The following is a 72089-nucleotide window of genomic DNA, read 5'->3' on the forward strand; positions in this document are numbered from 1 at the left end:
TTTGATGAATCTATGAGTAGTATCGGAGGGTATGAACCATAGAGAAGTTGGAATACAGTATATATTACACTAATATAAATAAAAAATTAGTTCATTACAGAACCTAAGTGGTGATTTATTTTCTTATACTAATGGAGCTTACGAGTTTTCTGTTAAGTTTTGTGTTGTGAAGTTTTCAAGTTTTGGGTAAAGATTCGATGGACTATGGAACAAGGAGTGGAAAGAGCCTAAGCTTGGGGATGCCCATGGAACCCCCAAGATAATCAAGGACAACCAAAATCCTAAGCTTGGGGATGCCCCGGAAGGCATCCCCTCTTTCATCTCCGTTCATCGGTAACTTTACTTGGAGCTATATTTTTATTCGCCACATGATATGTGTTTTGCTTGGAGCGTCATTTTATTTTATTTAGTTTTGCTTGATGTTTGAATAAAATACCAAGATCTGAAATTATTAAATGTTAGAGAGTCTTCACATAGTTGCATAATTATTCGACTACTCATTGATCTTCACTTATATCTTTCGGAGTAGTTTGTTGTTGCTCTAGTGCTTCACTTATATCTTCTTAGAGCACGGTGGTGGTTTTATTTTATAGAAATAGATGAACTCTCATGCTTCACTTATATTATTTTGAGAGCCTTAAATAGCATGGTAATTTGCTTAAATAATCATAATATTCTAGGCATCCAAGAATAGTAAAACTTTCTTATAAGTGCATTGAATACTAAGAGAGGTTTGATACTTGATGATTGTTTTGAGATATGGAGGTAATAATATCAAAGTCGTGCTAATTGGGTAGTTGTGAATTTGAGAAATGCTTGTGTTGAAGTTTGCAAGTCCAGTAGCATGCACGTATGGTAAACGTTGTGTAACAAATTTGAAACATGAGGTGTTATTTGATTGCCTTCCTTATGAGTGGCGGTCGGGGACGAGCGATGGTCTTTTCCTACAAATCTATCCCCCTAGGAGCATGTGCGTAATTCTTGGGTTTTGATGACTTGTAGATTTTTGCAATAAGTATGTGAGTTCTTTATGACTAATGTTGAGTCCATGGATTATACGCACTCTTACCCTTCCATCTTTGCTAGCATCTTCGGTACCGTGCATTGCCCTTACTCACATTGAGAGTTGGTGCAAACTTCGCTGGTGCATCCAAACCCCGTGATATGATATGCTCTTTCACACATAAACCTCCTTATATATTCCTCACAACAGCCACCATACCTACCTATTATGGCATTTCCATAGCCATTCCGAGATATATTGCCATGCAACTATCCACCATTCCGTTTATCATGACACATTCATCATTGTCATATTGCTTAGCATGATCATGTAGTTGACATAGTATTTGTGGCAAAGCCACCATTCATAATCCTTTGATACATGTCACTCTTGGTTCATTGCATATCCCGGTACACCGCTGGAGGCATTCATATAGAGTCATCTTTTGTTCTAGTATCGAGTTGTAATCATTGAGTTGTAAATAAATAGAAGTGTGATGATCATCATTTTCTAGAGCATTGTCCCAAGTGAGGAATAAAAAAGAAAAGACAAAGACAAAGGCCATAAAAAAGGGAAGGCCCAAAAAAAGAGAAAGGCCATAAAAAGAGAAGGCCCAAAAAAATGAGAGAAAAAGAGAGAAGGGACAATGCTACTATCCTTTGCCACATTTGTGGTTCAAAGTAGCACCATAATCCTCATGATAGAGAGTCTCTTATTTAGTCACTTTCATATACTAGTGGGAATTTTTCATTATAGAACTTGGCTTGTATATTCCAACAATGGGCCTCCTCAAGTGCCCTAGGTCTTCGTGAGCAAGCAAGTTGGATGCACACCCACTTAGTTTCTTTTGTTGAGCTTTCATACATTTATAGCTCTAGTGCATCCGTTGCATGGCAATCCCTACTCCTTGCATTGACATCAATTGATGGGCATCTCCCTAGCCCATTGATTAGCCGCGTCGATGTGAGACTTTCTCCTTTTTGTCTTCTCTGCATAACCCCCTCATTATATTCTATTCCACCCATAGTGCTATATCCATGGTTCGCACTCATGTATTGCGTGAAAGTTTATAGGTTTGAGATTACTAAAGTATGAAACAATTGCTTCGCTTGTCACCGGGGTTGTGCATGATGAGAGCATTCTTGTGTGACTAAAATAGAGCATGACTAAACTATATGATTTTGTAGGGATGAACTTTCATTGGCCATGTTGTTTTGAGAAGACATAATTGCTTAGTTAGTATGCTTGAAGTATTATTATTTTTATTTTTATGTCAATATGAACTTTTATCTTGAATCTTTCGGATCTGAATATTCATGCCACAATTAAGAAGAATTACATTGAAATTATGCCAAGTAGCACTCCGCATCAAAAATTCTGTTTTTATCATTTACCTACTCGAGGATGAGCAGGAATTAAGCTTGGGGATGCTGATACGTCTCCAATGTATCTATAATTTTTTATTGCTCCATGCTATATTATCTTCTGTTTTGGATGTTTATGGGCTTTATTATACACTTTTATATGATTTTTGGGACTAACCTATTAACCCAGAGCCTAGTGCCAGTTTCTTTTTTTCCTTGTTTTAGAGTATCGCAGAAAAGGAAAATCAAACGGAGTCCAATTGACCTGAAACTTCAAGGAACTTATTTTTGGACCAGAACAAACCCAGAAGACTTGGAGTGCACGTCTGGGGATCAACGAGGAAGCCACGAGGTCGGGGGCGCGCCCACCCCCTGGGCGCGCCCTCCACCCTCGTGGGCCCCTCGTGGCTCCCCTGACGTACTTCTTCCGCCTATATATATCCATATACCTAAAACGATCGGGGAGCACAATAGATCGGGAGTTCCGCCGCCAGAAGCCTCCGTAGGCATTGAAAACCAATCTAGACCCATTCCGGCATCCTGCCGGAGGGGGAATCCCTCTCTGGTGGCTATCTTCATCATCCCGGTGCTCTCCATGACGAGGAGGGAGTAGTTCTCCCTCGGGGCTGAGGGTATGTGTCGTGGAATTGTCACGGCAGATGCCCTTAGTGTCAGGACTTAGTCGCGAGGCCAACGCATCTATGTGGTAGCTTGAGAGGGGTTGAGCAGGACGAGAGACACGATGTTTTTACCCAGGTTCGGCCCCTCACGGTGGAGGTAAAAGCCTACATCCTGCTTCATTGATATTGATGATGATGACCATGGTTACAAGATTGCTCTATCTCGAGAGCTGTTGTCTAAACCTAACTTGTCCAACTTGTGGAACTTGTGAATGTTTTTCCCTTTTGGGGAGCCCTGCCCCTCCTTATATATGTTGGAGGGGCGGGTTACATGTAGAGTCCTATTAGGATTAGGACTAGTCTATCTCTAATACAAACCGGATACAAGTCCAGGTCTTAGCTCCTTGTAAGATAATGTTCCTCACGCCTTTCCTCTTAAACCGGTCCACCATTAACATCCCAGTGCTCTCCATGACGAGGAGGGAGTAGTTCTCCCTCGGGGCTGAGGGTATGTACCAGTAGCTATGTGTTTGATCTCTGTCTCTCGTGTTCTTGAGGTGATACGGTCTTGATGTATCGCGAGCTTTGCTATTATAGTTGGATCTTATGATGTTTTCTCGCCCTCTACTCTCTTGTAATGGATTGAGTTTTCCCTTTGAAGTTATCTTATCGGATTGAGACTTTAAAGATTTGAGAACACTTGATGTATGTCTTGCCGTGCGTATCTGTGGTGACAATGGGATACCACGTGATTCACTCGTTGTATGTTTTGGTGATCAACTTGCGGGTTTTGCCCGTGAACCTATGCATAGGGGTTGGCACACGTTTTCGTCATGATTCTCTGGTAGAAACTTTGGGGCACTCTTTGAGGTTCTATGTGTTGGTTGAATAGATGAATCTGAGATTGTGTGATGCATATCGTATAATCATACCCACGGATACTTGAGGTGACATTGGAGTATATAGGTGACATTAGGGTTTTGGTTGATTTGTGTCTTAAGGTGTTATTCTAGTACGAACTCTAGGGCTGTTTGTGACACTTATAGGAATAGCCCAATGGATTGATTGGAAAGAATAACTTTGAGGTGGTTTCGTACCCTACCATAATCTCTTCATTTGTTCTCCGCTATTAGTGACTTTGGAGTGACTCTTTGTTGCAGTATGAGGGATAGTTATATGATCCAATTATATTATTATTGTTGAGAGGACTTGCACTAGTGAAAGTATGAACCCTAGGCCTTGTTTCAACGCATTGCAATACCATTTACGCTCACTTTTATCATTAGTTACCTTGCTGTTTTTATATTTTCAGATTACAAAAACCTTTATCTACCATCCATATACCACTTGTATCACCATCTCTTCGCCGAACTAGTGCACCTATACAATTTACCATTGTATTGGGTGTGTTGGGGACACAAGAGACTCTTTGTTATTTGGTTGCAGGGTTGCTTGAGAGAGAACATCTTCATCCTATGCCTCCTACGGATTGATAAACCTTAGGTCATCCACTTGAGGGAAATTTGCTACCGTCCTACAAACCTCTGCACTTGGAGGCCCAACAACATCTACAAGAAGAAGGTTGTGTAGTAGACATATGTTTCCGGGGCGTAGTGATTCTGTTCCTTAATCCCACCGATCCTGTCGCCCTTACTTGGACGTGATCCCCCTCGATCATGAGGCGGATCAGCTAATTGGGCCCCGATGGCCCCTCTTTCCTTGCCCAAGCGATATCTTTCCTTTGAGCAGTTGATCAGATCCTCTCTCATCTCTCTCATCTTGTCCCGAATCTTTGTCATGCTTCGATTTGCCCCCAATTCTTGTGATTTTGCCCGATCAGCCATGCTCTCCTTCCGCTTCATTGCGTATTTTTGTATCGCTTTCCTTGTTTTGTTCCATGAATCCTTCGGTCCCAGGGAAATATGCCCTAGAGGCAGTAATAAAGTTATTATTTATTTCCTTATATCATGATAAATGTTTATTATTCATGCTAGAATTGTATTAACCGGAAACATAATACATGTGTGAATGCATAGACAAACAGTATGTCATTAGTATGCCTCTACTTGACTAGCTCGTTGATCAGAGATGGTTAAGTTTCCTAACCATAGACAAAGAGTTGTCATTTGATTAATGAGATCACATCATTAGGAGAATGATGTGATTGACTTGACCCATTCCGTTAGCTTTGCACACGATCGTTTAGTATGTTGCTATTGCTTTCTTCATGACTTATACATGTTCCTATGACTATGAGATTATGCAACTCCCGTTTATCGGAGGAACACTTTGTGTGCCACCAAACGTCACAACGTAACTGGGTGATTATAAAGTTGCTCTACAGGTGTCTCCGAAGGTACTTGTTGGGTTGGCGTATTTCGAGATTAGGATTTGTCACTCTGATTGTCGGAGAGGTATCTCTGGGCCCTCTCGGTAATGCACATCACTTAAGCCTTGCAAGCATTGCAACTAATGAGTTAGTTGCGGGATGATGTATTACGAAACGAGTAAAGAGACTTGCCGGTAACGAGATTGAAACTAGGTATTGAGATACGGACGATCGAATCTCGGGCAAGTAACATACCGATGACAAAGGGAACAACGTATGTTGTTATGCGGTCTGACCGATAAAGATCTTCATAGAATATGTGGGAACCAATATGAGCATCCAGGTTCCGCTATTGGTTATTGACCGGAGAGGTGTCTCAGTCATGTCTACATAGTTCTCGAACCCGTAGGGTCCGCACGCTTAACGTTTCGATGACAGTTATATTATGAGTTTATATGTTTTGATGTACCGAAGGTTGTTCGATTACAAATATATTATGTTTCTGGTTAATACAATTCTAGCATGAATAATAAACATTTATCATGATATAAGGAAATAAATAATAACTTTATTATTGCCTCTGGGGCATATTTCCTTCAGTCTCCCACTTGCACTAGAGTCAATAATCTAGTTCACATCGTCATGTGATTTAACATCAATAGTTCACATCACCATGTGATTAACACCCATAGTTCACATCGACATGTGACCAACACCCAAAGGGTTTACTAGAGTCAATAATCTAGTTCGCATCGCTATGTGATTAACACCCAAAGAGTACTAAGGTGTGATCATGTTTTGCTTGTGAAAGAAGTTTAGTCAATGGGTCTGACACATTCAGATCCATAAGTATTTCGCAAATTTCTATGTCAACAATGCTCTGCATGGAGCTGCTCTAGCTAATTGCTCCCACTTTCAATATGTATCCAGATTGAGACTTTGAGTCATCTGGATCAGTGTCAAAACTTGCATCGACATAACCCTTTACGACGAACCTTTTGTCACCTCCATAACCGAGAAACATATCCTTATTCCACTAAGGATAATTTTGACCAATGTCCAGTGATCTACTCCTAGATCACTATTGTACTCCCTTGCCAAAATCAGGGCAGGGTATACAATAGTTCTGGTACACAACATGTCATACTTTATAGAACCTATGGCTGAGGCATAGGGAATGACTTTCATTCTCTCTCTATCTTCTGCCGTGGTCGGGTTTTGAGTCTTACTCAACTTCACACCTTGTAACATAGGCAAGAACTCCTTCTTTGACTGTTCCATTTTTGAACTACTTCAAAATCTTGTGAAGGTATGTACTCATTGAGAAACTTATCAAGCGTCTTGATCTATCTCTATAGATCTTAATGCTCAATATGTAAGCAGCTTCACCGAGGTCTTTCTTTGAAAAACTCCTTTCAAACATTCCTTTATGCTTTGCAGAATAATTCTACATTATCTCCGATCAACAATATGTCATTCACATATACTTATCAGAAATGCTGTAGTGCTCCCACTCACTTTCTTGTAAATACAGGCTTCACCACAAGTCTGTATAAAACTATATGCTTTGATCAACTTATCAAAGCATATATTCCAACTCCGAGATGCTTGCACCAGTCCATATATGGATCGGTGGAGCTTGCATATTTTGTTAGTACCTTTAGGATTGACAAAACCTTCTGCTTGCATCATATACAACTCTTCTTTAATAAATTCATTAAGGAATGCCGTTTTGTTTATCCATTTGCCAGATTTCATAAAATGCGGCAAGTGCTAACATGATTCGGACAGACTTAAGCATAGATATGAGTGAGAAACTCTCATCATAGTCAACACCTTGAACTTGTCGAAAACCTTTTTGCGACAATTCTAGCTTTGTAGATAGTAACACTACTATCAGCGTCCGTCTTCCTCTTGAAGGTCCATTTAATCTCAATGGCTTGCCGATCAATGGGCAAGTCAATCAAAGTCCATACTTTGTTTTCATACATGGATCTCATCTCAGATTTCATGGCCTCAAGCCATTTCGCGGAATCTGGGCTCATCATCACTTCCTCATAGTTCGTAGGATCGTCATGGTCAAGTAACATGACCTCCAGAACAGGATTACCGTACCACTCTGGTGCGTATCTCAATCTGGTTTACCTACGAGGTTCGGTAGTAACTTGATTTGAAGTTACATGATCATCATCATTAGCTTCCTCACTAATTGGTGTAGTAGTCACAGGAATAGATTTCTGTGATGAACTACTTTCCAATAAGGGAGCAGGTACAGTTACCTCATCAAGTTCTACTTTCCTCCAACTCACTTCTTTCGAGAGAAACTCCTTCTCTAGAAAGGATCCATTCTCAGCAATGAATAACTTGCCTTCGGATCTGTGATAGAAGGTGTACCCAACATTTTATTTTGGGCATCCTATGAAGATGCACTTCTCCGATTTGGGTTTGAGCTTATTAGGTTGAAACTTTTTCACATAAGCATTGCAACCTCAAACTTTAAGAAAAGACAGCTTAGGTTTCTTGCCAAACCATAGTTCATATGGTGTCGTCTCAACGGATTTAGATGGTGCCCCATTTAACGTGAATGTAGCTATCTCTAATGCATAAACCCAAAATGATAGTGGTAAATCGGTAAGAGACATCATAGATCGCACCATATCTAATAAAGTACGGTTGCAACGTTCGGACACACCATTACACTGTGGTGTTCCAGGTGGCGTGAGTAGTGAAACTATTTCACATTGTTTTAACTAAAGGCCAAACTCGTAACTCAAATATTTTACTTCTGTGATCATATCGTAGAAACTTTTATTTTTGTTACGATGATTCTCCACTTCACTCTGAAATTCTTTGAACTTTTCAAATGTTTCATACTTGTGTTTCATGAAGTAGATATACTCATATCTGCTCAAATCATCTGTGAAGATCATAAAATAATGATACCTGCCGCGAGCCTCAATATTCATCGGACCACATACATCAGTATGTATGATTTCCAACAAATCTTTTGCTCGCTCCATTGTTCCGGAGAATGGAGTCTTAGTCATCTTGCCCATGAGACATGGTTCGCAAGCATCAACTGATTCATAATCAAGTGATTCCAAAAGCCCATCAATATGGAGTTTCATGCGCTTTACACCAATATGACCTAAACGGCAGTGCCATAAATAAGTTGCACTATCATTATTAACTTTGCATCTTTTGGCTTCAATATTATAAAAATGTGTATCACCACGATCGAGATCCAACAAACCATTTTCATTGGGTGTATGACCATAGAAGGTTTTATTCATGTAAACAGAACAACAATTATTCTCTAACTTACATGAATAACCGTATTGCAATAAACATGATCCAATCATATTCATGCTCAACGCAAATACTAAATAACATTTATTTTAGGTTTAACACTAATCCCGAAAGTATAGAGAGTGTGCGATGATGATCATATCAATCTTGGAACCATTTCCAATACACATCGTCACTTCACCCTTAACTAGTCTCTGTTCATTCTGCAACTCCCGTTTCAAGTTACTATTCTTAGCAACTAAACTAGTATCAAATACTAAGGGGTTGCTATAAACATTAGTAAAGTACACATCAGTAACACGTATATCAAATATACCTGTGTTCACTTTGCCATCCTTCTTATCCGCCAATTACTTGGGGTAGTTCCGCTTCCATTGACCAGTCCCTTTGCAGTAGAAGCACTCAGTTTCAGGCTTAGGTCCAGACATGGGTTTTTCACTTGAGCAGCAACTTGCTTGCCGTTCTTCTTGAAGTTCCCCTTTCTTCCCTTTGTCCCTTTACTTGAAACTAGTGGTTTTGTTTACCATCAACACTTGATGCTTTTCTTGATTTCTACCTTCGTCGATTTCAGCATCACGAAGAGCTTGGGAATCGTTTCCGTCATCCCTTGCATATTATAGTTCATCATGAAGTTCTACTAACTTGGTGATGGTGACTAGAGAATTCTGTCAATCACTATTTTATCTGGAAGATTAACTCCCACTTGATTCAAGCGATTGTAGTACCCAGACAATCTGAGCACATGCTCACTGCTTGAGCTATTCTCCTCCATCTTTTAGCTATAGAACTTGTTGGAGACTTCATATCTCTCAACTCGGGTATTTGCTTGAAATATTAACTTCAACTCCTGGAACATCTTATATGTTCCATGACGTTCAAAACGTCTTTGAAGTCCCGATTCTAAGCCGTTAATCATGGTGCACTAAACTATCAAGTAGTCATCATATTGAGCTAGCCAAACGTTCAGAACGTCTGCATCTGCTCCTGCAATAGGTCTGTCACCTAGCGGTGCATCAAGGACATAATTCTTCTGTGCAGCAATGAGGATAATCCTCAGATCACGGATCCAATCTGTATCATTGCTACTAACATTTTTTAACTTAGTTTTCTCTAGGAACATATAAAAATTAAACGGGGAGCAACATCGCGAGCTATTGATCTACAACATAGATATGCTAATACTACCATGACTAAGTTCATGATGAATTAAAGTTCAATTAATCATATTACTTAAGAACTCCCACTTAGATAGACATCCCTCTAATCATCTAAGTGATCACGTGATCCAAATCAACTAAACCATAACCGATCATCACGTGAAATGGAGTAGCTTTCAATGGTGAACATCATTATGTTGATCATATCTACTATATGATTCATGCTCGACCTTTCGGTCTCAGTGTTCCGAGGCCATATCTGCATATCCTAGGCTCGTCAAGTTTAACCTGAGTATTCTGTGTGTGCAACACTGTCTTGCACCCGTTGTAGATGGACGTAGAGCTTATCACACCCGATCATCACGTGGTGTCTGGGCACGACGAACTTTGGCAATGGTGCATACTCAGGGAGAACACTTTTATCTTGAAATTTAGTGAGAGATCATCTTATAATGCTACCGCCGAACTAAGCAAAATAAGATGTATAAAAGATAAACATCACATGCAATCAAAATATGTGACATGATATGGCCATCATCATCTTGTGCCTTTGATCTCCATCTCCAAAGCACCGTCATGATTTCCATCGTCACTGGCATGACACCATGATCTCCATCATCTTGATCTATATCAATGTGTCGTCACATGGTCATCTCGCCAACTATTGCTCTTGCAACTGTTGCTATCGCATAGCGATAAAGTAAAGCAATTATTTGGCTCTTGCATCTTATGCAATAAAGAAACAATCATAAGGCTTCTGCCAGTTGCCGATAACTTCAACAAGACATGATCATCTTATACAACAACTTATATCTCATCACGTCTTGACCATATCACATCACAACATGCCCTGCAAAAACAAGTTAGACGTCCTCTACTTTGTTGTTGCAAGTTTTACGTGGCTGCTACGGGCTGAGCAAGAACCGTTCTTACCTTCGCATCAAAACCACAACGATAGTTGTCAAGTTAGTGCTGTTTTAACCTTCTCAAGGACCGAGCGTAGGCACACTCGATTCAACTAAAGTTGGAGAAACTGACACCCGCTAGTCACCTGTGTGCATAGCACGGCGGTAAAACCAGTCTCGCGTAAGCGTACGCGTAATGTCGGTCCGGGCCGCTTCATCCAACAATACCGCCGAACCAAAGTGTGACATGCTGGTAAGCAGTATGACTTATATCGCCCACAACTCACTTGTGTTCTACTCGTGCATATTACATCAACGCATAAAACCTGGCTCGGATGCCACTGTTGGGGAACGTAGTAATTTCAAAAAATTCCTACGCACACACAAGATCATGGTGATGCATAGCAACGAGAGGGGAGAGTGTTGTCCACGTACCCTCGTAGACCGAAAGCGGAAGCGTTAGCACAACGCGGTTGATGTAGTTGTACGTCTTCATGATCCGACCGATCAAGTACCAAACGCACGGCACCTCCAAGTTCTGCACACGTTCAACTCGATGATGTCCCTCGAACTCCGATCCAGCCGAGTGTTGAGGGATAGTTTCGTCAGCACGACGGCATGGTGACGATGGTGATGTTCTACCGACGCAGGGCTTCGCCTAAGCACCGCTACGATATGATCGAGGTGGGTTATGGTGGAGAGGGGCACCGCACATGGCTAAGAGATCAAGAGATCAATTGTTGTGTCTTTGGGGTGCCCCCTGCCCCCGTATATAAAGGAGTGGAGGAGGGGGAGGGCCGGCCCTCTCTATGGCGCGCCCTAGGGGAGTCTTACTCCCACCGGGAGTAGGATTCCCCCTTTCCTAGTAGAACTAGGAGCCCTTCCAAGTAGTAGGAGTAGGAGGGAAGGAAAGGGAAGGGAGAAGGAGAAGGAAGGAAGGGGGCGCCCCCCTCCCTAGTCTAATTTGGACCAGCCCATGGGGAGGGGTGCCACCCTTTGAGGCATTTCTCTCCTTTCCCGTATGGCCCATTAAGGCCCAATACGAATTCCCGTAACTCCCCGGTACTCCCGAAAATACCCGAATCACTCGGAACCTTTCCGATGTCCGAATATAGTCATTCAATATATCGATCTTTACGTCTTGACCATTTCGAGAATCCTCGTCGTGTCCCCGATGTCATCTGGGACTCCGAACTCCTTCGATACATCAAAACACATAAACTCATAATATAACTATCATCAAACTTTAAGCATGCGGACCCTACGGGTTCGAGAACTATGTAGACATGACCGAGACACGTCTCCGGTCAATAACCAATAGCGGAACCTGGATGCTCATATTGGCTCCTACATATTCTACGAAGATCTTTATCGGTCAAACCGCATAACAACATACGTTGTTCCCTTTGTCATCAGTATGTTACTTGCCCGAGATTGGATCGTCGGTATCTCAATACCTAGTTCAATCTCGTTACCGGCAAGTCTCTTTACTCGTTCCGTAACACATCATCCCGCAACTAACTCATTAGTTGCAATGCTTGTAAGGCTTATAGTGATGTGCATTACCGAGTGGGCCCAGAGATACCTCTCCGACAATCGGAGTGACAAATCCTAATCTCGAAATACGCCAACCCAACAAGTACCTTCGGAGACACCTGTAGAGCACCTTTATAATCACCCAGTTACGTTGTGACATTTGGTAGCACACAAAGTGTTCCTCCGGTAAACGGGAGTTGCATAATCTCATAGTCATAGGAACATGTATAAGTTTTGAAGAAAGCAATAGCAACATACTAAACGATCGGGTGCTAAGCTAACGGAATGGGTCATGTCAATCACATCATTCTCCTAATGATATGACCCCGTTAATCAAATGACAACTCATGTCTATGGTTAGGAAACATAATCATCTTTGATCAACGAGCTAGTCAAGTAGAGGCATACTAGTGACAATCTGTTTGTCTATGTATTCACACATGTATTATGTTTCCGGTTAATACAATTCTAGCATGAATAATAAACATTTATCATGATATAAGGAAATAAATAATAACTTTATTATTGCCTCTAGGGCATATTTCCTTCAGTACCTAGTGCATCGGGTCCAATGAAAATATTTTGTGACAATACTGGTGCAATTGCCTTGGCGAAGGAATCCAGATTTCACAAGAGAACCAAGCACATCAAGAGACGCTTCAATTCCATCCGGGATTTAGTCCAGGTGGGAGACATATAAATTTGCAAGATACATGCGGATCTAAATGTTGCAGACCAGTTGACTAAGCCTCTTCCACGAGCAAAACATGATCAGCACCAAGGCTCCATGGGTCTTAGAATCATTACTGTGTAATCTAGATTATTGACTCTAGTGCAAGTGGGAGACTGAAGGAAATATGCCCTAGAGGCAATAATAAAGTTATTATTTATTTCCTTATATCATGATAAATGTTTATTATTCATGCTAGAATTGTATTAACTGGAAACATAATACATGTGTAAATACATAGACAAACAGTATGTCACTACTATGACTCTACTTGACTAGCTCGTTGATCAGAGATGGTTAAGTTTCCTAACCATAGACAAAGAGTTGTCATTTGATTAATGAGATCACATCATTAGGAGAATGATGTGATTGACTTGACCCATTCCGTTATCTTAGCACACGATCGTTTAGTATGTTGCTATTGCTTTCTTCATGACTTATACATGTTCCTATGACTATGAGATTATGCAACTCCCGTTTACCGGAGGAACACTTTGTGTGCCACCAAACATCACAACATAACTAGGTGATTATAAAGGTTCTCTACAGGTGTCTCCGAAGGTACTTGTTGGGTTGGCGTATTTCGAGATTAGGATTTGTCACTCCGATTGTCGGAGAGGTATCTCTGGGCCCTCTCGGTAATGCACATCACTTAAGCCTTGCAAGCATTGCAACTAATGAGTTAGTTGCAGGATGATGTATTACAAAATCAGTAAAGAGACTTGCCGGTAACGAGATTGAAACTAGGTATTGAGATACCGACGATCGAATCTCGGGCAAGTAACATATCGATGACAAAGGGAACAACGTATGTTGTTATGCGGTCTGACCGATAAAGATCTTCGTAGAATATGTGGGAATCAATATGAGCATCCAGGTTCCGCTATTGGTTATTGACCGGAGATGTGTCTCGACCATGTCTACATAGTTCTCGAACCCGTAGGGTCCGCATGCTTAACGTTTCGATGACAGTTATATTATGAGTTTATATGTTTTGATGTACCGAAGGTTGTTCGGAGTCCCGGATGTGATCACGGACATGACAAGGAGTCTCGAAATGGTCGAGACATGAAGATTGATATATTGGAAGCCTATGTCTGGATATCGGAAGTGTTCCGGGTGAAATCGGGATTTTACCGGAGTACTGGGAGGTTACCGGAACCCCCCGGGAGGTTAATGGGCCTTAATGGGCCTTTACAGAGAAGAGGAGAGGCGGCCAGGGCTGGGCTGCACGCCCCTCCCCCTAGTCCGAATAGGACAAGGATAGGGGGGCGGCGCCCCCCTTCCTTCCTCTCTCCCTCCTCTTTCCCCCTCCCAACTCCTAATCCAACTAGGAAAAGGGGGGAGTCCTACTCCCAGTAGGAATAGGACTCCTCCTGGCGCGCCCTCTCTCCTGGCCGGCCGCACCCCCCTTCCTCCTTTATATACAGGGGCAGGGGGCACCCTAGAGACACAACAATTGATCAGTTTGATCTTTTAGCCGTGTGCGATGCCCCCCTCCACCATAGTCCACCTCGATAATACTGTAGCGGTGCTTAGGCGAAGCCCTGCGTTGGTAGAACATCATCATCGTCACCACGCCTTCGTGCTGACGAAACTCTCCCTCAACACTCGGCTGGCCGGATCAGAGTTCGAGGGATGTCATCGGGCTGAACGTGTGCTGAACTCGGAGGTGCCGTACGTTCGGTACTTCATCGGTCGGATCGTGAAGACATACAACTACATTAACCGCGTTGTGCTAACGCTTCCGCTTTCGGTCTACGAGGGTACGTGGACAACACTCTCCCCTCTCGTTGCTATGCATCACCATGATCTTGCGTGTACGTAGGAAATTTTTTGAAATTACTACATTCCCCAACAGCTAGATCCGATCTCCGGTCACCTTCGGGTCGCCTCAGCGAGGCCTCCGTAATTTCCGCTCGACATTTCAGCTTCGAATATGACCAATACTTTATTGTTTGTGCAAGTAACACATTTTATGGGCAGTGTGGGAGAAATGCAGCATCATGCCACAAAAAAGAACAAGATATGACAACATAGCAAACAAACAAGAAGGATTACCAAACAAGAAAGAGTTACTTAAGAAGTTAAGAGAGTACCGGAGATAAGTTAGCTGTCACTGTCAGTTTGTCTAGCATTTGTCTACACGAACCAACATGTCTACCAAAGTCATCCTTTTGCAATAGGACTTGTTGCTTGAAAGGGTTCCTTCAATTAATAGATACAAGAACTTAAATAAAAATGACAAAGAGCAACAAGAGTAGTATATGTGTCGTCGTTACGTCAAGACTTGAATTGGAAAACAACATTTAGGCATGTAACAAGACGATTGCATATTTGTATGCCAACAGTAATTAGATCGGCAAAGCAATTTTTGTTACATGATAGACATTCTCATAACCAATGCAATCAATAAAATACATCAAATTCTCTAGCAATGCCAAATTCCACCTCTTAATATTCTAAAAAGGTTAAAACACTGCTAACAATGGCCGATTTATAATTCAGAAAATTAATGTGCGCAACTATTAAACCGCAATGTGTAAGATATTGACAATCCCTTCAGATACTTCAATACAATGCAATTTGTGTAGATTAAGAAACTAAACCATGTGTACTCTAACAATTATAGGGCAGTACACTTGGTAAAGTTCCTTTGTAGGTTGAGCTACATGGAACCTTTTATCTTCAGCCCTCCAACATCACTTTGGATTGGATGATTCAGTCTCAAGTGTATGAAGCTTATATGTGCCTGCAGAAGGGATATGGCTCGTGGCAAGCCATGTTGGGAGCACGCAAGGAACAAGAGAACTATTGCGGACCAATTTTTCTAAGAAAATTTCATTTGGAAGGGAACTCCTCCAAATCTCCTTCCCCGTAGCCAGGTCCATGGCAATGATAGCACCACCATGTTGGAGGTACACAAGGTTGACTTTGAATGGATGTATGGCAGCAATTTGAACAAGGCAACGGTCGCACCGATCTGTAATTTCAGCTTCGTGATCCAGCGCCCAGCTATAGGTCTCCTCATCCAGCGAAAACGAAACGATCATGCTCAACCTGTCGTCTCTATTGGACACTTGGACGTAGCGCAGCTTCCCCTCGCTGACCCCCATGTGTCGGTACCTGCTCAGCCTCAGCACCGGGGAATCAAAAGCAGGCAGCACGGTAGCTCGCCGAAGCGACCCTCCGGCCGGTCGCTGAAGGGGTCGACGGAGCAGGCACCCCAGGCCAGGTCCACCCACCACAACCGGTCGCCCAGTGTTAGCACCTCATGTGGTTGATCAGCATGCTCCGCGCAATCTCCATCTAGGCCACCCCGACCAGCGGCCGCTCGTCCCATTCCCCTGTCTCAGACAGAAACCAACGTACGACCCTACGGCACCCGCCTCCCTCGCAACTCCTTTTACTGAGCTGAGCGGCGGTTGTAGTGAGTGAATCCGGAACCGTGTCCCGTTCCCCTCCGTGTCGAGCTGGATCTCACCGCATCCCCCTCTGTTTCCCTCTGTTTTTGGTATTTTTGGTTGATTTGATCTAGATTTGGGTGGGTGGGAGGGGGTGGGCTGGCCGTGATGGAGCCGCCAGAGACAACAACATCGACTAGGCAATCCATTAATGTGCATCCTTTCCAAGCTATGCGATTTGTGCCTTGGCTGCTTCCGCTAGCTGACCTCACACTGCCCCTAAACAAGGGGGATGTTGCTCGGACGTTCGAATTCACTGTGGAATTCCTTCCTTCTAAGGCAAAGCTAGGTGATGGTAGCATGCGGGACATAGAGAGAGAGGGAGAGAGAGATACAATTGTGAAGTGGGAGATTGATTTTGTAGAGATTGATCCACAAGAACTACAGAGCATGGAAGAGAAGGCCGTGAAGAATGTGGTGGAAAAAATGGGGGAGAGCATTTTTTGGGGTCTAGAGCAAGCGGTAACATTGTTACGGTTTGATAATTGGGAAGGAGAGTATGTGAGAATTGAGGATGATGAAGACATGGTTGATGAAATCGATCGACAAGATGGCTGGACAACCAAACATACTATGTTTCATGCAGAGCTTGTTGATCTGAAATCAGAATCTAAGGTTGGATATGTGCCCTCAAAGTTATTAGCTTCACAGATGGTAGATGATGATTGGGTTTCAGAGAGGCAGATAATGTCCATGTGTACAGGTGAAGTGACAGTATTACCTGAGGGGGGTGATGTAGAAGAGGGCTCTGATGGTGTTGGAAGGGTTGTTTCTGTTGATTGGAATTCAGTAGAATTAAATGACCCAATTGATTTAGTCACTGCACCAATGGATGACACTGAGATGGCGATTTTTTTGGCATTCCAGTAGCTGATGAAGATAAGGAGGAGAAGGATGGTGAATCTAGTATGCCTACTGATACTGATGCTAACAGAGATAGAACTGAAGATGTGGATGGACAGCTGATGGAAGATGCTGTAGATGATGTAGATGATGCACATGATGATGAGTTGTTAAATGTGTATGACAAGGAAAACCATGTTATTGCAGTGGGGAATTTGTTCCCAAACATGGATGAGTTTAGGATGTGTTTCAAGACTTATGTAGTCAAACATGAGTTTGATGCCAAGACTAAGTGGACTGGTAGAAAGAAGTTTTATGCAAGATGTAGAGGTTTTGATGGAAGTGTCAAGACTTGCAAGTGGTACATATCTGCTATACGCCAACCTGATGGAAGTACCATTAGGATGAAGCAAATCCCTCACCAACATACTGTTGGAGAACGTTGTAGAAAACAAAAATTTTCCTACGGTTTCACCAAGATCCATCTATGAGTTCATCTAGCAACAAGTGATCGGATGCATCTACATACCTTGTAGATCGCGAGCGGAAGCGTTCAAAGAACGGGGATGAGGGAGTCGTACTCGACGTGATCCAAATCACCGGAGATCCTAGCGCCGAACGGACGGCACCTCCGTGTTCAACACACGTACGGTCAGCGTGACGTCTCCTCCTTCTTGATCCAGCAAGGGGAAAGGAGAGGTTGAGGAAAATGGCTCCAGCAGCAGCAGCACGACGGCGTGGTGGTGGAGAAGCAGTACTCCGACAGGGCTTCGCCGAGCTCTACGGAGGAGGAGGAGGAGGTGTTGGAGGGGAGAGGGAGGCGCCAAGGGCATGGGTGCAGCTGCCCTCCCTCCCCCCTCTATACATAGGGAGCCTAGGGGGGCGGCGGCCCTAGGAGATGCAATCTCCTAGGGGGGCGGCGGCCAAGGGGTGGGGGGTTGCCCCCCAAGCAAGGGGGCGCCCCCCTTTAGGGTTTCCCCTAGCCTAGGCGCATGGGGCCTAGGGGAAGTGGCGCCCCAGCCCACTTTGGGCTGGATCCCTTCCCACTTCAGCCCATGGGGCCCTCCGGGATAGGTGGCCCCACCCGGTGGACCCCCGGGACCCTTCCGGTGGTCCCGGTACAATACCGGTGACCCCGAAACTTGTCCCGATGGCCGAAATAGCACTTCCTATATATAATTTTTTACCTCCGGACCATTTTGAAACTCCTCGTGACGTCCAGGATCTCATCCGGGACTCCGAACAACATCCGGGTTACTACATATACATATCCCTACAACCCTAGCGTCACTGAACCTTAAGTGTGTAGACCCTACGGGTTCGGGAGACATGTAGACATGACCGAGATTGCTCTCCGGTCAATAACCAACAGCGGGATCTGGATACCCATGTTGGCTCCCACATGCTCCTCGATGATCTCATCGGATGAACCACGATGTCGAGGATTCAAGCAACCCCATATACAATTCCCTGTGTCAATCGGTATGTTACTTGCCCGAGATTCAATCGTCGGTATCCCAATACCTCGTTCAATCTCGTTACCGGCAAGTCACTTTACTCGTACCATAATGCATGATCCCGTGACCAGACACTTGGTCACTTTGAGCTCATAATGATGATGCATTACCAAGTGAGCCCAGTGATACCTCTCCATCATACGGAGTGACAAATCCCAGTCTTGATCCATGTCAACCCAACAGACACTTTCAGAGATACCCGTAGTATACCTTTATAGTCACCCAGTTACATTGTGACGTTTGGTATACCAAAGTACTCCTACGGTATCCGGGAGTTACACGATCTCATGGTCTAAGGAAAAGATACTTGACATTGGAAAACTCTAGCAAACGAACTATACGATCTTGTGCTATGTTTAGGATTGGGTCTTGTCCATCACATCATTCTCCTAATGATGTGATCTCGTTATCAATGACATCCAATGTCCATAGTCAGGAAACCATGACTATCTGTTGATCAATGAGCTAGTCAACTAGAGGCTTACTAGGGACATGTTGGTGTCTATTATTCACACATGTATTACGATTTCCGGATAACACAATTATAGCATGAATAGAAGACAATTATCATGAACAAGGAAATATAATAATAATGCTTTTATTATTGCCTCTAGGGCATATTTCCAACAGTCTCCCACTTGCACTAGAGTCAATAATCTAGTTACATTGTGATGAATCGAACACCCATGGAATTCTGGTGTTGATCATGTTTTGCTCTAGGGAGAGGTTTAGTCAACGGATCTGCTACATTCAGGTCTGTATGTACTTTACAAATATCTATGTCTCCATCTTGAACATTTTCACGAATGGGGTTGAAGCGGTGCTTGATGTGCCTGGTCTTCTTGTGAAACCTGGGCTCCTTGGCAAGTGCAATAGCTCCAGTGTTGTCACAGAAGAGTTTGATCGGCCCCGACGCATTGGGTATGACTCCTAGGTCGGTGATGAACTCCTTCACCCAAATTGCTTCATGCGCTACCTCCGAGGCTGCCATGTACTCCGCTTCACATGTAGATCCCGCCATGACGCTCTGCTTGCAACTGCACCAGCTTACTGCCCCACCATTCAAAATATACACGTATCCGGTTTGTGACTTAGAGTCATCCAGATCTGTGTCAAAGCTAGCATCGACGTAACCCTTTACGACGAGCTCTTCGTCACCTCCATAGACGAGAAACATTTCCTTAGTCCTTTTCAGGTACTTCAGGATATTCTTGACCGCTGTCCAGTGTTCCTTTCCGGGATTACTTTGGTACCTACCTACCAAACTTACGGCAAGGTTTACATCAGGTCTGGTACACAGCATGGCATACATAATAGAACCTATGGCTGAGGCATAGGGGATGACACTCATCTCTTCTATATCTTCTGCCGTGGTCGGACATTGAGCTGAGCTCAATTTCACACCTTGTAACACAGGCAAGAACCCCTTCTTAGACTGATCCATATTGAACTTCTTCAATATCTTATCAAGGTATGTGCTTTGTGATAGACCTATGAGGCGTCTTGATCTATCTCTATAGATCTTGATACCTAATATATAAGCAGCTTCTCCAAGGTCCTTCATTGAAAAACTCTTATTCAAGTAGGCCTTAATGCTGTCCAAGAGTTCTATATCATTTCCCATCAAAAGTATGTCATCTACATATAATATGAGAAATGCTACAGAGCTCCCACTCACTTTCTTGTAAACGCAGGCTTCTCCATAAGTCTGCGTAAACCCAAACGCTTTGATCATCTCATCAAAGCGAATGTTCCAACTCCGAGATGCTTGCACCAGCCCATAAATCGAGCGTTGGAGCTTGCACACCTTGTTAGCATTCTTAGGATCGACAAAACCTTCTGGCTTCATCATATACAATTCTTCCTTAAGGAAACCATTAAGGAATGCTGTTTTGACGTCCATTTGCCATATCTCATAATCATAGAATGCGGCAATTGCTAACATGATTCGAACGGACTTTAGCTTCACTACCGGTGAGAAAGCCTCATCGTAGTCAACTCCTTGAACTTGTCGATAACCCATGGCGACAAGCCGAGCTTTATAGATGGTCACATTACCATCCACGTCTGTCTTCTTCTTAAAGATCCATTTATTTTCTATGGCTCGCCGCTCAACGGGCAAGTTAGTCAAAGTCCATACTTCGTTTTCATACATGGATCCTATCTCGGATTTCATGGCTTCTAGCCATTTGTCGGAATCCGGGCCCGCCATCGCTTCTTCATAGTTCGAAGGTTCAACGTTGTCTAACAACATGATTTCCAAGACAGGGTTGCCATACCACTCTGGTGCGGAACATGTCCTTGTGGACCTATGAAGTTTAGTAGCAACTTGATCTGAAATTTCATGATCATCATCATTAACTTCCTCTCTAGTCGGTGCAGGCACCTCAGGAACATTTTCTTGAGTTGCGCCATTTTCCGGTTCAAGAGGTAATACTTCATCAAGTTCTACTTTCCTCCCACTTACTTCTTTCGAGAGAAACTCTTTCTCTAGAAAAGATCCATTCTTGGCAACAAAGATCTTGCCTTCGGATCTGAGGTAGAAGGTATACCCAATAGTTTCTTTAGGGTATCCTATGAAGACGCATTTTTCCAACTTGGGTTCGAGCTTTTCAGGTTGAAGTTTCTTGACATAAGCATCGCATCCCCAAACTTTTAGAAACGACAGCTTAGGTTTCTTTCCAAACCATAATTCATCCGGTGTCGTCTCAACGGATTTCGACGGAGCCCTATTTAAAGTGAATGCGGCAGTCTCTAAAGCATAGCCCTAAAAAGATAGCGGTAAATTGGTAAGAGACATCATAGATCGCACCATATCTAATAGAGTGCGATTACGACGTTCGGACACACCATTACACTGAGGTGTTCCAGGCGGCGTGAGTTGTGAAACTATTCCACATTTTCTTAAGTGTGTGCCAAATTCGTGACTCAAGTATTCTCCTCCACTATCTGATCGCAGGAACTTGATTTTCCTGTCATGTTGATTTTCAACCTCACTCTGAAATTCCTTGAACTTTTCAAAGGTCTCAGACTTGTGTTTCATTAAATAGATATACCCATACCTACTCAAGTCATCAGTGAGGGTGAGAACATAACGATAGCCACCGCGAGCCTCAACACTCATTGGACCGCACACATCAGTATGTATGATTTCCAATAAGTTGGTTGCTCGCTCCATTGTTCCTGAGAATAGAGTCTTGGTCATTTTACCCATGAGGCATGGTTCGCACGTGTCAAATGATTCATAATCAAGAGACTCTAAAAGTCCATCTGCATGGAGCTTCTTCATGCGTTTGACACCTATGTGACCAAGGTGGCGGTGCCACAAGTATGTGGGACTATCATTATCAACCTTACATCTTTTGGTACTCACACCATGAATATGTGTAGCATTACGCTCGAGATTCATTAAGAATAAACCATTCACCATCGGAGCATGACCATAAAACATATCTCTCATATAAATAGAACAACCATTATTCTCGGATTTAAATGAGTAGCCATCTCGTATTAAACGAGATCCTGATACAATGTTCATGCTCAAACTTGGTACTAAATAACAATTATTGAGGTTCAAAACTAATCCCGTAGGTAAATGTAGAGGTAGCGTGCCGACGGCGATCACATCGACCTTGGAACCATTCCCGACGCGCATCGTCACCTCGTCCTTCGCCAGTCTCCATTTATTCTGCAGCTCCTGCTTTGAGTTACAAATGTGAGCAAATGCACCGGTATCAAATACCCAAGAGCTACTACGAGTATTGGTAAGGTACACATCAATTACATGTATATCACATATACCTTTCGTGATGCCGGCCTTCTTGTCCGCTAAGTATTTGGGGCAGTTCCGCTTCCAGTGACCACTTCCCTTGCAATAAAAGCACTCAGTCTCCGACTTGGGTCCATTCTTTGGCTTCTTCCCGGCAGCTTGCTTGCCGGGCGCGGCAACTCCCTTGTCGTCCTTCTTGAAGGTTTTCTTACCCTTGCCTTTCTTGAACTTAGTGGTTTTATTCACCATCAACACTTGATGTTCCTTTTTGACTTCTACCTCTGCTGATTTCAACATTGCAAATACTTCAGGAATGGTCTTTTCCATCCCCTGCATATTGAAGTTCATCACAAAGCTCTTGTAGCTCGGTGGAAGCGACTGGAGGATTCTTTCAATGACCGCGTCATCCGGGAGATTAACTCCCAGCTGAGTCAAGCGGTTATGTAACCCAGACATAGTGAGTATGTGCTCACTGACAGAACTATTTTCCTCCATCTTACAGCTGAAGAACTTGTCGGAGACTTCATATCTCTCGACCCGGGCATGAGCTTGAAAAACCATTTTCAGCTCTTCGAACATCTCATATGCTTCGTGTCTCTAAAAACATTTTTGGAGCCCCGGCTCTAAGCTGTAAAGCATGCCGCACTGAACGGGGGAGTAATCATCGAAACGTGTCTGCCAAGCGTTCATAACGTCTTGTTTAGCAGGGAGAACAGGTGCTTCACCTAGCGGTGCTTGTAGGACATAATCTTTCTTGGCAGCTATGAGGATAATCCTCAGGTTCCGGACCCAGTCCGTATAGTTGCTACCATCGTCTTTCAGCTTGGTTTTCCCTAGGAACGCATTGAAGTTGAGGACAACGTTGGCCATTTGATCTACAAGACATATTGTAAATATTTTAGACTAAGTTCATGATAATTAAGTTCATCTAATCAAATTATTTAATGAACTCCCACTTAGATAGACATCCCTCCAGTCATCTAAGTATAACATGATCCGAGTTAACTAGGCCGTGTCCGATCATCACGTGAGACGGACTAGTCAACATCGGTGAACATCTTCATGTTGATCGTATCTTCTATACGACTCATGCTCGACCTTTCGGTCTTCTGTGTTCCGAGGCCATGTCTGTACATGCTAGGCTCGTCAAGTCAACCTAAGTGTTTGCATGTGTAAATCTGTCTTACACCCGTTGTATGTGAACGTTGGAATCTATCACACCCGATCATCACGTGGTGCTTCGAAACAACGAACTGTCGCAACGGTGCACAGTTAGGGGGAACACTTTCTTGAAATTATTATGAGGGATCATCTTATTTACTACCGTCATTCTAAGTAAACAAGATGCAAAAACATGATAAACATCACATGCAATCAAATAATAATAGTGACATAATATGGCCAATATCACATAGCTCCTTTGATCTCCATCTTGGGGCTCCATGATCATCTTGTCACCGGCATGACACCATGATCTCCATCATTATGATCTCCATCGTCGTGTCTCCATGAAGTTGCTCGCCAACTATTACTTCTACTACTATGGCTAACGCGTTTAGCAATAAAGTAAAGTAATTTACATGGCGTTTCTCAATGACACGCAGGTCATACAAAAAATAAAGACAACTCCTATGGCTCCTGCCGGTTGTCATACTCATCGACATGCAAGTCGTGATTCCTATTACAATAGCATGAACATCACATATATATCATTCATCATTCATCACAACTTTGGCCATATCACATCACAAAACACTTGCTGCAAAAACAAGTTAGACGTCCTCTAATTGTTGTTGCAAGTTTTACGTGGCTGCAATAGGGTTCTAGCAAGAACGTTTTCTTACCTACGTGAAAGCCACAACGTGATTTGTCAACTTCTATTTACCCTTAATAAGGACCCTTTTCATCGAATCCGCTCCAACTAAAGTGGGAGAGACAGACACCCGCCAGCCACATTATGCAACTAGTGCATGTTAGTCGGTGGAACCGGTCTCACGTAAGCGTACGTGTAAGGTTGGTCTGGGCCGCTTCATCCCACAATACGGCTGAAGCAAAATAAGACTAGTAGCGGCAAGAAAGTTGACAACATCTACGCCCACAACAAATTGTGTTCTACTCGTGCAAAGAGAACTACGCATAAACCTGGCTCTGATACCACTGTTGGAGAACGTTGCAGAAAACAAAAATTTTCCTACGGTTTCACCAAGATCCATCTATGAGTTCATCTAGCAACGAGTGATCGGATGCATCTACATACCTTGTAGATCGCGAGCGGAAGCGTTCAAAGAACGGGGACGAGGGAGTCGTACTCGACGTGATCCAAATCACCGGAGATCCTAGCGCTGAACGGACGGCACCTCCGTGTTCAACACACGTACGGTCAGCGTGACGTCTCCTCCTTCTTGATCCAGCAAGGGGAAAGGAGAGGTTGAGGAAGATGGCTCCAGCAGCAGCACGACGGCATGGTGGTGGTGGAGAAGCAGTACTCCGACAGGGCTTCGCCGAGCTCTACGGAGGAGGAGGAGGTGTTAGAGGGGAGAGGGAGGCGCCAAGGGCATGGGTGCGGCTGCCCTCCCTCCCCCCTCTATATATAGGGAACCTAGGGGGGCGGCCCTAGGAGATGCAATCTCCTAGGGGGGCGGCGGCCAAGGCGTGGGGGGTTGCCCCCCAAGCAAGGGGGCGCCCCCCTTTACGGTTTCCCCTACCCTAGGCGCATGGGCCCTAGGGGGAAGTGGCGCCCCAGCCCACTTTGGGCTGGATCCCTTCCCACTTCAGCCCATGGGGCCCTCCGGGATAGGTGGCCCCACCCGGTGGACCCCCGGGACCCTTCCGGTGGTCCCGGTACAATACCGGTGACCCCGAAACTTGTCCCGATGGCCGAAATAGGACTTCCTATATCTAATTCTTTACCTCCGGACCATTCCGAAACTCCTCGTGACGTCCGGGATCTCATCCGGGACTCCGAACAACATTCAGGTTACTGCATATACATATCCCTACAACCCTAGCGTCACCGAACCTTAAGTATGTAGACCCTACGGGTTCAGGAGACATGTAGACATGACCGAGATTGCTCTCTGGTCAATAACCAACAGCGGGATCTGGATACCCATGTTGGCTCCCACATGCTCCTCGATGATCTCATCGGATGAACCACGATGTCGAGGATTCAAGCAACCCCATATACAATTCCCTTTGTCAATCGGTATGTTACTTGCCCGAGATTCGATCATCGGTATCCCAATACCTCGTTCAATCTCGTTACCGGCAAGTCACTTTACTCGTACCGTAATGCATGATCCCGTGACCAGACACTTGGTCACTTTGAGCTCATAATGATGATGCATTACCAAGTGAGCCCAGTTATACCTCTCCGTCATACGGAGTGACAAATCCAAGTCTTGATTCGTGTCAACCCAACAGACACTTTCAGAGATACCCGTAGTATACCTTTATAGTCACCCAGTTACATTGTGACGTTTGGTATACCAAAGTACTCCTACGGTATCCGGGAGTTACACCATCTCATGGTCTAAGGAAAAGATACTTGACATTGGAAAACTCTAGCAAATGAACTATACGATCTTGTGCTATGTTTAGGATTGGGTCTTGTCCATCACATCATTCTCCTAATGATGTGATCTCGTTATCAATGACATCCAATGTCCATAGTCAGGAAACCATGACTATCTGTTGATCAACGAGCTAGTCAACTAGAGGCTTACTAGGGACATGTTGGTGTCTATTATTCACACATGTATTACGATTTCCGGATAACACAATTATAGCATGAATAAAAGACAATTATCATGAACAAGGAAATATAATAATAATGCTTTTATTATTGCCTCTAGGGCATATTTCCAACACATACTTGTATTACAAGTTCACAGAGAGTATCAACCATGACATCACAACTTTGGATTGCAGAAAAGATCACTCATATTCTAGCCAAGAAACCAAACACTACTGCAAAGAAACTTAAAGTAGACTTGCAAAAGCAATACCCCATTAAGGTGAAGTATAACACGATGTGGAAGGCAAAACAAAGGGCAATGAAACAATTATATGGTGACTGGGCAAATACTTTTAGGATGCTTTATAAATTCAAAGCAGAGGTGGAGAAGAGGTCACCTAGAAGTGTTGTGGAGATAGATACTGAGGTAACAAAGAATGAAAGAGTCCATTTTCTCTAAGTTTTTTATGGCTTTAAAGCCTTGCATTGATGGCTTCAAGACAGGGTGTCGTCCATATTTGAGCATAGACTCATCATTTTTGACTGGCAACTGTAATGGTCAATTGGCAGCTTGCAATGCTTTGGACGGACACAATTGGATGTTCCCTGTTGCTATTGGCTTATTTCAGTCAGAGATAGAGGTCCCGTGGACATGGTTCATGACGCAGTTGAAAAGATGCATAGAGCTAGTGTCACCTTTGGTAGTCCACACAGATGCATGCAAAGGGCTAGAAAACGCAGTGAAGAATGTTTCCCCCATTATGGGCAGAGGGAGTGCTTCGGCCATATGTGGATGAATTTGATCAAAAAATTCAGAGGGGAAGAATTTGGTCGCATGTGGCCAGCAGCAAGATCTTATACTAAACAGACAATTCATATCATCTTGGTACGATAATGCCACATGCCCTGAGTTTGGTCCATGGGTGAACACCTACCATTCTCTATTATGGTATAGGTCAGGATTTAACACTGCCATCAAGTGTGATCATATCAACAACAACTTGGCAGAAAGTTTTAACAACAAGGTGAAGCAGTTAAAAAATTTGCATGTGCATGACATGGTTGACCAAATTAGGATCATGATCATGCGCTTGTGGGAATGGAGAAGAAGGATTGGTGATTGTCTACAAGGGGATACGCTTCCTGCAGTGGTACAACAGGTGGTCAACAGGAGCGGAAATCTTACACATTTATTTGTTGAAAAATCTTCTGTGTGGGGTGCTGGAGTTAGAGATACCAAAACTGGTAGAAGGCATGTTGTTAACACTAAAATGCATGATTGCACTTGTTTGGAGTGGCAGCACACTGGGAAACCATGTGATCATGCCATATTTTTCTTGGCCTCCCGAATAAGATAAAAATGCACCCATATTTGCACGAATATTACTCAGTAGCAAGATTCAAGGCTGCATATGCAACTCCAATTCCAGCACTTACAGATCAGTCTCAGTGGCCTGAAGTGGAAATTGAATTTTCCATGTGTCCTCCCCTAAGAAAAAGAAAGGCTGGCAGGCCTAAAGAGAGTAGATTCAAGGCATGGTTTGAGAAGGTGGGAGTAGTAAAATGGGCAAGGGAAAGAAGGATGCAAAGCCAAAAAGGTCCCAAAAAGGTAACAAAACTAGATGCAAGTTGTGCCAGGAACTTGGGCACCGAGTTGGATCTCCCAAATGTTGTTACACTCCTGAAAGGCCAAAGTATGTGGGCATATGTTTGCATTGTTTACTATTTTGTTGCATTTTTCAATTACTAACTAGTTGACATGCTTTATCTTTTTAGGAGGAAGCGTGCAGGTGAGCCCCTTGTTGTTGAAGAGTGTTGGCCAAAGAAAAAAGGCAAGAGGCAATGGCTCTAGAAGAAAGAGAAGTTTTGGTGAAACAATACACATTCAACCAGACTTGGATGGTGTGGTGCAAAATGAGCAAGACTTGGATGTGCTGCTGCAAGATGAGCAAGATTTTGATGTTCTGGTGCCAACTGAAGATATGGGTACCTCTGAAGATATTCCAGCTGATGTTGTGCAAGCTGAGCCTATGTTGGAAGTTTGAGTTGCCAACTGAAGATATTCCAGCTAATGTGGTGCCAACTGAGCCTATATTGGAAGTTGTGTTGCCAACTGGTGATATTGGGTCTGATGATACTGCAACTGTTGTGGTGCGAAATGAAGCTTGTGTTCCAGGCAGTTCAGTGAAGAAAATCAAGAGCTTGAGTGAACTGGGTGTTGTACAACCAAAAACAAGAATTGGTAAAAAGAAGAAGAAATCGAGTGGTAGGAAGAAGCAGAATTGAAAATTGTTGAAACTTGTGTATTGCTACTATGCTGTAGTAATAAAACCTTGCCTGAATTTGTGTAATGGTGTTTTTACTTTGATATGATGTGTATTTGTGTAATACTATTCAAGTTTGAGACCAAAATTCAAATTTCAAGTTATTTGGTCTGTGGTATTGGTGTTATAATGATTTCTGGACTATTATGCATGTTAGTTGATTAATCGGGGCACTTTTATTATGTGAAACTATGGACATGAAAAATGTGCTCCACGTGACCTCCAAAACCCTCCAAAGCTAGGAAAAACAGACCCATTTGTAAGCAAGTTTTTTTTCGACCTTCTCTAAATGAGCCCAAAAAGGAAACTTGACATCTAGTGTGTGTATATAAGAGTCCTTCCTGATATTGGATCGTTTCGATCAAGTATGACATGTTTAACACTAAACCCTAGCTCACTTCTCTTCAAAACCCTACAACCTCGTTCTTGATAGCCATCTATTGTGAAGGTTTTTTCATGAAAACATCCGTAGTACAAGTTTCTTATTTTTCCTAGATACTTAGTCACATAGAACAATGATCGACACAAGTTTTATATATTTTTGATTTTGTTCTGAATTAGTTATGCTCAACCCTAAACGTTGAAAACCCCTCAAAACCACATCAAAACCCCATCGAAACCCCACACTCCTCTGGGCCATTGGATCGCTATGAATGGACGGTCTGGATCATGCACTAGGGCTATGTCAGCGATCCACGGGCTGCACTCTGATTGGTTGATTCGAAGATGCTGAATATTATAACATGCAGCATTCTGGACCATTGGATGGATGTGAACATAAGCAACGGTCTGGATCAGGAGCCATGTCACAGATCCGTGTGCTGCGCTTTCATTGGCTGGTCGTTTTAGCCCATTTTTTACATTGTAAGACTGAGCAGGCCTGCCATGTGTTGTTGGGCTTAATTACAGCAGCTCACCCGTTGGACCGATGGACACGACGCTGCATTCGGCCTAAAAAGCATGCACGCGCGCGTAGCCCTACTGCGGCAGCCCGCACAATGTTTGACGTTGAATGCATGGGATCAAGGGCGGGCAAGCCCGCCAACACCCTCATCGCATTATGGCTATTTACCCATTCTAGATGGGTCTAGATGACCAACCATCGCTAGCCGCTGCATGCATGGCATCAAACTCATCTCTCGACGCATTTTAATTCCTAGAGTGCTACGCAGGTCGTTGGCATTACTACCCCAATGCATGCGCGTGTACACATGGGTTGGCTCGGGTGACTTGATGCCACATTGCTCGTTTCCCATGCCATTACGAGGGAGACGAAAACAAAATGTTAAAACGGTGCACCTCGGCTATTTAAGCACACCCAAGCCTACATCTTCCTCTACATCTTCCTCTCACTCTCCTTCATCTCCCATCTAAAGGAAATATGCCCTAAAGGCAATAATAAAGTTATTATTTATTTCCTTATATCATGATAAATGTTTATTATTCATGCTAGAATTGTATTAACCGGAAACATAATACATGTGTGAATACATAGAAAAACTTAGTGTCACTAGTATGCCTCTACTTGACTAGCTCGTTAATCAAAGATGGTTATTTTTCCTAACCATGAACAAAGAGTTGTTATTTGATTAACGAGGTCACATCATTAGTTGAATGATCTGATTGACATGACCCATTCCATTAGCTTAGCACCCGATCGTTTAGTATGTTGCTATTGCTTTCTTCATGACTTATACATGTTCCTATGACTATGAGATTATGCAACTCCCGTTTACCGGAGGAACACTTTGTGTGCTACCAAACGTCACAACGTAACTAGGTGATTATAAAGGAGCTCTACAGGTGTCTCCAAAGGTACATGTTGGGTTGGCGTATTTCGAGATTAGGATTTGTCACTCCAATTGTCGGAGAGGTATCTCTGGGCCCTCTCGGTAATGCACATCACATAAGCCTTGCAAGCATTGCAACTAATGAGTTAGTTGCGGGATGATGTATTACAGAACGAGTAAAGAGACTTGCCGGTAACGAGATTGAACTAGGTATTGGATACCGACGATCGAATCTCGGGCAAGTAACATACCGATGACAAAGGGAACAACGTATGTTGTTATGCGGTCTGACCGATAAAGATCTTCGTAGAATATGTAGGAGCCAATATGGGCATCCAGGTCCCGCTGTTGGTTATTGACCGGAGATGTGTCTCAGTCATGTCTGCATTGTTCTCGAACCGTAGTGTCCGCACGCTTAACGTTACGATGACAGTTATTATGAGTTTATGCATTTTGATGTACCGAATTAGTTCGGAGTCCCAGATGTGATCACGAACATGACGAGGAGTCTCGAAATGGTCGAGACATAAAGATTGATATATTGGATGACTATATTCGGACACCGGAAGGGTTCCGGAAGAGTATCAGATAAAACCGGAGCACCGGGGGGTTACCGGAACCCCCCCCCCCCCCCGGGGGGGTTAATGGGCCATATGGGCCCCAATGTGGAGAAGAGGAAGGGGCTGCCAGGGCAGGCCGCGCGCCCCCTCTCCCCCTGGTCCGAATTGGACTAGGAGGGAGGGGCGGCTCCCCCCCTTTCCTATTCTCCCTCCACCTCTCCTAGTTGGACAAGGTTTGGGGGGGAGTCCTACTCCCGGTAGGAGTAGGACTCCTCCTGCGCCCTCCTCTTGGCCGGCCGCCCCCTCCCCCTTGGATCCTTTATATATGGGGGCAGGGGGCACCTCTAGACACACAAGTTGATCCTTGAGATCGTTCCTTAGCCGTGTGCGGTGCCCCCTGCCACCATATTCCACCTCGGTCATACCGTTGTAGTGCTTAGGCGAAGCCCTGCGTCGGTAGAACATCATCATCGTCACCACGCCGTTGTGCTGAAGGAACGAAGCTTTGCTGGATCGGAGCCCGGGGAGCGTCATCGAGCTGTACGTGTGCTAAGAACTCGGAGGTGCCGGAGTAACGGTGCTTGGATCGGTCGGATCGAAAATATGTACGACTACTTCCTCTACGTTATGTCAACGCTTCCGCAGTCGGTCTGCGTGGGTACGTAGACAACACTCTCCCCTCTCGTTGCTATGCATCACCATGATCTTGCGTGTGCGTAGGAAATTTTTTGAAATTACTGCGTTACCCAACAGTGGCATCCGAGCCTAGGTTTTATGGTTTGATGTCATATGCACGAGTAGAACACAAGTGAGTTGTGGGCGATATAAGTCATACTGCCTACCAGCATGTCATACTTTGGTTCGGCGGTATTGTTGGACGAGACGACCCGGACCGACATTACGCGTACGCTTACGCGAGACCGGTTCTCCCGACGTGCTTTGCACATAGGTGGCTTGCGGGCGACAGTCTCTCCAACTTTAGTTGAACCGAGTGTGGCTACGCCCGGTCCTTGCGAAGGTTAAAACGGAGTCTATTTGACAAACTATCATTGTGGTTTTGATGCGTAGGTGAGATTGGTTCTTGCTTAAGCCCGTAGCAGCCACGTAAAACTTGCAACAAGAAAGTAGAGGACGTCTAACTTGTTTTTGCAGGGCATGCTGTGATGTGATATGGCCAAAACATGATGCTAAATTTTATTGTATGAGATGATCATGTTTTGTAACCGAATTATCGGCAACTGGCAGGAGCCATATAGTTGTCGCTTTATTGTATGCAATGCAATCGCGATGTAATGCTTTACTTTATCACTAAGCGGTAGCGATAGTCGTGGAAGCACAAGATTGGCGATACGACAACGATGCTACGATGGAGATCAAGGTGTCGCGCTGGTGACGATGCTGATCATGACGGTGCTTCGGAGATGGAGATCACAGGCACAAGATGATGATGGCCATATCATATCACTTATATTGATTGCATGTGATGTTTATCTTTTTATGCATCTTATCTTGCTTTGATTGACGGTAGCATTATAAGATGATCTCTCACTAAATTATCAAGAAGTGTTCTCCCTGAGTATGCACCGTTGCGAAAGTTCTTCGTGCTGAGACACCACGTGATGATCGGGTGTGATAGGCTCTACGTTCAAATACAACGGGTGCAAAACAGTTGCACACACGGAATACTCAGGTTATACTTGACGAGCCAAGCATATACAGATATGGCCTCGGAACACGGAGACCGAAAGGTCGAGCCTGAATCATATAGTAGATATGATCAACATAGCGATGTTCACCAATGAAACTGCTCCATCTCACGTGATGATCGGACATGGTTTAGTTTATTTGGATCACGTGATCACTTAGAGGATTAGAGGGATGTCTATCTAAGTGGGAGTTCTTAAGTAATTTGATTAATTGAACTTAAACTTATCATGAACTTAGTACCTGATAGTATCTTGCTTGTTTATGTTTGATTGTAGATAGATGGCTCGTGCTGTTGTTCCGTTGAATTTTAATGCGTTCCTTGAGAAAGCAAAGTTGAAAGATGATGGTAGCAATTACACGGACTGGGTCCGTAACTTGAGGATTATCCTCATTGCTGCTCAGAAGAATTACGTCCTGGAAGCACCGCTGGGTGCCAGGCCTACTGCTGGAGCAACACCAGATGTTATGAACGTCTGGCAGAGCAAAGCTGATGACTACTCGATAGTTCAGTGTGCCATGCTTTACGGCTTAGAATCGGGACTTCAACGACGTTTTGAACGTCATGGAGCATATGAGATGTTCCAGGAGTTGAAGTTAATATTTCAAGAAAATGCCCGGATTGAGAGATATGAAGTCTCCAATAAGTTCTATAGCTGCAAGATGGAGGAGAACAGTTCTGTCAGTGAGCATATACTCAAAATGTCTGGGTATAATAATCACTTGATTCAGATGGGAGTTAATCTTCCAGATGATTGTGTCATTGACAGAATTCTCCAATCACTGCCACCAAGATACAAGAGCTTCGTGATGAACTACAATATGCAAGGGATGAACAAGACTATTCCCGAGCTCTTCGCAATGCTGAAAGCTGCGGAGGTAGAAATCAAAAAGGAGCATCAAGTGTTGATGGTCAACAAGACCACTAGTTTCAAGAAAAAGGGCAAAGGGAAGAAGAAGGGGAACTTCAAGAAGAACGGCAAGCTAGTTGCTACTCAAGAGAAGAAACCCAAGTCTGGACCTAAGCCTGAAACTGAGTGCTTCTACTGCAAGCAGACTGGTCACTGAAAGCGGAACTGCCCCAAGTATTTGGCGGATAAGAAGGATGGCAAGGTGAACAAAGGTATATGTGATATACATGTTATTGATGTGTACCTTACTAATGCTCGCAGTAGCACCTGAGTATTTGATACTAGTTCTGTTGCTAATATTTGCAACTCGAAACAGGGACTACGGATTAAGCGAAGATTGGCTAAGGACGAGGTGACGATGCGCGTGGGAAACGGTTCCAAAGTCGATGTGATCGCGGTCGGCACGCTACCTCTACATCTACCTTCGGGATTAGTATTAGACCTAAATAATTGTTATTTGGTGCCAGCGTTGAGCATGAACATTATATCTGGATCTTGTTAAATGCGAGACGGTTATTCATTTAAATCAGAGAATAATGGTTGTTCTATTTATATGAGTAATATCATTTATGGTCATGCACCTTTGAGGAGTGATCTATTCTTATTGAATCTCGATACTAGTGATACACATATTCATAATGTTGAAGCCAAAAGATGCAGAGTTGATAATGATGGTGCAACTTATTTGTGGCACTGCCGTTTAGGTCATATCGGTGTAAAGCGCATGAAGAAACTCCATACTAATGGACTTTTGGAACCTCTTGATTATGAATCACTTGGTACTTGCGAACCGTGCCTCATGGGCAAGATGACTAAAACACCGTTCTCCGGTACTATGAGAGAGCAACAGATTTGTTGGAAATCATACATACAGATGTATATGGTCCGATGAATGTTGAGGCTCGTGGCGGATATCGTTATTTTCTCACTTTCACAGATGACTTAAGCAGATATGGGTATATCTACTTAATGAAACATAAGTCTGAAACATTTGAAAAGTTCAAAGAATTTCAGAGTGAAGTTGAAAATCATCGTAACAAGAAAATAAAGTTTCTACGATCTGATCGTGGAGGAGAATATTTGAGTTACGAGTTTGGTGTACATTTGAAAAATTGTGGAATAGTTTCGCAACTCACGCCACCCGGAACACCACAGCGTAATGGTGTGTCCGAACGTCGTAATCGTACTTTACTAGATATGGTGCGATCTATGATGTCTCTTACTGATTTACCGCTATCGTTTTGGGGATACGCTCTACAGACGGCCGCATTCATGTTAAATAGGGCACCATCAAAATCCGTTGAGACGACGCCTTATGAACTGTGGTTTGGCAAGAAACCAAAGTTGTCGTTTCTGAAAGTTTGGGGCTGCGATGCTTATGTGAAAAAGCTTCAACCTGATAAGATCGAACCCAAATCGGAGAAATGTGCCTTCATAGGATATCCAAAGGAAACTATTGGATACACCTTCTATCACAGATCCGAAGGCAAGACTTTTGTTGCTAAATTCGGAAACTTTCTGGATAAGGAGTTTCTCTCGAAAGAAGTGAGTGGGAGGAAAGTAGAACTTGACGAGGTAACTGTACCTGCTCCCTTGTTGGAAAGTAGTACATCACAGAAAACTGTTTCTGCGTCACCTACACCAATAAGTGAGGAAGTTAATGATAATGATCATGAAACTTCAGAACAAGATACTACTGAACCTCGTAGATCAACCAGAGTGAGATCCGCACCAGAGTGGTACGGTAATCCAGTTCTGGAAGTCGTGCTACTAGATCATGATGAACCTACGAACTATGAAGAAGCGATGGTGAGCCCAGATTCTGCAAAGTGGCTTGAAGCCATGAAATCTGAGATGGGATCCATGTATGAGAACAAAGTATGGACTTTGGTTGACTTGCCCGATGATCGGCAAGCAATTGAGAATAAATGGATCTTCAAGAAGAAGACTGACGCTGACGGTAATGTTACTGTCTACAAAGCTCGACTTGTCGCAAAAGGTTTTCGACAAGTTCAAGGGGTTGAATACGATGAGACCTTCTCACCCGTAGCGATGCTTAAGTCTGTCCGAATCATGTTAGCAATTGCCGCATTTTATGATTATGAAATTTGGCAAATGGATGTCAAAACTGCATTCCTGAATGGATTTCTGGAAGAAGAGTTGTATATGATGCAACCGGAAGGTTTTGTCGATCCAAAGGGAGCTAACAAAGTGTGCAAGCTCCAGCGATCCATTTATGGACTGGTGCAAGCCTCTCGGAGTTGGAATAAACGTTTTGATAGTGTGATCAAAGCATTTGGTTTTATACAGACTTTCGGAGAAGCCTGTATTTACAAGAAAGTGAGTGGGAGCTCTGTAGTATTTCTAATATTATATGTGGATGACATATTACTAATTGGAAATGATATAGAATTTCTGGATAGCATAAAGGGATTCTTGAATAAGAGTTTTTCAATGAAAGACCTCGGTGAAGCTGCTTACATATTAGGCATAAAGATCTATAGAGATAGATCAAGACGCTTAATTCGACTTTCACAAAGCACATACCTTGACAAGATTTTGAAGAAGTTCAAAATGGATGAAGCAAAGAAAGGGTTCTTGCCTGTGTTACAAGGTGTGAAGTTGAGTCAGACTCAATGCCCGACCACTGCAGAAGATAGAGAGAAAATGAAAGATGTTCCCTATGCTTCAGCCATAGGATCTATCATGTATGCAATGCTGTGTACCAGACCTGATGTGTGCCTTGCTATAAGTTTAGCAGGGAGGTACCAAAGTAATCCAGGAGTGGATCACTGGACAACGGTCAAGAACATCTTGAAATACCTGAAAAGGACTAAGGATATGTTTCTCGTATATGGAGGTGACAAAGAGCTCACCGTAAAAGGTTACGTTGATGCAAGCTTTGACACTGATCCGGACGATTCTAAATCGCAAACCAGATACGTGTTTACATTAAACGGTGGAGCTGTCAGTTGGTGTAGTTCTAAACAAAGCATCTTAGCGGGATCTACATGTGAAGCGGAGTACATAGCTGCTTCGGAAGCAGCGAACGAAGGAGTCTGGATGAAGGAGTTCATATCCGATCTAGGTGTCATACCTAGTGCATCAGGTCCAATGAAAATCTTTTGTGACAATACTGGTGCAATTGCCTTGGCAAAGGAATCCAGATTTCACAAGAGGACCAAGCACATCAAGAGACGCTTCAATTCCATCCGGGATCTAGTCCAGTTGGGAGACATAGAGATTTGCAAGATACATATGGATCTGAATGTTGCAGACCCGTTGACTAAGCCTCTTCCACGAGCAAAACATGATCAGCACCAAGGCTCCATGGGTGTTAGAATCATTACTGTGTAATCTAGATTATTGACTCTAGTGCAAGTGGGAGACTGAAGCAAATATGCCCTAGAGGCAATAATAAAGTTATTATTTATTTCCTTATATCATGATAAGTGTTTATTATTCATGCTAGAATTGTATTAACCGGAAACATAATACATGTGTGAATACATAGACAAACTTAATGTCACTAGTATGCCTCTACTTGACTAGCTCGTTAATCAAAGATGGTTATGTTTCCTAACCATGAACAAAGAGTTGTTATTTTATTAACGAGGTCACATCATTAGTTGAATGATCTGATTGACATGACCCATTCCATTAGCTTAGCACCCGATCATTTAGTATGTTGCTATTGCTTTCTTCATAACTTATACATGTTCCTATGACTATGAGATTATGCAACTCCCGTTTACCGGAGGAACACTTTGGGTGCTACCAAACGTCACAACGTAACTAGGTGATTAGAAAGGAGCATTACAGGTGTCTCCAAAGGTACATGTTGGGTTGGCATATTTCGAGATTAGGATTTGTCACTCCGATTGTCGGAGAGGTATCTCTGGGCCCTCTCGGTAATGCACATCACATAAGCCTTGCAAGCATTGCAACTAATGAGTTAGTTGCGGGATGATGTATTACAGAACGAGTAAAGAGACTTGCCGGTAATGAGATTGAACTAGGTATTGGATACCGACGATCGAATCTCGGGCAAAGTAACATACCGATGACAAAGGGAACAACGTATGTTGTTATGCGGTCTGACCGATAAAGATCTTCGTAGAATATGTAGGAGCCAATATGGGCATCCAGGTCCCGCTGTTGGTTATTGACCGGAGATGTGTCTCAGTCATGTCTGCATTGTTCTCGAACCGTAGGGTCCGCACGCTTAACGTTACGATGACAGTTATTATTAGTTTATGCATTTTGATGTACCGAAGTTAGTTCGGAGTCCCAGATGTGATCACGAACATGACAAGCCGTCCCAATTCCAGTCGAAGCTAGCAAGCAAGATGCAGTTCACCGGGCTACCTACCGTGTGTCGCCCACCTTCCCCGAGAGGCTCTACCCTGCCGTAGTCTGGGTGGAGAACACCCTATGGGTGTGGGCCATCTCGGGGTGGAGGAGGGCAAGGGGGCTGACCAAGTTCTTCCTCTCCGCCGGCTACCGCCACCTGCCGAGGGGCTCTCCGGCCATGTTCCGTGTCGAAGAGGTCAGTAGCAATGGCCATCCTATCGGGATCATCATGAGGTTCACCAACCTCTTCGACGCCTACTACCTCCTCGGCCGTGTTTTTTGGTGTGGATGCGAGTTCATTGCACTCACCATGTAAAACATCTTCACCGACTTCGGTAGCGCCTACCGTGCCGATGAGCACATGCACACCCTCCCGTACCCCACCGATGACGACAAGTGAAGGAGTTGGCCATGGAGGAGTTGGCCTTGGAGCAAGAAAGCAAGCAAGCAAGCCGGTGGTGTTTTATTATTGCCGTGTTGGGTTGAACTATGAACTATCTATGTTGTAATGGTAATATATATGCCGTGCTACCCTTATCTATGCAATGCTACTACTTATGCTACTATGTTCTATCTGTTTTTTATCTAGCTGATATTGGTTAGTTGATATATATCGTGCTACACTCCGAATCTCCCCACTAACCAGATTCCCTCCGTGTCGACCGTTCCCCCCTCCGTGACACGGCAACAACAACGTTTGTAAGGGGGCAATCAATATACCATCGGGGTATGTTTCTTTAGATAAGGCATATTTATCTTGTGGACAAACAAAAAATAATATAAAGTAAAAAATTAAATTAAATAAATATATGTCGACGGCCAGGCCGTCGGCATAGGTGTGCACACGAAGGTACAATCCCACGGATCGATGATGTGGCATTGCACGCGGATCGATGATGTGGTAGAGGGGCATGGGCCAGGTCTATGCTGTAGGCATATCTCTGCCACACAATGGCCCCCCTCCCTCGAATCGATGACGTGTCGACGACGCGGATCCGTGATGTCAGCAATTCTATGCCAATGGCTATGCCGTCGGCATAGATATGCCGACGGCCGCCGTTACCTCCTGTCGGCGTAGTTTTGACGCCGTCAAACGGTCATCGCTGACCGGGTAGGTGGGCCCGGTGTATGCCGACGGGCCCCGTAGGCGTATCTCTAGCAGTCCCGACGGCCTCATCTACGCCGACGGCCCCGTCGGCATAGATGGACTTATGCCGACAACGTTTCTATGCCTACGGCCTGACCCAGGCCGTCGACATAGGTCCATCTATGCCGACGGGGGCCATCGACATAGATGAGGCCGTCGGTGTAAGAGGATTTTTTGGTAGTGGATCAAGGAGAAGATCGAAGAACACCTGGAAAAAGCTGGTAATAAAGGTTGCCCGGTTGAACCCTTGGAAGTACTCCGCAGCATCTTGCGGGTGCTGCCCCGGGACACCAACGCCGGCGAGTATCAAAAGCAAACCCAGGAAAAGATCCTTGACGAGATAGTAGACAAGATGAAGAAGTATCTGATGGTCGAATCAGCGGGTGAAAAGGCCAGCTCCTGCAGGATTAGTGTCGAGCATCCCCAATTCATAGACATCCTGCGGAAGCTGCTTCCCAAGAAGGCCACCACACCAGGGATGGCAGCCACAACTAAACCGGTTGATGATCACATCGTGAAGAATATCAAAGACATCACGCTTAAGATTCAAGTGCAGATCACGCCCAAGCTGCTGCCAGTGTCGCTTCACCAGCAAGATAAATCAGTGGATGAAACAAGCAAAGACAAGCTGTCGCAGGAGGAGTACTGCAGGGAGAGGATTGAACAAGTCCTGAGGAGGATGAAAGAGCATCTGTTGATTCAAGAAACCATGGGGAGAGTTAGAGAGCACCTGCAGGGTACAAGGACACTGGTCGTTCTCCATAATGCGTCTGGCTACAAATGGGACGAGACCACAAAGGCCTTGCAAGATGTGGGTTGCAGTTCAATGAAAGTGGTAGTTACCACAAAATACATGAAGAGGGCCAACGAGTTTTGCTATAGGGAAGAACCCATTGTATACTCTTCCATTGAATATTACCGCCATATAGCGCTCCAACTTACAAATCGGCATGTCAATGATGACGAGAAGTACAACGCCGAAATCTTCCATGAGATCTTGGAGAAATGTAGGGTGGAGGTGGAGGTAGAGCAGTTCTGCATAAAGATGTTCATCCGTGCTCTGTTTGCCAATCCAATGATTAGCAAAGAGGAACTTGACAAGTTGAGCAATAGCCTTGTGTTTGGAGGATCCGTGGAGACTAATGGATACAAGATGATCAAGTTCTCCTATGACGATCTTCCTAGGGAATACAAGACTTGATTGTTGTATCTAGCCATCTTCCATAAAGATGAGAAGATAAACCGGAGAAGGTTAATCGGGCGGTGGGTTGCGGAAGGACTGATAACTAGAAAAGACTGGCCTAGTTCAGTATGTCAGGCCGTGCATTGTTTTGAGGTACTTGCTGACTTATGGCTTGTCTGTCCTCATGGCATTGGTGTTGTAGGGAAGGTCAAGAGCATTATGGTGCATGCACAAGTGTACAACTTCATCACCAAGATGGCCAGGTAAGAACATATTCTGGACACACGCCTGTCTCAGCACCTGGCTCGCCACTTCTCCGTTCTCAGCAACATCAGGCTCTGTTCCTCGGATAGCATCCTCGACTTCTTGCAACAACCATCACGTGCATCATCTCAGTTAAATCTCGTCAAGGTCCTGGATCTGGAGGGTTGTTCATCCCTGAGAGATAACCAACACTGGCTTAGGAACGTGTGCACCTCGTTGATACTTCTCAAGTATCTGAGCTTAAGGAACACATATGTTACTCAGCTACCTAAGGAGATCAACAGACTCCGGCAGCTGGAGGTGCTGGACATCCGGCACACTCCTATGAAGGACTCTGCCATAAAACACCTCATGCTACTGAAGTTGAAGCGTCTACTGGCTGGTCAAAGTATTGGCACTGACACTGGTGGTGGTGATGCTAGCACAGTTTCCACTGTCAAGAAGATGCCTCACATGGTGAGAAAAATGACGGATCTGGAAGTGCTATCCCAGGTACAGGCTTCGAAACATCATGCTACTCAGCTGAGAGAGATTGGCCAGCTATGGCAGCTAAGGGTGCTTGGTGTTGTCATTTATGACCGGAAAGCTCAACTTGAGAACCTACTCCAAGGGATCAGTGCTCTGAATGAGTGCCTTCAGTCTCTATCAATCGAGATCAAGCCTCTGCCTATCACTGCCAGGGAGGCTGCTACTCCTCGTGACATCCCTGCATCCGATGCTATTAGTGCCCACTTCAAAAACACACCCAAGCTTCTTGAAAGCCTGAGCATCAGTGGAGTCACAATGTACGGGCGTCTTCTCCAATTGTTTGCTAGAGACTGCTGCAAACTTGCCAAGGTAACTCTCCATAACACATTGTTGGATCGGGATGATATGGGATCCCTCGCAGCTTTGCCCAACCTACGTGGCCTCCATCTCTGCCATGTTAATTTACACACTGGGGGCAAGCTTATAATCCAGACCAATGGGTTCCAGAATCTCAAGTATCTTGCTGTTGATGGGGGTGGCATCACTGACATCCACTTCGAACTTGGAGTAGCGCCTAAGCTTGAAAAACTCATCTGGCATGTCGACCAGGTAGAGTCTCTCTCGAGAATCAACAACCTTCCCAAGTTGAAAGAAATAATGTTCAATGATGGTGTCATGCTACCAGATCAGGTGAAACTAGCCATAGAAGATCATCCAAACTTCATTGATGATAACATTTTACCTTACAGGGTGGCCCATCTATTCAGCAGGATTGCTTCGTCTATTCACGTATGCTTTACTATTATTCTGCTTGTTTGTGAACTAGATTACACTCATATATGGGTTTATATTCAACTGTGAGTTCATTTCTCTACAGCCAGCAGGGGTGTCTGATTAGTAAACGTAAGATGTGTTATGAGTGAGGGTGTACAGTTATTTGTCCTAAACTAGAATAGTGGTGAGTGTTAGAGTTATATTAGTGATGACTTTTGGTCTTTTGCATTCTAGCCTTTTGGCATCCTCATGTACTTGTATATATGCTGCCTTTAGCCTCCTAATAAGATTATGTTGCTATTCCAACATGGTATCAGAGCCTAGGTTTTCTCCGGCGCTGCAACTTGCCTGACGATCGATTTTTTTTCAGTCTTCTTCTCCAGATCGATCTCTTCTTCTTTTCAGCAGTGGCTTCATCGTCTTGGCCATTTATGTGGTTCTCGTCTCTCGTCTTTGGTCCATCGTGGTGTTCTGGGGTCTGTCTCCGGTAACGCTTCGTTGGATTGTCTGGGTTGTAGGCTTGGTAAGCAGATTCAGCTACCCTACCCTCACAGTGAGTCGGTGTCCGAGCGTCCTTTCGATCTTATTCACTCTGATGTTTGGGGTCCGGCTCCCTTCGCTTCGAAAGGGGGTCATCGCTACTATATTATCTTTACAGATGATTTTTCTCGGTACACTTGGATCTACTTCATGTCTTCTTGTAGTGAGGTCTTACCTATATACAAAAAATGTGCTGCCATGGTTCATACCCAGTTTTCCACTCCTATTCGTGTTTTTCGCGCAGATTCAGCTGGTGAGTATATCTCCCATGCACTGCGAGGATTTCTTGCTGAGCAGGGTACTCTTACTTAGTTCTCTTGCCCTGGTGCTCATGCTCAAAATGGTGTGGCTGAGCACAATCATCGTCACCTTCTTGAGATGGCGCGTGCAGTGATGATTGCCGCCTCTCTTCCGCCTCACTTCTGGGCCGAGGCTGTTACCACTTCCACCTATCTCATCAACATTCAGCCTTCTGCTGCTCTACAGGGTGGTATTCCTCTTGAGCGTCTTTCTGGTGGTTCTCCTGATTATTCGGTGCTCCGTTTGTTTGGTTGCGTTTGCTATGTTTTGCTTGCTCCTCATGAATGCACCAAACTGACCGCTCAGTCTGTTGAGTGTGTCTTTCTTGGATACAATGATGAGCATAAGGGCTATCGGTGTTGGGATCCTGTCGGTCGCCCGATGCGTATTTTCCGGGATGTGACCTTTGATGAATCTCGTCCCTTCTACCTGCGTCCATCCTGCTCGAATTTTTCTATGGAGGACATCTCTTTTCTTACATTTCCGGATACACCACCCTTTGTGCCTAGTATTCCTACTCCTCGTACCGCTGTTGCAGATCCGACCCCGTCCTCTCCTACGGTTTCTTCTCCTTCCTCATCGCATGACTCTCCACCTTCGTTGTTGATACCTTCCCCTTCTCCACCTTCATCACAGATACATTCCCCGTCTCCACCTCCAGTGATTCCACCTCTTCCCTCATTTCCTTTCCATTATACTCGTCGTTCATGTGTTGTGGATAAGTCTACAGATGTGTCCTCTACTTCTGGTGTGTCGTCTTCCTCCTCTCACCCGACTTATGGTCTTCGTTCTCGGCCTTGTCCGCCCCCTGATCGATATTCTCCTTCTCGTTCATGTTTTGCTCTAGGGAGAGGTTTAGTCAACGGATCTGCTACATTCAGGTCTGTATGTACTTTACAAATATCTATGTCTCCATCTTGAACATTTTCACGAATGGGGTTGAAGCGGTGCTTGATGTGCCTGGTCTTCTTGTGAAACCTGGGCTCCTTGGCAAGTGCAATAGCTCCAGTGTTGTCACAGAAGAGTTTGATCGGCCCCGACGCATTGGGTATGACTCCTAGGTCGGTGATGAACTCCTTCACCCAAATTGCTTCATGCGCTACCTCCGAGGCTGCCATGTACTCCGCTTCACATGTAGATCCCGCCATGACGCTCTGCTTGCAACTGCACCAGCTTACTGCCCCACCATTCAAAATATACACGTATCCGGTTTGTGACTTAGAGTCATCCAGATCTGTGTCAAAGCTAGCATCGACGTAACCCTTTACGACAAGCTCTTCGTCACCTCCATAGACGAGAAACATTTCCTTAGTCCTTTTCAGGTACTTCAGGATATTCTTGACCGCTGTCCAGTGTTCCTTTCCGGGATTACTTTGGTACCTACCTACCAAACTTACGGCAAGGTTTACATCAGGTCTGGTACACAGCATGGCATACATAATAGAACCTATGGCTGAGGCATAGGGGATGACACTCATCTCTTCTATATCTTCTGCCGTGGTCGGACATTGAGCTGAGCTCAATTTCACACCTTGTAACACAGGCAAGAACCCCTTCTTAGACTGATCCATATTGAACTTCTTCAATATCTTATCAAGGTATGTGCTTTGTGATAGACCTATGAGGCGTCTTGATCTATCTCTATAGATCTTGATACCTAATATATAAGCAGCTTCTCCAAGGTCCTTCATTGAAAAACTCTTATTCAAGTAGGCCTTAATGCTGTCCAAGAGTTCTATATCATTTCCCATCAAAAGTATGTCATCTACATATAATATGAGAAATGCTACAGAGCTCCCACTCACTTTCTTGTAAACGCAGGCTTCTCCATAAGTCTGCGTAAACCCAAACGCTTTGATCATCTCATCAAAGCGAATGTTCCAACTCCGAGATGCTTGCACCAGCCCATAAATCGAGCGTTGGAGCTTGCACACCTTGTTAGCATTCTTAGGATCGACAAAACCTTCTGGCTTCATCATATACAATTCTTCCTTAAGGAAACCATTAAGGAATGCTGTTTTGACGTCCATTTGCCATATCTCATAATCATAGAATGCGGCAATTGCTAACATGATTCGAACGGACTTTAGCTTCACTACCGGTGAGAAAGCCTCATCGTAGTCAACTCCTTGAACTTGTCGATAACCCATGGCGACAAGCCGAGCTTTATAGATGGTCACATTACCATCCACGTCTGTCTTCTTCTTAAAGATCCATTTATTTTCTATGGCTCGCCGCTCAACGGGCAAGTTAGTCAAAGTCCATACTTCGTTTTCATACATGGATCCTATCTCGGATTTCATGGCTTCTAGCCATTTGTCGGAATCCGGGCCCGCCATCGCTTCTTCATAGTTCGAAGGTTCAACGTTGTCTAACAACATGATTTCCAAGACAGGGTTGCCATACCACTCTGGTGCGGAACATGTCCTTGTGGACCTATGAAGTTTAGTAGCAACTTGATCTGAAATTTCATGATCATCATCATTAACTTCCTCTCTAGTCGGTGCAGGCACCTCAGGAACATTTTCTTGAGTTGCGCCATTTTCCGGTTCAAGAGGTAATACTTCATCAAGTTCTACTTTCCTCCCACTTACTTCTTTCGAGAGAAACTCTTTCTCTAGAAAAGATCCATTCTTGGCAACAAAGATCTTGCCTTCGGATCTGAGGTAGAAGGTATACCCAATAGTTTCTTTAGGGTATCCTATGAAGACGCATTTTTCCAACTTGGGTTCGAGCTTTTCAGGTTGAAGTTTCTTGACATAAGCATCGCATCCCCAAACTTTTAGAAACGACAGCTTAGGTTTCTTTCCAAACCATAATTCATCCGGTGTCGTCTCAACGGATTTCGACGGAGCCCTATTTAAAGTGAATGCGGCAGTCTCTAAAGCATAGCCCTAAAAAGATAGCGGTAAATTGGTAAGAGACATCATAGATCGCACCATATCTAATAGAGTGCGATTACGACGTTCGGACACACCATTACACTGAGGTGTTCCAGGCGGCGTGAGTTGTGAAACTATTCCACATTTTCTTAAGTGTGTGCCAAATTCGTGACTCAAGTATTCTCCTCCACTATCTGATCGCAGGAACTTGATTTTCCTGTCATGTTGATTTTCAACCTCACTCTGAAATTCCTTGAACTTTTCAAAGGTCTCAGACTTGTGTTTCATTAAATAGATATACCCATACCTACTCAAGTCATCAGTGAGGGTGAGAACATAACGATAGCCACCGCGAGCCTCAACACTCATTGGACCGCACACATCAGTATGTATGATTTCCAATAAGTTGGTTGCTCGCTCCATTGTTCCTGAGAATAGAGTCTTGGTCATTTTACCCATGAGGCATGGTTCGCACGTGTCAAATGATTCATAATCAAGAGACTCTAAAAGTCCATCTGCATGGAGCTTCTTCATGCGTTTGACACCTATGTGACCAAGGTGGCGGTGCCACAAGTATGTGGGACTATCATTATCAACCTTACATCTTTTGGTACTCACACCATGAATATGTGTAGCATTACGCTCGAGATTCATTAAGAATAAACCATTCACCATCGGAGCATGACCATAAAACATATCTCTCATATAAATAGAACAACCATTATTCTCGGATTTAAATGAGTAGCCATCTCGTATTAAACGAGATCCTGATACAATGTTCATGCTCAAACTTGGTACTAAATAACAATTATTGAGGTTCAAAACTAATCCCGTAGGTAAATGTAGAGGTAGCGTGCCGACGGCGATCACATCGACCTTGGAACCATTCCCGACGCGCATCGTCACCTCGTCCTTCGCCAGTCTCCATTTATTCTGCAGCTCCTGCTTTGAGTTACAAATGTGAGCAAATGCACCGGTATCAAATACCCAAGAGCTACTACGAGTATTGGTAAGGTACACATCAATTACATGTATATCACATATACCTTTCGTGATGCCGGCCTTCTTGTCCGCTAAGTATTTGGGGCAGTTCCGCTTCCAGTGACCACTTCCCTTGCAATAAAAGCACTCAGTCTCCGACTTGGGTCCATTCTTTGGCTTCTTCCCGGCAGCTTGCTTGCCGGGCGCGGCAACTCCCTTGTCGTCCTTCTTGAAGGTTTTCTTACCCTTGCCTTTCTTGAACTTAGTGGTTTTATTCACCATCAACACTTGATGTTCCTTTTTGACTTCTACCTCTGCTGATTTCAACATTGCAAATACTTCAGGAATGGTCTTTTCCATCCCCTGCATATTGAAGTTCATCACAAAGCTCTTGTAGCTCGGTGGAAGCGACTGGAGGATTCTTTCAATGACCGCGTCATCCGGGAGATTAACTCCCAGCTGAGTCAAGCGGTTATGTAACCCAGACATAGTGAGTATGTGCTCACTGACAGAACTATTTTCCTCCATCTTACAGCTGAAGAACTTGTCGGAGACTTCATATCTCTCGACCCGGGCATGAGCTTGAAAAACCATTTTCAGCTCTTCGAACATCTCATATGCTTCGTGTCTCTAAAAACATTTTTGGAGCCCCGGCTCTAAGCTGTAAAGCATGCCGCACTGAACGGGGGAGTAATCATCGAAACGTGTCTGCCAAGCGTTCATAACGTCTTGTTTAGCAGGGAGAACAGGTGCTTCACCTAGCGGTGCTTGTAGGACATAATCTTTCTTGGCAGCTATGAGGATAATCCTCAGGTTCCGGACCCAGTCCGTATAGTTGCTACCATCGTCTTTCAGCTTGGTTTTCCCTAGGAACGCATTGAAGTTGAGGACAACGTTGGCCATTTGATCTACAAGACATATTGTAAATATTTTAGACTAAGTTCATGATAATTAAGTTCATCTAATCAAATTATTTAATGAACTCCCACTTAGATAGACATCCCTCCAGTCATCTAAGTATAACATGATCCGAGTTAACTAGGCCGTGTCCGATCATCACGTGAGACGGACTAGTCAACATCGGTGAACATCTTCATGTTGATCGTATCTTCTATACGACTCATGCTCGACCTTTCGGTCTTCTGTGTTCCGAGGCCATGTCTGTACATGCTAGGCTCGTCAAGTCAACCTAAGTGTTTGCATGTGTAAATCTGTCTTACACCCGTTGTATGTGAACGTTGGAATCTATCACACCCGATCATCACGTGGTGCTTCGAAACAACGAACTGTCGCAACGGTGCACAGTTAGGGGGAACACTTTCTTGAAATTATTATGAGGGATCATCTTATTTACTACCGTCATTCTAAGTAAACAAGATGCAAAAACATGATAAACATCACATGCAATCAAATAATAATAGTGACATAATATGGCCAATATCACATAGCTCCTTTGATCTCCATCTTGGGGCTCCATGATCATCTTGTCACCGGCATGACACCATGATCTCCATCATTATGATCTCCATCGTCGTGTCTCCATGAAGTTGCTCGCCAACTATTACTTCTACTACTATGGCTAACGCGTTTAGCAATAAAGTAAAGTAATTTACATGGCGTTTCTCAATGACACGCAGGTCATACAAAAAATAAAGACAACTCCTATGGCTCCTGCCGGTTGTCATACTCATCGACATGCAAGTCGTGATTCCTATTACAATAGCATGAACATCACATATATATCATTCATCATTCATCACAACTTTGGCCATATCACATCACAAAACACTTGCTGCAAAAACAAGTTAGACGTCCTCTAATTGTTGTTGCAAGTTTTACGTGGCTGCAATAGGGTTCTAGCAAGAACGTTTTCTTACCTACGTGAAAGCCACAACGTGATTTGTCAACTTCTATTTACCCTTAATAAGGACCCTTTTCATCGAATCCGCTCCAACTAAAGTGGGAGAGACAGACACCCGCCAGCCACATTATGCAACTAGTGCATGTTAGTCGGTGGAACCGGTCTCACGTAAGCGTACGTGTAAGGTTGGTCTGGGCCGCTTCATCCCACAATACGGCTGAAGCAAAATAAGACTAGTAGCGGCAAGAAAGTTGACAACATCTACGCCCACAACAAATTGTGTTCTACTCGTGCAAAGAGAACTACGCATAAACCTGGCTCTGATACCACTGTTGGAGAACGTTGCAGAAAACAAAAAATTTTCCTACGGTTTCACCAAGATCCATCTATGAGTTCATCTAGCAACGAGTGATCGGATGCATCTACATACCTTGTAGATCGCGAGCGGAAGCGTTCAAAGAACGGGGACGAGGGAGTCGTACTCGACGTGATCCAAATCACCGGAGATCCTAGCGCTGAACGGACGGCACCTCCGTGTTCAACACACGTACGGTCAGCGTGACGTCTCCTCCTTCTTGATCCAGCAAGGGGAAAGGAGAGGTTGAGGAAGATGGCTCCAGCAGCAGCACGACGGCATGGTGGTGGTGGAGAAGCAGTACTCCGACAGGGCTTCGCCGAGCTCTACGGAGGAGGAGGAGGTGTTAGAGGGGAGAGGGAGGCGCCAAGGGCATGGGTGCGGCTGCCCTCCCTCCCCCCTCTATATATAGGGAACCTAGGGGGGCGGCCCTAGGAGATGCAATCTCCTAGGGGGGCGGCGGCCAAGGCGTGGGGGGTTGCCCCCAAGCAAGGGGGCGCCCCCCTTTACGGTTTCCCCTACCCTAGGCGCATGGGCCCTAGGGGGAAGTGGCGCCCCAGCCCACTTTGGGCTGGATCCCTTCCCACTTCAGCCCATGGGGCCCTCCGGGATAGGTGGCCCCACCCGGTGGACCCCCGGGACCCTTCCGGTGGTCCCGGTACAATACCGGTGACCCCGAAACTTGTCCCGATGGCCGAAATAGGACTTCCTATATCTAATTCTTTACCTCCGGACCATTCCGAAACTCCTCGTGACGTCCGGGATCTCATCCGGGACTCCGAACAACATTCAGGTTACTGCATATACATATCCCTACAACCCTAGCGTCACCGAACCTTAAGTATGTAGACCCTACGGGTTCAGGAGACATGTAGACATGACCGAGATTGCTCTCTGGTCAATAACCAACAGCGGGATCTGGATACCCATGTTGGCTCCCACATGCTCCTCGATGATCTCATCGGATGAACCACGATGTCGAGGATTCAAGCAACCCCATATACAATTCCCTTTGTCAATCGGTATGTTACTTGCCCGAGATTCGATCATCGGTATCCCAATACCTCGTTCAATCTCGTTACCGGCAAGTCACTTTACTCGTACCGTAATGCATGATCCCGTGACCAGACACTTGGTCACTTTGAGCTCATAATGATGATGCATTACCAAGTGAGCCCAGTTATACCTCTCCGTCATACGGAGTGACAAATCCAAGTCTTGATTCGTGTCAACCCAACAGACACTTTCAGAGATACCCGTAGTATACCTTTATAGTCACCCAGTTACATTGTGACGTTTGGTATACCAAAGTACTCCTACGGTATCCGGGAGTTACACCATCTCATGGTCTAAGGAAAAGATACTTGACATTGGAAAACTCTAGCAAATGAACTATACGATCTTGTGCTATGTTTAGGATTGGGTCTTGTCCATCACATCATTCTCCTAATGATGTGATCTCGTTATCAATGACATCCAATGTCCATAGTCAGGAAACCATGACTATCTGTTGATCAACGAGCTAGTCAACTAGAGGCTTACTAGGGACATGTTGGTGTCTATTATTCACACATGTATTACGATTTCCGGATAACACAATTATAGCATGAATAAAAGACAATTATCATGAACAAGGAAATATAATAATAATGCTTTTATTATTGCCTCTAGGGCATATTTCCAACACATACTTGTATTACAAGTTCACAGAGAGTATCAACCATGACATCACAACTTTGGATTGCAGAAAAGATCACTCATATTCTAGCCAAGAAACCAAACACTACTGCAAAGAAACTTAAAGTAGACTTGCAAAAGCAATACCCCATTAAGGTGAAGTATAACACGATGTGGAAGGCAAAACAAAGGGCAATGAAACAATTATATGGTGACTGGGCAAATACTTTTAGGATGCTTTATAAATTCAAAGCAGAGGTGGAGAAGAGGTCACCTAGAAGTGTTGTGGAGATAGATACTGAGGTAACAAAGAATGAAAGAGTCATTTTCTCTAAGTTTTTTATGGCTTTAAAGCCTTGCATTGATGGCTTCAAGACAGGGTGTCGTCCATATTTGAGCATAGACTCATCATTTTTGACTGGCAACTGTAATGGTCAATTGGCAGCTTGCAATGCTTTGGACGGACACAATTGGATGTTCCCTGTTGCTATTGGCTTATTTCAGTCAGAGATAGAGGTCCCGTGGACATGGTTCATGACGCAGTTGAAAAGATGCATAGAGCTAGTGTCACCTTTGGTAGTCCACACAGATGCATGCAAAGGGCTAGAAAACGCAGTGAAGAATGTTTTCCCCCATTATGGGCAGAGGGAGTGCTTCGGCCATATGTGGATGAATTTGATCAAAAAATTCAGAGGGGAAGAATTTGGTCGCATGTGGCCAGCAGCAAGATCTTATACTAAACAGACAAATTCATATCATCTTGGTACGATAATGCCAGCATGCCCTGAGTTTGGTCCATGGGTGAACACCTACCATTCTCTACTATGGTATAGGTCAGGATTTAACACTGCCATCAAGTGTGATCATATCAACAACAACTTGGCAGAAAGTTTTAACAACAAGGTGAAGCAGTTAAAAAATTTGCATGTGCATGACATGGTTGACCAAATTAGGATCATGATCATGTGCTTGTGGGAATGGAGAAGAAGGATTGGTGATTGTCTACAAGGGGATACGCTTCCTGCAGTGATACAACAGGTGGTCAACAGGAGCGGAAATCTTACACATTTATTTGTTGAAAAATCTTCTGTGTGGGGTGCTGGAGTAGAGATACCAAAACTGGTAGAAGGCATGTTGTTAACACTAAAATGCATGATTGCACTTGTTTGGAGTGGCTGCACACTGGGAAACCATGTGATCATGCCATATTTTTCTTGGCCTCCCGAATAAAGAAAAAAATGCACCCATATTTGCACGAATATTACTCAGTAGCAAGATTCAAGGCTGCAGATGCAACTCCAATTCCAGCACTTACAGATCAGTCTCAGTGGCCTGAAGTGGAAATTGAATTTTCCATGTGTCCTCCCCTAAGAAAAAGAAAGGCTGGCACGCCTAAAGATAGTAGATTCAAGGCATGGTTTGAGTAAGGTGGGAGTAGTAAAATGGGCAAGGGAAAGAAGGATGCAAAGCCAAAAAGGTCCCAAAAAGGTAACAAAACTAGATGCAAGTTGTGCCAGCAACTTGGGCACCGAGTTGGATCTCCCAAATGTTGTTACACTCCTGAAAGGCCAAAGTATGTGGGCATATGTTTGCATTGTTTACTATTTTGTTGCATTTTTCAATCACTAACTAGTTGACGTGCTTTATCTTTTTAGGAGGAAGCGTGCAGGTGAGCCCCTTGTTGTTGAAGAGTGTTGGCCAAAGAAAAAAGCAAGAGGTGATGGCTCTAGAAGAAAGAGAAGTTTTGGTGAAACAATACACATTCAACCAGACTTGGATGGTGTGGTGCAAAATGAGCAAGAGTTGGATGTGCTGCTGCAAGATGAGAAAGATTTTGATGTTGTGGTGCCAACTGAAGATATGGGTACCTCTGAAGATATTCCAGCTGATGTTGTGCAAGCTGAGCCTATGTTGAAATTTGAGTTGCCAACTAAAGATATTCCAGCTAATGTGGTGCCAACTGAGCCTATAGTGGAAGTTGTGTTGCCAACTGGTGATATTGGGTCTGATGATACTGCAACTGTTGTGGTGCGAAATGAAGCTTGTGTTCCAGGCAGTTCAATGAAGAAAATCAAGAGCTTGAGTGAACTGGGTGTTGTACAACCAAAAACAAGAATTGGTAAAAAGAAGAAGAAATCGAGTGGTAGGAAGAAGCAGAATTGAAAAATTGTTGAAACTTGTGTATTGCTACTATGTTGTAGTAATAAAACCTTTCCTGAATTTGTGTAATGGTGTTTTTACTTTGATATGATGTGTATTTGTGTAATACTATTCAAGTTTGAGACAAAATTCAAATTTCAAGTTATTTGGTCTGTGGTATTGGTGTTATAATGATTTCTGGACTATTATGCATGTTAGTTGATTAATCGGGGCACTTTTATTATGTGAAACTATGGACATGAAAAATGTGCTCCACGTGACCTCCAAAACCCCTCCAAAGCTAGGAAAAACAGACCCATTTGTAAGCAAGTTTTTTTTCGACCTTCTCTAAATGAGCCCAAAAAGGAAACTTGACATCTAGTGTGTGTATATAAGAGTCCTTCCTGATATTGGATCGTTTCGATCAAGTATGACATGTTTAACACTAAACCCTAGCTCACTTCTCTTCAAAACCCTACAACCTCGTTCTTGATAGCCATCTATTGTGAAGGTTTTTTCATGAAAACATCCGTAGTACAAGTTTCTTATTTTTTCCTGATACTTAGTCACATAGAACAATGATCGACACAAGTTTTATATATTTTTGATTTTGTTCTGAATTAGTTATGCTCAACCCTAAACGTTGAAAACCCCTCAAAACCACATCAAAACCCCATCGAAACCCCACACTCCTCTGGGCCATTGGATCGCTATGAATGGACGGTCTGGATCATGCACTAGGGCTATGTCAGCGATCCACGGGCTGCACTCTGATTGGTTGATTCGAAGATGCTGAATATTATAACATGCAGCATTCTGGACCATTGGATGGATGTGAACATAAGCAACGGTCTGGATCAGGAGCCATGTCACAGATCCGTGTGCTGCGCTTTCATTGGCTGGTCGTTTTAGCCCATTTTTTACATTGTAAGACTGAGCAGGCCTGCCATGTGTTGTTGGGCTTAATTACAGCAGCTCACCCGTTGGACCGATGGACACGACGCTGCATTCGGCCTAAAAAGCATGCACGCGCGCGTAGCCCTACTGCGGCAGCCCGCACAATGTTTGACGTTGAATGCATGGGATCAAGGGCGAGCAAGCCCGCCAACACCCTCATCGCATTATGGCTATTTACCCATTCTAGATGGGTCTAGATGACCAACCATCGCTAGCCGCTGCATGCATGGCATCAAACTCATCTCTCGACGCATTTTTAATTCCTAGAGTGCTACGCAGGTCGTTGGCATTACTACCCCAATGCATGCGCGTGTACACATGGGTTGGCTCGGGTGACTTGATGCCACATTGCTCGTTTCCCATGCCATTACGAGGGAGACGAAAACAAAATGTTAAAACGGTGCACCTCGGCTATTTAAGCACACCCAAGCCTACATCTTCCTCTACATCTTCCTCTCACTCTCCTTCATCTCCCATCTAAAGGAAATATGCCCTAAAGGCAATAATAAAGTTATTATTTATTTCCTTATATCATGATAAATGTTTATTATTCATGCTAGAATTGTATTAACCGGAAACATAATACATGTGTGAATACATAGAAAAACTTAGTGTCACTAGTATGCCTCTACTTGACTAGCTCGTTAATCAAAGATGGTTATGTTTCCTAACCATGAACAAAGAGTTGTTATTTGATTAACGAGGTCACATCATTAGTTGAATGATCTGATTGACATGACCCATTCCATTAGCTTAGCACCCGATCGTTTAGTATGTTGCTATTGCTTTCTTCATAACTTATACATGTTCCTATGACTATGAGATTATGCAACTCCCGTTTCCCGGAGGAACACTTTGGGTGCTACCAAACGTCACAACGTAACTAGGTGATTATAAAGGAGCATTACAGGTGTCTCCAAAGGTACATGTTGGGTTGGCGTATTTCGAGATTAGGATTTGTCACTCCAATTGTCGGAGAGGTATCTCTGGGCCCTCTCGGTAATGCACATCACATAAGCCTTGCAAGCATTGCAACTAATGAGTTAGTTGCGGGATGATGTATTACAGAACGAGTAAAGAGACTTGCCGGTAACGAGATTGAACTAGGTATTGGATACCGACGATCGAATCTCGGGCAAAGTAACATACCGATGACAAAGGGAACAACGTATGTTGTTATGCGGTCTGACCGATAAAGATCTTCGTAGAATATGTAGGAGCCAATATGGGCATCCAGGTCCCGCTGTTGGTTATTGACCGGAGATGTGTCTCAGTCATGTCTGCATTGTTCTCGAACCGTAGTGTCCGCACGCTTAACGTTACGATGACAGTTATTATGAGTTTATGCATTTTGATGTACCGAAATTAGTTCGGAGTCCCAGATGTGATCACGAACATGACGAGGAGTCTCGAAATGGTCGAGACATAAAGATTGATATATTGGATGACTATATTCGGACACCGGAAGGGTTCCGGAAGAGTATCAGATAAAACCGGAGCACCGGGGGGTTACCGGAACCCCCCCCCCCCCCGGGGGGGTTAATGGGCCATATGGGCCCAATGTGGAGAAGAGGAAGGGGCTGCCAGGGCAGGCCGCGCGCCCCCTCTCCCCCTGGTCCGAATTGGACTAGGAGGGAGGGGCGGCTCCCCCCCTTTCCTATTCTCCCTCCACCTCTCCTAGTTGGACAAGGTTTGGGGGGGAGTCCTACTCCCGGTAGGAGTAGGACTCCTCCTGCGCCCTCCTCTTGGCCGGCCGCCCCCTCCCCCTTGGATCCTTTATATATGGGGGCAGGGGGCACCTCTAGACACACAAGTTGATCCTTGAGATCGTTCCTTAGCCGTGTGCGGTGCCCCCTGCCACCATATTCCACCTCGGTCATACCGTTGTAGTGCTTAGGCGAAGCCCTGCGTCGGTAGAACATCATCATCGTCACCACGCCGTTGTGCTGAAGGAACGAAGCTTTGCTGGATCGGAGCCCGGGGAGCGTCATCGAGCTGTACGTGTGCTAAGAACTCGGAGGTGCCGGAGTAACGGTGCTTGGATCGGTCGGATCGAAAATATGTACGACTACTTCCTCTACGTTATGTCAACGCTTCCGCAGTCGGTCTGCGTGGGTACGTAGACAACACTCTCCCCTCTCGTTGCTATGCATCACCATGATCTTGCGTGTGCGTAGGAAATTTTTTGAAATTACTGCGTTACCCAACAGTGGCATCCGAGCCTAGGTTTTATGGTTTGATGTCATATGCACGAGTAGAACACAAGTGAGTTGTGGGCGATATAAGTCATACTGCCTACCAGCATGTCATACTTTGGTTCGGCGGTATTGTTGGACGAGACGACCCGGACCGACATTACGCGTACGCTTACGCGAGACCGGTTCTCCCGACGTGCTTTGCACATAGGTGGCTTGCGGGCGACAGTCTCTCCAACTTTAGTTGAACCGAGTGTGGCTACGCCCGGTCCTTGCGAAGGTTAAAACGGAGTCTATTTGACAAACTATCATTGTGGTTTTGATGCGTAGGTGAGATTGGTTCTTGCTTAAGCCCGTAGCAGCCACGTAAAACTTGCAACAAGAAAGTAGAGGACGTCTAACTTGTTTTTGCAGGGCATGCTGTGATGTGATATGGCCAAAACATGATGCTAAATTTTATTGTATGAGATGATCATGTTTTGTAACCGAATTATCGGCAACTGGCAGGAGCCATATAGTTGTCGCTTTATTGTATGCAATGCAATCGCGATGTAATGCTTTACTTTATCACTAAGCGGTAGCGATAGTCGTGGAAGCACAAGATTGGCGATACGACAACGATGCTACGATGGAGATCAAGGTGTCGCGCTGGTGACGATGCTGATCATGACGGTGCTTCGGAGATGGAGATCACAGGCACAAGATGATGATGGCCATATCATATCACTTATATTGATTGCATGTGATGTTTATCTTTTTATGCATCTTATCTTGCTTTGATTGACGGTAGCATTATAAGATGATCTCTCACTAAATTATCAAGAAGTGTTCTCCCTGAGTATGCACCGTTGCGAAAGTTCTTCGTGCTGAGACACCACGTGATGATCGGGTGTGATAGGCTCTACGTTCAAATACAACGGGTGCAAAACAGTTGCACACACGGAATACTCAGGTTATACTTGACGAGCCAAGCATATACAGATATGGCCTCGGAACACGGAGACCGAAAGGTCGAGCCTGAATCATATAGTAGATATGATCAACATAGCGATGTTCACCAATGAAACTGCTCCATCTCACGTGATGATCGGACATGGTTTAGTTTATTTGGATCACGTGATCACTTAGAGGATTAGAGGGATGTCTATCTAAGTGGGAGTTCTTAAGTAATTTGATTAATTGAACTTAAACTTATCATGAACTTAGTACCTGATAGTATCTTGCTTGTTTATGTTTGATTGTAGATAGATGGCTCGTGCTGTTGTTCCGTTGAATTTTAATGCGTTCCTTGAGAAAGCAAAGTTGAAAGATGATGGTAGCAATTACACGGACTGGGTCCGTAACTTGAGGATTATCCTCATTGCTGCTCAGAAGAATTACGTCCTGGAAGCACCGCTGGGTGCCAGGCCTACTGCTGGAGCAACACCAGATGTTATGAACGTCTGGCAGAGCAAAGCTGATGACTACTCGATAGTTCAGTGTGCCATGCTTTACGGCTTAGAATCGGGACTTCAACGACGTTTTGAACGTCATGGAGCATATGAGATGTTCCAGGAGTTGAAGTTAATATTTCAAGAAAATGCCCGGATTGAGAGATATGAAGTCTCCAATAAGTTCTATAGCTGCAAGATGGAGGAGAACAGTTCTGTCAGTGAGCATATACTCAAAATGTCTGGGTATAATAATCACTTGATTCAGATGGGAGTTAATCTTCCAGATGATTGTGTCATTGACAGAATTCTCCAATCACTGCCACCAAGATACAAGAGCTTCGTGATGAACTACAATATGCAAGGGATGAACAAGACTATTCCCGAGCTCTTCGCAATGCTGAAAGCTGCGGAGGTAGAAATCAAAAAGGAGCATCAAGTGTTGATGGTCAACAAGACCACTAGTTTCAAGAAAAAGGGCAAAGGGAAGAAGAAGGGGAACTTCAAGAAGAACGGCAAGCTAGTTGCTACTCAAGAGAAGAAACCCAAGTCTGGACCTAAGCCTGAAACTGAGTGCTTCTACTGCAAGCAGACTGGTCACTGAAAGCGGAACTGCCCCAAGTATTTGGCGGATAAGAAGGATGGCAAGGTGAACAAAGGTATATGTGATATACATGTTATTGATGTGTACCTTACTAATGCTCGCAGTAGCACCTGAGTATTTGATACTAGTTCTGTTGCTAATATTTGCAACTCGAAACAGGGACTACGGATTAAGCGAAGATTGGCTAAGGACGAGGTGACGATGCGCGTGGGAAACGGTTCCAAAGTCGATGTGATCGCGGTCGGCACGCTACCTCTACATCTACCTTCGGGATTAGTATTAGACCTAAATAATTGTTATTTGGTGCCAGCGTTGAGCATGAACATTATATCTGGATCTTGTTAAATGCGAGACGGTTATTCATTTAAATCAGAGAATAATGGTTGTTCTATTTATATGAGTAATATCATTTATGGTCATGCACCTTTGAGGAGTGATCTATTCTTATTGAATCTCGATACTAGTGATACACATATTCATAATGTTGAAGCCAAAAGATGCAGAGTTGATAATGATGGTGCAACTTATTTGTGGCACTGCCGTTTAGGTCATATCGGTGTAAAGCGCATGAAGAAACTCCATACTAATGGACTTTTGGAACCTCTTGATTATGAATCACTTGGTACTTGCGAACCGTGCCTCATGGGCAAGATGACTAAAACACCGTTCTCCGGTACTATGAGAGAGCAACAGATTTGTTGGAAATCATACATACAGATGTATATGGTCCGATGAATGTTGAGGCTCGTGGCGGATATCGTTATTTTCTCACTTTCACAGATGACTTAAGCAGATATGGGTATATCTACTTAATGAAACATAAGTCTGAAACATTTGAAAAGTTCAAAGAATTTCAGAGTGAAGTTGAAAATCATCGTAACAAGAAAATAAAGTTTCTACGATCTGATCGTGGAGGAGAATATTTGAGTTACGAGTTTGGTGTACATTTGAAAAATTGTGGAATAGTTTCGCAACTCACGCCACCCGGAACACCACAGCGTAATGGTGTGTCCGAACGTCGTAATCGTACTTTACTAGATATGGTGCGATCTATGATGTCTCTTACTGATTTACCGCTATCGTTTTGGGGATACGCTCTACAGACGGCCGCATTCATGTTAAATAGGGCACCATCAAAATCCGTTGAGACGACGCCTTATGAACTGTGGTTTGGCAAGAAACCAAAGTTGTCGTTTCTGAAAGTTTGGGGCTGCGATGCTTATGTGAAAAAGCTTCAACCTGATAAGATCGAACCCAAATCGGAGAAATGTGCCTTCATAGGATATCCAAAGGAAACTATTGGATACACCTTCTATCACAGATCCGAAGGCAAGACTTTTGTTGCTAAATTCGGAAACTTTCTGGATAAGGAGTTTCTCTCGAAAGAAGTGAGTGGGAGGAAAGTAGAACTTGACGAGGTAACTGTACCTGCTCCCTTGTTGGAAAGTAGTACATCACAGAAAACTGTTTCTGCGTCACCTACACCAATAAGTGAGGAAGTTAATGATAATGATCATGAAACTTCAGAACAAGATACTACTGAACCTCGTAGATCAACCAGAGTGAGATCCGCACCAGAGTGGTACGGTAATCCAGTTCTGGAAGTCGTGCTACTAGATCATGATGAACCTACGAACTATGAAGAAGCGATGGTGAGCCCAGATTCTGCAAAGTGGCTTGAAGCCATGAAATCTGAGATGGGATCCATGTATGAGAACAAAGTATGGACTTTGGTTGACTTGCCCGATGATCGGCAAGCAATTGAGAATAAATGGATCTTCAAGAAGAAGACTGACGCTGACGGTAATGTTACTGTCTACAAAGCTCGACTTGTCGCAAAAGGTTTTCGACAAGTTCAAGGGGTTGAATACGATGAGACCTTCTCACCCGTAGCGATGCTTAAGTCTGTCCGAATCATGTTAGCAATTGCCGCATTTTATGATTATGAAATTTGGCAAATGGATGTCAAAACTGCATTCCTGAATGGATTTCTGGAAGAAGAGTTGTATATGATGCAACCGGAAGGTTTTGTCGATCCAAAGGGAGCTAACAAAGTGTGCAAGCTCCAGCGATCCATTTATGGACTGGTGCAAGCCTCTCGGAGTTGGAATAAACGTTTTGATAGTGTGATCAAAGCATTTGGTTTTATACAGACTTTCGGAGAAGCCTGTATTTACAAGAAAGTGAGTGGGAGCTCTGTAGTATTTCTAATATTATATGTGGATGACATATTACTAATTGGAAATGATATAGAATTTCTGGATAGCATAAAGGGATTCTTGAATAAGAGTTTTTCAATGAAAGACCTCGGTGGAGCTGCTTACATATTAGGCATAAAGATCTATAGAGATAGATCAAGACGCTTAATTCGACTTTCACAAAGCACATACCTTGACAAGATTTTGAAGAAGTTCAAAATGGATGAAGCAAAGAAAGGGTTCTTGCCTGTGTTACAAGGTGTGAAGTTGAGTCAGACTCAATGCCCGACCACTGCAGAAGATAGAGAGAAAATGAAAGATGTTCCCTATGCTTCAGCCATAGGATCTATCATGTATGCAATGCTGTGTACCAGACCTGATGTGTGCCTTGCTATAAGTTTAGCAGGGAGGTACCAAAGTAATCCAGGAGTGGATCACTGGACAACGGTCAAGAACATCTTGAAATACCTGAAAAGGACTAAGGATATGTTTCTCGTATATGGAGGTGACAAAGAGCTCACCGTAAAAGGTTACGTTGATGCAAGCTTTGACACTGATCCGGACGATTCTAAATCGCAAACCAGATACGTGTTTACATTAAACGGTGGAGCTGTCAGTTGGTGTAGTTCTAAACAAAGCATCTTAGCGGGATCTACATGTGAAGCGGAGTACATAGCTGCTTCGGAAGCAGCGAACGAAGGAGTCTGGATGAAGGAGTTCATATCCGATCTAGGTGTCATACCTAGTGCATCAGGTCCAATGAAAATCTTTTGTGACAATACTGGTGCAATTGCCTTGGCAAAGGAATCCAGATTTCACAAGAGGACCAAGCACATCAAGAGACGCTTCAATTCCATCCGGGATCTAGTCCAGTTGGGAGACATAGAGATTTGCAAGATACATATGGATCTGAATGTTGCAGACCCGTTGACTAAGCCTCTTCCACGAGCAAAACATGATCAGCACCAAGGCTCCATGGGTGTTAGAATCATTACTGTGTAATCTAGATTATTGACTCTAGTGCAAGTGGGAGACTGAAGCAAATATGCCCTAGAGGCAATAATAAAGTTATTATTTATTTCCTTATATCATGATAAGTGTTTATTATTCATGCTAGAATTGTATTAACCGGAAACATAATACATGTGTGAATACATAGACAAACTTAATGTCACTAGTATGCCTCTACTTGACTAGCTCGTTAATCAAAGATGGTTATGTTTCCTAACCATGAACAAAGAGTTGTTATTTTATTAACGAGGTCACATCATTAGTTGAATGATCTGATTGACATGACCCATTCCATTAGCTTAGCACCCGATCATTTAGTATGTTGCTATTGCTTTCTTCATAACTTATACATGTTCCTATGACTATGAGATTATGCAACTCCCGTTTACCGGAGGAACACTTTGGGTGCTACCAAACATCACAACGTAACTAGGTGATTAGAAAGGAGCATTACAGGTGTCTCCAAAGGTACATGTTGGGTTGGCATATTTCGAGATTAGGATTTGTCACTCCGATTGTCGGAGAGGTATCTCTGGGCCCTCTCGGTAATGCACATCACATAAGCCTTGCAAGCATTGCAACTAATGAGTTAGTTGCGGGATGATGTATTACAGAACGAGTAAAGAGACTTGCCGGTAATGAGATTGAACTAGGTATTGGATACCGACGATCGAATCTCGGGCAAAGTAACATACCGATGACAAAGGGAACAACGTATGTTGTTATGCGGTCTGACCGATAAAGATCTTCGTAGAATATGTAGGAGCCAATATGGGCATCCAGGTCCCGCTGTTGGTTATTGACCGGAGATGTGTCTCAGTCATGTCTGCATTGTTCTCGAACCGTAGGGTCCGCACGCTTAATGTTACGATGACAGTTATTATTAGTTTATGCATTTTGATGTACCGAAGTTAGTTCGGAGTCCCAGATGTGATCACGAACATGACAAGCCGTCCCAATTCCAGTCGAAGCTAGCAAGCAAGATGCAGTTCACCGGGCTACCTACCGTGTGTCGCCCACCTTCCCCGAGAGGCTCTACCCTGCCGTAGTCTGGGTGGAGAACACCCTATGGGTGTGGGCCATCTCGGGGTGGAGGAGGGCAAGGGGGCTGACCAAGTTCTTCCTCTCCGCCGGCTACCGCCACCTGCCGAGGGGCTCTCCGGCCATGTTCCGTGTCGAAGAGGTCAGTAGCAATGGCCATCCTATCGGGATCATCATGAGGTTCACCAACCTCTTCGACGCCTACTACCTCCTCGGCCGTGTTTTTTGGTGTGGATGCGAGTTCATTGCACTCACCATGTAAAACATCTTCACCGACTTCGGTAGCGCCTACCGTGCCGATGAGCACATGCACACCCTCCCGTACCCCACCGATGACGACAAGTGAAGGAGTTGGCCATGGAGGAGTTGGCCTTGGAGCAAGAAAGCAAGCAAGCAAGCCGGTGGTGTTTTATTATTGCCGTGTTGGGTTGAACTATGAACTATCTATGTTGTAATGGTAATATATATGCCGTGCTACCCTTATCTATGCAATGCTACTACTTATGCTACTATGTTCTATCTGTTTTTTATCTAGCTGATATTGGTTAGTTGATATATATCGTGCTACACTCCGAATCTCCCCACTAACCAGATTCCCTCCGTGTCGACCGTTCCCCCCTCCGTGACACGGCAACAACAACGTTTGTAAGGGGGCAATCAATATACCATCGGGGTATGTTTCTTTAGATAAGGCATATTTATCTTGTGGACAAACAAAAAATAATATAAAGTAAAAAATTAAATTAAATAAATATATGTCGACGGCCAGGCCGTCGGCATAGGTGTGCACACGAAGGTACAATCCCACGGATCGATGATGTGGCATTGCACGCGGATCGATGATGTGGTAGAGGGGCATGGGCCAGGTCTATGCTGTAGGCATATCTCTGCCACACAATGGCCCCCCTCCCTCGAATCGATGACGTGTCGACGACGCGGATCCGTGATGTCAGCAATTCTATGCCAATGGCTATGCCGTCGGCATAGATATGCCGACGGCCGCCGTTACCTCCTGTCGGCGTAGTTTTGACGCCGTCAAACGGTCATCGCTGACCGGGTAGGTGGGCCCGGTGTATGCCGACGGGCCCCGTAGGCGTATCTCTAGCAGTCCCGACGGCCTCATCTACGCCGACGGCCCCGTCGGCATAGATGGACTTATGCCGACAACGTTTCTATGCCTACGGCCTGACCCAGGCCGTCGACATAGGTCCATCTATGCCGACGGGGGCCATCGACATAGATGAGGCCGTCGGTGTAAGAGGATTTTTTGGTAGTGGATCAAGGAGAAGATCGAAGAACACCTGGAAAAAGCTGGTAATAAAGGTTGCCCGGTTGAACCCTTGGAAGTACTCCGCAGCATCTTGCGGGTGCTGCCCCGGGACACCAACGCCGGCGAGTATCAAAAGCAAACCCAGGAAAAGATCCTTGACGAGATAGTAGACAAGATGAAGAAGTATCTGATGGTCGAATCAGCGGGTGAAAAGGCCAGCTCCTGCAGGATTAGTGTCGAGCATCCCCAATTCATAGACATCCTGCGGAAGCTGCTTCCCAAGAAGGCCACCACACCAGGGATGGCAGCCACAACTAAACCGGTTGATGATCACATCGTGAAGAATATCAAAGACATCACGCTTAAGATTCAAGTGCAGATCACGCCCAAGCTGCTGCCAGTGTCGCTTCACCAGCAAGATAAATCAGTGGATGAAACAAGCAAAGACAAGCTGTCGCAGGAGGAGTACTGCAGGGAGAGGATTGAACAAGTCCTGAGGAGGATGAAAGAGCATCTGTTGATTCAAGAAACCATGGGGAGAGTTAGAGAGCACCTGCAGGGTACAAGGACACTGGTCGTTCTCCATAATGCGTCTGGCTACAAATGGGACGAGACCACAAAGGCCTTGCAAGATGTGGGTTGCAGTTCAATGAAAGTGGTAGTTACCACAAAATACATGAAGAGGGCCAACGAGTTTTGCTATAGGGAAGAACCCATTGTATACTCTTCCATTGAATATTACCGCCATATAGCGCTCCAACTTACAAATCGGCATGTCAATGATGACGAGAAGTACAACGCCGAAATCTTCCATGAGATCTTGGAGAAATGTAGGGTGGAGGTGGAGGTAGAGCAGTTCTGCATAAAGATGTTCATCCGTGCTCTGTTTGCCAATCCAATGATTAGCAAAGAGGAACTTGACAAGTTGAGCAATAGCCTTGTGTTTGGAGGATCCGTGGAGACTAATGGATACAAGATGATCAAGTTCTCCTATGACGATCTTCCTAGGGAATACAAGACTTGATTGTTGTATCTAGCCATCTTCCATAAAGATGAGAAGATAAACCGGAGAAGGTTAATCGGGCGGTGGGTTGCGGAAGGACTGATAACTAGAAAAGACTGGCCTAGTTCAGTATGTCAGGCCGTGCATTGTTTTGAGGTACTTGCTGACTTATGGCTTGTCTGTCCTCATGGCATTGGTGTTGTAGGGAAGGTCAAGAGCATTATGGTGCATGCACAAGTGTACAACTTCATCACCAAGATGGCCAGGTAAGAACATATTCTGGACACACGCCTGTCTCAGCACCTGGCTCGCCACTTCTCCGTTCTCAGCAACATCAGGCTCTGTTCCTCGGATAGCATCCTCGACTTCTTGCAACAACCATCACGTGCATCATCTCAGTTAAATCTCGTCAAGGTCCTGGATCTGGAGGGTTGTTCATCCCTGAGAGATAACCAACACTGGCTTAGGAACGTGTGCACCTCGTTGATACTTCTCAAGTATCTGAGCTTAAGGAACACATATGTTACTCAGCTACCTAAGGAGATCAACAGACTCCGGCAGCTGGAGGTGCTGGACATCCGGCACACTCCTATGAAGGACTCTGCCATAAAACACCTCATGCTACTGAAGTTGAAGCGTCTACTGGCTGGTCAAAGTATTGGCACTGACACTGGTGGTGGTGATGCTAGCACAGTTTCCACTGTCAAGAAGATGCCTCACATGGTGAGAAAAATGACGGATCTGGAAGTGCTATCCCAGGTACAGGCTTCGAAACATCATGCTACTCAGCTGAGAGAGATTGGCCAGCTATGGCAGCTAAGGGTGCTTGGTGTTGTCATTTATGACCGGAAAGCTCAACTTGAGAACCTACTCCAAGGGATCAGTGCTCTGAATGAGTGCCTTCAGTCTCTATCAATCGAGATCAAGCCTCTGCCTATCACTGCCAGGGAGGCTGCTACTCCTCGTGACATCCCTGCATCCGATGCTATTAGTGCCCACTTCAAAAACACACCCAAGCTTCTTGAAAGCCTGAGCATCAGTGGAGTCACAATGTACGGGCGTCTTCTCCAATTGTTTGCTAGAGACTGCTGCAAACTTGCCAAGGTAACTCTCCATAACACATTGTTGGATCGGGATGATATGGGATCCCTCGCAGCTTTGCCCAACCTACGTGGCCTCCATCTCTGCCATGTTAATTTACACACTGGGGGCAAGCTTATAATCCAGACCAATGGGTTCCAGAATCTCAAGTATCTTGCTGTTGATGGGGGTGGCATCACTGACATCCACTTCGAACTTGGAGTAGCGCCTAAGCTTGAAAAACTCATCTGGCATGTCGACCAGGTAGAGTCTCTCTCGAGAATCAACAACCTTCCCAAGTTGAAAGAAATAATGTTCAATGATGGTGTCATGCTACCAGATCAGGTGAAACTAGCCATAGAAGATCATCCAAACTTCATTGATGATAACATTTTACCTTACAGGGTGGCCCATCTATTCAGCAGGATTGCTTCGTCTATTCACGTATGCTTTACTATTATTCTGCTTGTTTGTGAACTAGATTACACTCATATATGGGTTTATATTCAACTGTGAGTTCATTTCTCTACAGCCAGCAGGGGTGTCTGATTAGTAAACGTAAGATGTGTTATGAGTGAGGGTGTACAGTTATTTGTCCTAAACTAGAATAGTGGTGAGTGTTAGAGTTATATTAGTGATGACTTTTGGTCTTTTGCATTCTAGCCTTTTGGCATCCTCATGTACTTGTATATATGCTGCCTTTAGCCTCCTAATAAGATTATGTTGCTATTCCAACATGGTATCAGAGCCTAGGTTTTCTCCGGCGCTGCAACTTGCCTGACGATCGATTTTTTTTCAGTCTTCTTCTCCAGATCGATCTCTTCTTCTTTTCAGCAGTGGCTTCATCGTCTTGGCCATTTATGTGGTTCTCGTCTCTCGTCTTTGGTCCATCGTGGTGTTCTGGGGTCTGTCTCCGGTAACGCTTCGTTGGATTGTCTGGGTTGTAGGCTTGGTAAGCAGATTCAGCTACCCTACCCTCACAGTGAGTCGGTGTCCGAGCGTCCTTTCGATCTTATTCACTCTGATGTTTGGGGTCCGGCTCCCTTCGCTTCGAAAGGGGGTCATCGCTACTATATTATCTTTACAGATGATTTTTCTCGGTACACTTGGATCTACTTCATGTCTTCTTGTAGTGAGGTCTTACCTATATACAAAAAATGTGCTGCCATGGTTCATACCCAGTTTTCCACTCCTATTCGTGTTTTTCGCGCAGATTCAGCTGGTGAGTATATCTCCCATGCACTGCGAGGATTTCTTGCTGAGCAGGGTACTCTTACTTAGTTCTCTTGCCCTGGTGCTCATGCTCAAAATGGTGTGGCTGAGCACAATCATCGTCACCTTCTTGAGATGGCGCGTGCAGTGATGATTGCCGCCTCTCTTCCGCCTCACTTCTGGGCCGAGGCTGTTACCACTTCCACCTATCTCATCAACATTCAGCCTTCTGCTGCTCTACAGGGTGGTATTCCTCTTGAGCGTCTTTCTGGTGGTTCTCCTGATTATTCGGTGCTCCGTTTGTTTGGTTGCGTTTGCTATGTTTTGCTTGCTCCTCATGAATGCACCAAACTGACCGCTCAGTCTGTTGAGTGTGTCTTTCTTGGATACAATGATGAGCATAAGGGCTATCGGTGTTGGGATCCTGTCGGTCGCCCGATGCGTATTTTCCGGGATGTGACCTTTGATGAATCTCGTCCCTTCTACCTGCGTCCATCCTGCTCGAATTTTTCTATGGAGGACATCTCTTTTCTTACATTTCCGGATACACCACCCTTTGTGCCTAGTATTCCTACTCCTCGTACCGCTGTTGCAGATCCGACCCCGTCCTCTCCTACGGTTTCTTCTCCTTCCTCATCGCATGACTCTCCACCTTCGTTGTTGATACCTTCCCCTTCTCCACCTTCATCACAGATACATTCCCCGTCTCCACCTCCAGTGATTCCACCTCTTCCCTCATTTCCTTTCCATTATACTCGTCGTTCATGTGTTGTGGATAAGTCTACAGATGTGTCCTCTACTTCTGGTGTGTCGTCTTCCTCCTCTCACCCGACTTATGGTCTTCGTTCTCGGCCTTGTCCGCCCCCTGATCGATATTCTCCTTCTCGCTGTGGTCTTTCGGCCGTTCTTGAGCCGACTTCTTATCGAGATGCTATCGTTCATCCTGAATGGCAGTTTGCGATGGCAGAGGAGATTGCTGCCCTTGAGCGCAACGGCACGTGGGACCTGGTTTCTCTTCCTCCCCATGTTCGTCCCATCACTTGTAAGTGGGTCTATGAGATTAAGACTCGCTCTGATGGTTCTCTTGAGCGTTATAAAGCTCGTCTTGTGGCTCGTGGCTTTCAGCAGGAGCATGGTCGTGATTACGATGAGACTTTTGCTCCTGTGGCTCATATGACCACTGTCCGCACACTACTTGCCGTGGCTTCTGTTCGCTACTGGTCTGTGTCTCAGCTTAATGTTAAGAATGCCTTTTTTAATGGTGAGTTGCGTGAGGAAGTTTATATGCATCCACCACCTGGGTATTCAGTTCCTGATGGCATGGTTTGCCGTCTTCGTCGCTCTCTATATGGCCTTAAGCAAGCCCCCGTGCTTGGTTTGAGCGTTTTTCCTCTGTGGTCACTGCAGCTGGTTTTTCGCCTAGTGCTCATGATCCAGCGCTATTTGTCCACCTTTCTGCTTGTGGTCGCACTCTTCTTCTTCTATATGTTGATGACATGATCATCACTGGCGACGATTCTGAGTACATTGCCTTTGTTAAGGCCCGTCTCAGTGAGCAGTTTCTTATGTCTGATCTTGGTCCTCTACGTTACTTTCTTGGGATTGAGGTTTCCTCCACCTCTGATGGCTTTTCTATTTCCCAAGAAAAGTATATTCGGGATCTTCTTGCTCGTGCGGCTCTTAGTGATGAGCGCACTGCTGAGACTCCTATGGAGCTCAATGTTAACCTTCGTGTCTCTGATGGCGAGCCTTTGTCTGATCCGACGCGTTATCGTCATCTTGTTGGGAGTCTTGTGTATCTTGTTGTCACTCGTCCGGATATCTCATATCCTGTTCATATTCTGAGCCAGTTTGTTTCCGCTCCCACTTCAGTTAACTATAGTCACCTTCTTCGTGTTCTACGATATCTTCGTGGCACGATCTCTCATCGCCTCTTTTTCCCCGTTCTAGCTCATTACAGCTCCAGGCCTATTCAGATGCTACATGGGCCAGTGATCCTTCGGGTCGACGTTCACTTTCTGCTTACTGTGTTTTTCTTGGTGGTTCTCTCATTGCCTGGAAGACGAAGAAACAGACTGCAGTTTCCCGTTCGAGTGCAGAGGCCGAGTTGAGAGCTATGGCTCTTCTGACGGCAGAGGTGACTTGGTTATGATGGCTACTGGAGGATTTTGGTGTTTCTGTTACTACACCTACCACCCTCTTGTCTGACAGTACAGGTGCTATCAGTATTGCGCGGGACCCCATGAAGCATGAGCTTACCAAGCATATTGGTGTTGATGCTTATTATGTGTTTGCTGCTGTGCAGGATCATGTTATTGCTCTTCAGTATGTACCTTCCGAGTTACAGCTAGCGGACTTCTTCACTAAGGCACAGACTAGAGCACAACATAGATTTCACCTCTCCAAACTCAGTGTTGTAGATCCACCATGAGTTTGAGGGGGGGGGTGTTAGAGTTATATTAGTGATGACTTTTGGTCTTTTGCATTCTAGCCTTTTGGCATCCTCATGTACTTATATATATGCTGCCTTTGGCCTCCTAATATGATTAAGTTGCTATTCCAACAGTGAGCAGGCAACATCTTAATAAAATTTGCACATATAAACTGAGAAGAATATCAAGCCCTAATAAATTATTACCAAAATAATATTAACTAGCAAAGTGACCCATGCAAGTGCCCAAGCAGCATCCATGTTTATTTTTATTTTCTCTAGCAAAGGTACGGTCTTCTATTAATATGTATATCATCTAAATTAAAATGATACTATTCCTTCTAAACATCATAAGAAAAGTGTAAGCCACTAAACGCTAGGTAAACTATCAACTGGAAACAACTTTTAAAATATTTGAGAGCGGAAACTCAATCTGGTTCAGACAAAAAAAACGCGGATAATAGAAATGACCATTACAAGATGATATAAACAATCACTTGTGATTTTCTCCCAGTAGGTTAAAAGCAATTGAGTAAGCATTCGAAACTTTACATATTAATCATACGACAATATCTTATCTTCATATGGCTTTTTACACTTTTCCCCAGAACTTTTATAGATGGCTTTGATAAAATTACCACCGTAGAGTTGCTTTCTACTAGATAATATTGTCACCATATAATTTTCTACCATATATAAGAAAGAAACTGACTATTCCGAGTTTAATATGTAAGAAAAGAATAGAGAAATATTTTCCTTCCTCTAGTAAGTGGTTCGTTGGAATAGTCATTAATCGGGTGAAACACCAACTCTAAGCCTTGCAGGTGGAAGTTGTATCAAATCCTAGAACATGACCAATCATGAGTTGTAAACAAAATGTTATAGGGAAGAGTAGGTAATTATTTGTAAAAAATATGATATGCCGAATGGAGTCTGAATGATTCAAGAAATTACTTCTACTATGACTCTTTTCTTCGAAACTAAAGGAGAACTTGATTCAATAAAACGTGCACTTAGAGCTAATATGGAGGCTCAAAAGCTCCAGCACTCCAACAATCATAATACTTGAGAAGAAAACATGTAGGGAAGAGGTGTATCTATGCAAAGCGATTGAGACCTTTCTATCGTCCTACCTCTAGTTTTATGATCAAAAGGAGGGAAAGCGTGCAGCGTTATTTAGAAAAGCTTACCATGAAGGCAAGGCTAAATAGAAGCTAAAAACAGTCCATTAGTTGTGAAAGTTGATCTAGGCACTATATCTGTTACCAATGCAAACTTTCAATAGTAAAATTGACCATGCAAGTACTTTTTACCCATAAACCTGAATTTGCGGCCTCGGAAACCCACCCTAACAATCCTACACAATGTATAAGGTGAGATATGTACAAGGGTCTTTACAGCAATGAAAGCGTGGGTATCATGTATGTACTATATATACATTTCATCCATGAACAATTATTTTTATCTCTTCCACAGACCAGGAACTTTCTTCTAAATTCCTACTTAATTGTTTCCTCAATTTCAGTCCAATGATGGCGATGGTGATGTCAAAAGTGTCCTCTGCAGACCAAGATGAAAAAGTATATGTATGCACACTAGCTGTTCCACATTGTTATCCCCGTCTAACGTTCCATATATGCCTCTAATAATTCCATGCCTGATTGCCTTTCTTTAATTCTAGTATGAAGATGGCATATCCAAGCAGGAGGATTCAGGTACCAACCAAGAGGTATACATACGGCTGGCTACGCACATTAACTACTACCTCTTGTTACATATAACTTATATGTACAATGTACCGCCACACATACTCATCTATTTTGAATTCCTGATTTGTTGTTACTCCTGGTGAATGATGATGCGCCTGGACTAGATATCTCATGTCCCGAGAGATGAGGAGGAGACGGCAACCGCGAGTCAACCATGAACCTGCTCTGGGTACTCAATCCGCCTTTTTATTATTATTATTATGTATGTGTTTTTGGCTTTTAGATGATTTTTTTTCTGTTTTTGGCTTTTCTGTTTGTCCCGGTTTTTCTAAGGATTTGGACAAAAAAATGCACGAAAAAACACATTTGTTTGCCTTCTATGAGAGGCACAGATTTACTTTTGGTGGAGGCATGGATTTGCTTCCACGAGAGACACTGTCATGCCTCTTAGAAAAGGAAAAAAAAGTGTTTTTTTCATTCTGCGAAAGGCACGGATTTACTTCTCGTGGAGGCACATAATTGCTTCCGCGAGAGGCATGCATTTACTACTCATAGAGGCACAATTTTACTTCCGCGAGAGGTACGCTCGTTCCTCTCGAAAAGAGAAAAAAACGTGTTTTTCCTTTTTTTCGTTCAGCGAGCGGCACAGATTTACTTCTCGTGGAGGTACGAATTTGCTTCCACAAGAAGCATGACCGTGCCTCTCGGAACAGGGAAAAACGCATGCCTCTTCAGAAAGGAAAAAAAACCTGTTCCGATTCGGTTTTTTTGGTGAATTTTTTTTACTGAAAACTATCGACATGGGATCTAGTTTGTAAGATCTCGGCGCGCGGGATCTAACGATGAAAACGGATCAAGATTTGAACCCGCCGTTTAAGAGATAAAACGTTTTGAATAAACGAATCTACGAAAAAAAAACTCTCAGGTTGTGACAAGTGGCACACATACAGCATGCTACTTGTCGCAACCTGACAAAATGGGAGTGATCTTTGGAATGAGTACTTCTTAATTAGTGATTTCACTATTTTCCTATTTGACGCATTCTGCATCAAAATGCCGGTGCCGCACACGTGGTCGAAGCCATCGACCAAGACAGGCCCGCCCGTTTAGACGCGAGGCGCGCGTTCCACCTATCCTGGTTTTGGAACCTTCTAGAAGGTTCCAGCCAGATTTTCCAGTTTTCGGAGCCTTCAGAAGGTTCCTGAACCGGTTTTTTTTGTTTTTCATTTTTTTTCTTTTCTCTCATTTGTATTTTTCGATTTTTCATTCTTTTTTTCTCCATTTTTTGTTTCTTTTCTTTTCCAACAATTTTTCAGAAACTTTCAAAATGCTTGCATTTTAAATTTTTGTTCACAAATTTCGAATGTATTTAGGAATTTCAAAAAATGTTCCCAATTTCAAAGTTCTGTTCACAAATTTAAAAAGTGTTCATGGTTTGTAAATTTGTTTCGGT

General features: G+C 44.2%; 3 pseudogenes; 2 read left to right on the forward strand and 1 right to left on the reverse strand.

Moving 5' to 3' along the window:
- Nucleotides 1–15084: 15084 nt before the first annotated feature.
- On the reverse strand, nt 15085–16566 carry LOC123057317 (uncharacterized; annotated as a pseudogene).
- A 151-nt stretch (nt 16567–16717) lies between these two features.
- On the forward strand, nt 16718–52519 carry LOC123057318 (uncharacterized; annotated as a pseudogene).
- A 9536-nt stretch (nt 52520–62055) lies between these two features.
- The window catches only part of LOC123057319 (disease resistance protein RGA5-like), a 10309-nt pseudogene continuing 275 nt past the window's right edge, over nt 62056–72089 (forward strand).

Source organism: Triticum aestivum, chromosome 3A, assembly GCF_018294505.1.
Source record: "Triticum aestivum cultivar Chinese Spring chromosome 3A, IWGSC CS RefSeq v2.1, whole genome shotgun sequence".
Lineage (NCBI taxonomy): Eukaryota > Viridiplantae > Streptophyta > Magnoliopsida > Poales > Poaceae > Triticum > Triticum aestivum.